General features: G+C 35.5%; 1 protein-coding gene across 2 annotated transcripts; it reads right to left on the bottom strand.

Annotated features, from left to right (window-relative positions):
* Nucleotides 1-37,642: 37,642 nt before the first annotated feature.
* LOC145680545 (ubiquitin-conjugating enzyme E2 S) lies at nucleotides 37,643-71,489 on the bottom strand. 2 transcript variants are annotated; one of them, XM_081751170.1, is made up of 5 exons: nucleotides 71,134-71,489; nucleotides 61,701-61,848; nucleotides 57,876-58,066; nucleotides 51,022-51,150; nucleotides 37,643-43,193 (listed from the first exon to the last, which is right to left on the bottom strand). In XM_081751170.1, exons 1-5 carry the CDS (start codon nucleotides 71,149-71,151, stop codon nucleotides 43,050-43,052), a joined length of 630 nt encoding a protein of 209 aa, XP_081607296.1. In that variant the 5' UTR covers nucleotides 71,152-71,489; the 3' UTR covers nucleotides 37,643-43,049. The 2 variants fall into 2 exon arrangements, with proteins under 2 accessions (XP_081607296.1, XP_081607297.1); XM_081751171.1 differs by lacking the exon at nucleotides 71,134-71,489 and adding an exon at nucleotides 70,747-70,986.
* Nucleotides 71,490-72,089: the final 600 nt, after the last annotated feature.

Genomic DNA, 72,089 nt, shown 5'->3' with positions numbered 1-72,089 from the left:
AAATTTCAACCATTTATAATTTCGGTAGAATATTTTGTGTACCCATGATGTTGACTCTAGATGGTAACTCGTTTTCAAAAATCAGTTCTCGCTATGTTACCGTTTTATGCTATGACGATGAAAGTTGAAACTGTTGTTGAAACCGGAAGTAATAATAAATTTAAACCATTTTCAATTTTAGTAGAGATTGTGAATGACCATTGATATGTTGCCTATACACGCGCAATCGTTTACAAAAAAAAAAAAAAGTTTTCATGTATGTTACCGTTTTCATCTATGGGTTAAATGTTAGAACCGGAAATTGCTAATTTGAACCACTTCTGGGTTCAATATAAAGTTAACGGATGAGATGGAACCTATTCTATTCATTGGATGAAGAATCAATAGCAGAAAACCATTTCTCTATACAGGGGCGGATCCAGGACCGACTTCTGGGGGGGCGGTGGGTTGTCATAATGCTACTTTTAAGGGTTCCAAACTCTGGGATGGATTTTATTTATATATAAAAAATAACAAAGTTTCCTCTTCTGGGGGGGCATCGCCCCGATCGCCCCCCCTTGGATCCGCTCCTGGCTCTATATCACTTTCTGTCTTTGCTTTGGTATCTGTCAACAGACACCGATGAAACCACTCTATAAGATTTCCGACTTTATGCACAGCACAGTTTGGTAGTTTAAAACCTGTCTTTGGTTCCATAAATATTATTAACACTAACATATCAATGATACTCTTGTGTATGATTCAAAAAGTTAGCCGTGAAATTTAATCTAGATTGGAAGTAGTTGTGGAAAGGCCTCTTGCTATAACAGATTTGTGGGTGTTCAGATAACACCAACATAATATTTCTATTTCACAACGGTCATTTCTACTGTATATCAACTTCACGGACCAAAGCGACTTGTGACTTGATGTGAAACCATTTGTTAGTTCTTCAAGGTCAATAACAACAAAATAGCTAATACTAGCACTACACGCGACCCATTACTTCGATAGAAGAGGCAGATTCAATAGACGTGTTTACATATAAAAGAAGCCCTCCGGCACTTAGGCTGGGTGGAAGCAACAACATTCTATGCGAAAGAACGCTGTTTGTTCTATCTGTTCGAGTTTGCTTGTGTGTCTGTCTGTGTGCGGCCTGGGGATCAGACGAGTTGACAAAACGTTACTAAATTTTAATAACGGATACTTTTGTCCAGGCCCCAGACCAGAACCAAGTGGTTTTTACTTTTAAAAAAATCGAACCAGGGGTCTCAGGGGAGGGGGACGTTTACCGAGACATGTAATAATATTAGAAAATTGCCGATATTTGTGTCGAATTCATAGTTTTCACGGTCATTGAGATCAATGGTGACACTTCAATTAGCGATGACTTTCAAAATCAGCTACCATTGCGTGCGGGCCGGGGTCACCGGGAGGGGGGAGATGTACAGAAACACGTAAAAATAATCCAAAATGACCTATATTAGTATCAAATCCTTAGTTTTCACGGTCGCTGAGATGAATGGTGATTCTTCCAGAGGCGTTGAATTCTAAATACAGCTCCCATCGCTTGGGAGCCAGAGGCGTTATTTTTAAATTTTGAACCAGGGGGTCTCAAGGGGCGTTTCCCGCGATATGTAAAAGTAGTAGAAAATTACCGATATATTTTCGTTTCGTTGTTCAGTTTGTTTACATAGATATTTTATCTGACCCATGCAAAAAGTAGTTATTTTCAGCTAGTTATTATTAAATGCAAGAAATAAATTATTAATAATATACAGGGTGGCCCAAAAGTACGTATACAGTACCGTACTGATCAGCTCATTGCATTTTATATAATTTCTTATTTTTATCCATCAGGTAGACTTAGTTTCTTTATTATTTGTTCTTAATATGTTTTTACTTACATCTTAAGCTCAGAAGAGCCGAAGCAAATAAACTCATACACTAGAATGTTATAGTTGATCAATACAGAGGCGTATGCCTACGTTTGGACTACGTGAACAGATAGGAGTGCATTTTGAAAGAAAGAAACGAAAATGTAAAGATACATAACCGTATTTGACTTTACATAATCTATCCTAAACCGCGGTCACTAATCTAAGATAATGTAGGAAAAAATACAAGAAAGTAATTAATAATAATAATAATAAATATGAACATATAAAAATATATTTTGAAAGAAAAAAGTTCCCTGGCAGAACTTGTTTACTCCAGACGTCGAAACGTTAACCAGAGTTGGAGTGGGTGAGTGGGTCAGTGGGTCGGTGGGTCGAGTTTTCTGAGTGGGACGTGGGTCAACAGCATGTGACCAACCACCCACCGTGACCCACTGCGACCCATCACCCATCATGACCCACTCTGCTCACTGCATTGTAAACAGCATTTTTTGAATAGCATATTTTTTTTACCCTCGACTCTAGCCATAGAAAGTAAAAACTAAAAAGAAGAAGAACATTGAAGAAGCAGTTGAAGTTAAATTTATATCATGGCAGTCGCGGTGGTTCATACCAAGGACGGGGGGCGCGGTGGCTCAGTGGTAGAGCGTTCACCTCTGGTGCTTGGGGTCCCGGGTTCGATCCCAGCCTCCGCCAAGTGAACTTTGTGGTGGACAAACACCGTGCTCGTGTGTTTTCTCGGGGTTCTCCCGTTTCCTCCCACTTTCTTCATTCCACCATTTCACTCATCTCTCATAATCACCGTCTCCTTTAGCCTAACGGGCATATCCGTGGGACGTAAAACTCAAAGATTTCATTTCATTTCATTTCATATCAAGGACTGCCTAATATCAATATTAGGCAGTCAACTAATATCGATCGTTTTCGGTTATTTTTAGAAATCAATCCTATATATAGAAAATGCCCCCCCCCAACAAAAGGGAGTTTTAAAAAATGATATTGAGATTAGGGCCTAACTATGTATATGCCAAATGTAATTTCAGTTGACTTTGATGTTGATGATCACACATACATAGTTATATTAATTTTTAATATAATAATTCATACATTGTAGGTGATTCATTTTTTTCGCAGCAGTTAGCTCCTCTAAATACTCACAGGCTGTGTCTGAAAAGTCAAGAAGTATGTCGTATTGCTATTATTACAATTGCAAATATGATCAATTTCCTAAAGTTCTGCAAGAGTGCCTGAAGTTCTTTCTTCAATAGAAACAAATGAAAAAGAAGAAAAAAGAAGGCCTTGAAAGTAAAACGTAGACAAATTCACCAGTGCTCAGAAGAAGCTGTCTACAATGCACTGAGCAGAATGGGTTGGTGAGTCACAGTAGTTCGGTGGGTCAGCGTGGGTCAGAATGGATTGTTTGGTCAAAGTGGGTCACGGTGGGTTGTGTGTCGCAGTGAGTCATATCCTGTTGACCCACAACCCACATAAAAATCTTAATCCAATTGACCCACTGACACTCCATTATTTCAGTCATTTTTACCGAAATCCAGAACATCAACATTTGCGATTACTTTCCAAAATTGGTCCTGTAGTGGCGAAACGATCAGTGAGTAGTGGTTGTGCCTATTAAATCCTTTTCTCAGAATCTTAATATCTACAACATATCACAGTTTCAGTCATTTTTACCGAAATCCAGAATATCACCATCTTTGGTTACTTTCAAGTGGCCTGGTTGTGGCCAAACGGTCAGTAATTATTGGTTGTACCCATTAGGACATTTTCTCAGAATCACAATATCTACAACATATCACAGTTTCAGTCATTTTTGCCTAAATGCAGAACATCACCATTTTAGCTTACTTTCAAAAAAGTAATCTCGGAGTGTCTAAACGGCCAGTGATTACTGGCTGTGCACATTAAGACTTTCTCTCAGAATCACAATATCTACAACATATCACAGTTTCAGTCATTTTTACTGAAATCCAGGTCATCAACATTTTCGGTTACTTTCAGGAAAGTGGCTTGTAATGGCCAAACGGAAATTGATTAGTGTGTGTGCCCATTAAGACCTTTTCTCGTAATCACAAGATTTACAACATATCACAGTTTCAGTCACTTCTGTCGAAATCCAGAACATCGCCATGTTCCGTTACTTTCAAGAAAGTGGCCCGGTAGTGGCCAAACGGTCAGTAATTATTAGTTGTGCCCATTAGGACATTTTCTCAGAATCACAATATCTACAACATATCACAGTTTCAGTCATTTTTAGCGAAATCCAGAAAATCAACATATTTGATTACTTTCCAAAAAGTGGCCCTGTAGTGGCCAAAGGTTGAGTGATTAGTGGTTGTGCCCTTTTCTCAGAATCACAATATCTACAACATATCACAGTTTTATTTTTTCGAAATCCAGAACATCATCTTCGATTACTTTCAAGAAAGTGGCCTGGTTGTGGCCAAAGGTCAGTGATTAGTTTGTGTGCCCATGTAGAGCTTACAAGATCTAAAACATATCACTTTTCAGTCATTTGTACCTAAATCCAGAACATCACCATGTTCCGTTACTTTAAAAAAGTGGCCCCATAATGGCCAAACTGTCAGTGATTAGTGGGTATGCCCATTGAGACCTTTTCTCGGAATCACAAGATCTACAACATATCACAGTTCCAGTCATTTTACCGAAATCCAGAACATCAACATTTTCGATTACAATCCAAAAAGTGGCCCTGTAGTGGCCAAACGGTTACTGATTAGGTGTTGTACCATTTTCTCAGAATTACAAGATCTACAACATATCACAGTTTCAGTCATTTTTACCGCAATCCAGAACATCACCATCCTCGCTTACTTTCAAGAAAGTGGCCTGGTTGTGGCCAAACGGTCAGTGATTAGTGGGTGTGCCCATTGAGACCTTTTCTCGGAATCTCAAGATCTACAACATATCACAGTTTCAGTTATTTTTTTAAGAAATCCAGCACATCACCATGTTCCGTTACTTTCAAAAAAAGTGGCCCTGTAGTATATAAACAATCAGTGATTAATGGTTGTGCCTATTAAATCCTTTTCTCGGGATCACAATATCTACAACATATCACAGTTTCAGTCATTTTTACCGAAATCCAGAAAATCAACATTTTCGATTACTTTCCAAAATTGGCCCTGTAGTGGCGAAACGGTCAGTGAGTAGTGGTTGTGCCTATTAAATCCTTTTCTCAGAATCACAATATCTACAACATATCACAGTTTCAGTCATTTTTACCGAAATCTAGAATGTCACCATCTTTCGTTACTTTCAATTGGCCTGGTTGTGGCTAAACGGTCAGTAATTTTTTGGTTGTTCCCATTAGGACATTTTCTCATAATCACAATATCTACAACATCTCACAGTTTTAGTCATTTTACCTAATTCCAGAACATCACCATTTTAGCTTACTTTCAAAAATGTGGTCTCGTAGTGTCCAAACGGCCAGTGATTATTGGATGTACCCATTAAGACTTTTTTCTCAGAATCACAATATCTACAACGTATCACAGTTTCAGTCATTTTTACCGAAATCCAGGCCATCTATATTTTCGGTTCTTTCAAGAAAGCGGCCTGCTTCTGGCCAATGGTCAGCGATTAGTGGTTGTGCCTATTAGGACCTTCTCTCAGAATCAGCAATCTACAACATATCACAGTTTCAGTCATTTCCATTGAAATCCAGAACACCACTATGTTCCGTTATTTCAAGAAAGTGGCCCGGTAGTGGCCAAATGGTCAGTAATTATTGGTTGTGCCCATTAGGACATTTTCTCAGAATCACAATATCTACAACATATCACAGTTTCAGTCATTTTTAATGAAATCCAGGAAGTCAATATTTTGGATTACTTTTCAAAAAGTGGCCCTGTATTGGCCAAGCGGTCAGTGATTAGTGGTTGTGTCCTTTTCTCAGAATCACAAGATCTACAACATATCACAGTTTCAGTCATTTTTACCGAAATCCAGAACATCACCATCTTCGGTTACTTTCAAGAAAGTGACCTGGTTGTGGCCAAAGGTCAGTGATTAGTTTGTGTGCCCATGGAGACCTTCTCGTGGAATCACAAGATCTATAACATATCAAAGTTTCAGTCATTTTTACCTAAATCCAAAACATCACCATGTTCCGTTACTTTAAAAAAAGTGGCCCTGTAATGGCCAAACGGTCAGTATTTATTGGTTGTGCCCATTAGTACATTTTCTCAGAATCACAATATCTACAATATATCACAGTTTCAGTCATTTCTATCGAAATCAAGAACATCACCATCTTCGGTTACTTTCAAGAAAGTGGCCTGGTTGTTGCCAAAGGGTCAGTGATTAGTGGGTGTGCCCATTGAGACCTTTTTTTCGGAATCAGAAGATCTACAACATATCACAGTTTCAGTCATTTTTACCGAAATCCAGAACATCACCGTGGCCCTGTAGTGGCCAAACGCTCAGTAATTATTGGTTGTGCCCATTAGGACATTTTCTCAGAATCACCACATCTACAACATATCACAGTTTCAGTCATTTTTACCGAAATCCAGAAGATCAACATGTTCCGTTACTTTCAAAAAAGTGCCCTCGTAGTGTCCAAACGGCCAGTGATTATTGGCTGTGCCCATTAAGACTTTTTCTCACAATCATAATGGTTACAACATATCGCAATTTCAGTCAATTTTACCGAAATACAAGCCATCAATATTTTCGGTTACTTTCAAGAAAGTGGCCTGGTTGTGGCCAAAGGTCAGTGACTAATGGTTGTGCCTATTAAGACCTTTTCTTAGAATCACCACATCTACAACATATCACAGTTTCAGTCATTTTTCCCGAAATCCAGAACATCACCATGTTCCGTTACATTCAAAAAAGTCGCCCTGTAGTTGCCAAAGGTCAATGATTAATGGTTGTGCCTATTAAGACTTTTTCTTAGAATCACCACATCTACAACATATCACAGTTTCATTCATTTTCACCGAAATCCAGAACATCACCATGTTCCGTTACTTTCAAAAAAGTGCCCTAACGGTCAGTAGTTATTGGTTGTGCCCATTAGGACATTTTCTCAGAATCACAATATCTACAACATATCACAGTCTTAGTCATTTTTACCGAAATCAAGAACATCGCCATCTTCGATTACTTTCAAAATAGTGGCCTCGTGGTGGCCAAACGATCAGTGATTAGTGGTTGTGCTCATTAAGACCTTTTCTCAGAATCACAATATCTACAAAATATCACAATTTCAGTGATTTTACCGAAATCCAGAACATGGCCATCTTCGGTTACTTTGAAGAAAGTGGTCTCGTTGTGGCCAAACGGTCATTGATTAGTGTTTGTGCCCATTAAGACCTTTTCTCAGAATTACCACATCTACAACATATCACAGTTTCAGTCATTTTACCGAAATCCAGAAAGTGGCTATCTTCGGTTACTTTCAAAATAGTGGCCTGGTGGTGGCCAAACGATCAGTGATTAGTGGTTGCGCTCATTAAGACCTTTTCTCAGAATCACAATATCTACAAAATATCACAGTTTCAGTGATTTTACCGAAATCCAGAACATGGCCATCTTCAGTTACTTTCAAGAATGTGGTCTCGTTGTGGCCAAACGGTCATTGATTAGTGTTTGTGCCCATTAAGACCTTTTCTCAGAATCTCAATATCTACAACATATCACAGTTTCAGTCATTTTTACCGAAATCAAGAACATCGCCATCTTCGGTTACTTTCAAAACAGTGGCCTCGTAGTGGCCAAACGATCAGTGATTAGTGGTTGTGCTCATTAAGACCTTTTCCCAGAATCACAATATCTACAACATATTACCGTTTCAAGCAATTGCTATGAAATCCAAAATAACGTTAAGTTCTGGTGTTGGCAAAAATGTGGCTCTGTAGTTACCAAACGGTCAGTGATTGGTGGATGTGCTTATTGAGACTTTTTCTCAAGATCACAACATCTACAACCCATCACAGTTTTACTGATTTTCATTGAAATCCAGAATATCACTGTTTGGCTGTTTTGAAAAAAGTAGCCCTGTAGTGGCCAAATATCAGTGTTTGGTGGTTATGGCCATTAGGACCTTTTCGGAATCACAATATCTACAACATCACGGTTTTAGTATTTTTGTCCAAAATCTTGAATGTTGTTTTCTTCGGCTTTTTTTTTAAGAAAGTGGCCTCATGGTGGCCAAACGGCCAACGATTTTTGGTTGTGTCCATTGAGACTTTTTCTCAGGAACATAATATCTACAACATAACACGGTTCCAAGCAATTCCACCTAAATCCAATTTCCATAAAGATTTTTCTAGATCCTTTCTCATTTCCAAGGAGCATTGCCTCTGCAAAACTTCTCTGTGAAAAACTTCAAAACCGGTATTTTGTACTTTGAAGTCATCTTTGCATCGGCAGAGTATCGTTCCTTTAATTTGGTCCTTTTAAATCAAAGGTACCTTTTTTTAAAAGGGACACTTTGCCTCCTTTAACCTGTTCTCCGAAAGAAACAACAACAACAACAACAACAAAAAACATGTGTGCATTTATTTTCGGTCTAGTATATATGTGCCAAGTTTGAAGAAAATCAGATGAACAGAAATCCTTGTGAAGCTATCTCCTTTATAGTTTCACTTTTTGGACTTGACAAGTCGTTTGTCCCGAAGTCCTCAATTTCTTTATTACCTCAAATTGCATTGTAAATAAATACACTTGCAAATTTGCAATATTATATACTGTAATTTCTTAGCCGATACAATTTTCTGTCCGCGAAAAACAAGAAAGTACCCGTCAAAAGCAATTCCTCGAACTTTCCCCTAGAATTTATCATAAGAAAGTTTTTTGTTCCTCTCTCTCAGAGATTTGCATCCCTTTTACCTTTAGGGCCACTCATTGACAAAATGTACTCACATGACCGCTATATACAGACATGCTCTTAGGTAAGTGAGAGATTGGGAAAGTAGACGATTTTTAATAATAATAATAATAATAATAATAATAATAATTATTATTATTATTATTATTATTATTATTATTATTATTACAATTAGGTTTACAACTAGGGTCCCATCTCTTTATCTTGTATGAGAGGCCCGCTAGTCAGCTAAGCCATTGGTGTTCCTCATTCTGTGTTTCTCTCTCTTTCTGTGTCGTGTGGTTGTTTGTTTTGGGGTATTAGGCTTTTTTATTAAACCTTTACATTATATAATCTTTTTCTTTTTTACGAGATTTTCTTTTGGAAAAGGAAAGAAACTGCTTTCCTCTTATGTATGTTTTTTACCATTCACCTTGTTTGAACTGCTTAGGTAAGATGATTTTGTAACTTTTATGTCATCCATTGCCATCACGATAATAAAATGGTAAGTCTTAACAATTTATTTTATTCTCTTATTTGCAGTTTGCCACACTGATATATTTGTAACAAAATGAGGTTTGGTCCAACGCCTTTCGAATGTGCAACCAACCCAAGCGCTGAGCTTTTTGGGTTGCCTGCTATTGCAGGAAAGGGAGAATTGCAGGTGGTAATGCACTTTTGGAGTCGTGTATACATCCAAAAAGTCTATTTAAATTACACAGTTTTTTGTCTCTTTAAAGCTGCTAAAAATGGAAAAATATTCACTTTTGGAAATTTTCTATATAGTCCCAGGAGGCTAAAAACTTTGCCAAATTTAATCGTTGTAGTTCTACTGGAAGTGCCTATACTGTAAAAAATCGTTGTATTATTTCAACGACATGCCTATGTGTTAGCACGATTGTGTTAAAATATAACACAAACAAGTGGTTAGAACAACTCACTCTCCGTTTGGAGTTGTGTGTCAAATGCCGCTAGTTGAAATGACACACAGCCTGTGTGTTAAATTAACATAAGTGTAGAATCTTCGGTGTTGTTTTCTGCGTGATTGCCAAATATGTTGGGTATCTAATTATAAAGGCTTATGAACTGAAGCTACAGTCAAACACAGTAGAAAGAAATACTTAAACAAATCCAAGTATACGCAAAATTTCAAAATACAAACCGCGCGATGTGTTTTCAATTGTTTTACAAAATGTTTCTGAAGAAACCATAACAGCACAAGATGTGCTAGGCATGTACCATTTAGGTGTTCTAAATTCATCTCCCACATTTGATGCATTTATTGCTTCTTTTTCAAAGCGGTTGTGTACTAGAAGCAACAAACGCATCAACTTTATTAGATGGCAACTGGCGCCGATCATTTGAAAGTGAATATGGAAGAACTATAAAATGAAGTAAATAGACAGTCGTCATTTTGTTATAAAATTAGGTCTACAAGGCGAGCAGATTTTATCCCGAACGGTTATCGTCGAATATACGCGGGTTAAAGGAGCACTCTGATTAGCCAAATTCAAAAGACCGTAAGAATTTATCCCTTTACAAGCGACGGTTTCTTCATCGCATCCGTGGCCAAGTCGGAAGAGCACGCGGCTAGTAATTGAAAGGTTGGTGGTTCCTGCCCCTCCCTTCTACAATTTTTCGGTGGCTTGATGAATTCAGAAGAGGCCGGACATAGCTTAAAGATGAAGAGAGAGCTGGACGTCCGGCAACAGCTGTGTCAGATGAAAACATTGCCGATGTGAAACAAATGATTCGAGAAAATCCTCGAACAACTTTCAAGGATATTGAATCTACAGTGAACGTTGGATCGCCAGCCAGAACAAAAATTCTTCATGATCATCTTCGGCTCAGGAAGGTTTCATCTCGTTGGGTGCCTCACACTTTGACTGAACAGCAGAAACGCATGCGTGTGGAATGGTGTGAAGAAATGCTTGCAAGATTTGATGGAGGCAATTCTCGACACGTCTCTGACATTGTTACTGGTGATGAGACTTGGATCTATCAATTTTACCCTGAAAATAAACGCCAGTCTACAGTTGGGATATTTCCAGACGAAAATCCACCCACGAAAGTGAAGCGACCGCGATGTGGGGGAAGAAGATGGTCGCAACTTTCTTCTCCAAATCTGGCCATGTTGCAACTGTTCCACTTGAAGAACAAAGGACTGTTACTGCTCAGTGGCAGACCACTGTTTGCCTAACAAAAGTGTCTAAGAACTTCCATCCAGAAACTTCCAGAAGCTTCGGGAACGGCTTCCAAGAACTGGATTGCGTGGGATCCTGCTTCATCATGACAACGCGTCCGCACACACGTCCAACATCACAATTCAGTTTTTAGAATCTACGGAGGTCAAACTTATGACTCATCCGCCGTATAGCTTTGACCTCGCCCCGTGTGATTTTTTTATGTTCCCCAGGATCAAAGATCGCATGCGTGGGAAGAGATTTTGCAGCCCTGAAGAAGCTGTAGTGGCTTACGAGAATGAACTTTCAAAACTTGAAAAAAAATACTGTCAACAGTGCTTCCAAGAGTGGTTTTCAAGGATGCAAAAGTCTATACAGTGTAATGGTGAATACTTTGAGAAAATGTAAGTGTTAAATTGATTTTAAGTATGTAAGTTATTTCACATCTCAAAACTTTCGTAGTGACCCTCATATATTAGGGTGGGCCGAAAAAATATTTTTTTTCTTTGTTTGAAACGCTATACTGCGGAAAACTTGCCCCTATGGTAGATAAATAAAATGCAAAAGAAATATGTCTCTTTTTTTACGTCTGGCGGTTGCGTAACGACCCTAAACCTTGAAAAAAATATACAATTTTCGTAACTTTTCCAATACATGGAGAAAATTCAGATAACTTCTATAATAAGTTCCTATAGTCATATTTCAATAGAGAAAATTATAGAAAAGATAAATAAATGTATAAGGAATACATTTTACAATTTATTAGCAGCGTATTACACTTATAAAAACACTTAAAAAAGACAAATTTCCATTGAAATAAACATTTTTCCTGATCGTATAAAACTTAAGTTTGTAATGAAATACAGTCTTTTACTTGTCTTTAGTTTCTTTTGTTAGTTTGAAAAATGATTTGCTTGAAAACTTGGCATTAAATATCTTATAAAACCATCCCTGGAATTGAAACCGACAACTTTTTGTGACGCCTCAGTTACCAGCTACACGCATCGTTCTAATGCTTTGGTGTGACACGGGAATTTATCAAAGTTCCACTCAGCCTCTGTTTCACCTGATTGGACCTTAGACCAAATCTCGTGATCGGTAAATTTCCGCAGCAAAGGCTGAGGTGAAAGTGTAACAGTGTTCCAGTGAATCATTTCGGTGTAGTCTCTAGCTAGGAAATTGATCTTAGGTAGTTGGAAACTCCTTATTGACTTCCTCTTAGAAGTTAAGTTTCTAGCCTTTGTAATTCTTCTGAACCCTAAGTCTGTTATCCCTTACGTGATCCGGGTTTTTCGGGGTATTTTTCAGACTTTCAGTCAAGCAGCTACTCCATCGCCTCTACTTATCCTAGGATCATGGCTCATACCTAATTCTCTTCAGAATGAAGCTGGCTTTCAAATGTTATCACTTGCATGCCCATATAATATACCAGAAGAGGGAAAATTGATGCGAAAGGGAAAATTTCGGAGGAAGAACTTTTTTAACACTTTGGGCCCCTCTCGAGCGGCCCTGTGTGAACGTAGAGATCTCAAAAAAATCTGATAAATAGTACTTGGTAGACTGAATGTGTGTGCCAAATTTCAAGTTTCTATCTTGAATACTAAGGGTGGGAGAAATGTTATCAAGAATCCCCACAATGCCCCAAATTACCGCAAAAGACCATGATCTCAGGTAAAAAACAGAGGCGTCATTTAGGGGGGGCAGGGAGGGGCATTTGCCCTCCCCTGAGTTTGGGATGTATATAGATTTTATCTATAGAATAGTAGTAAATCAATGGAAAACGCGAAATTTTACTTATATCAAGGGGTCTTGCTCCCCCCCAAGCAAAATCTGAAATGACGCTTCTGGTAAAAAATTTCCTGAGACATCCCTAATTACCCTAGGGTCATGTTTCGCCCATCATTCTCTTCAGAATAGAACTGCCTTTCAGACGGTATGACTCACATGTCTCCATCATGTATCTAAGGCGGGAAAATCCCGAAGAAAGGGATTTTTTGGTCTAATTATCCCTTTTTTCAACATTTAGCCCCTCTTAACCCCCGTGTTTTAACGCAGAAATCTGAAAAAAATCTGGTAAATACTACTCGGTGGGCTGAATGTTTGTGAACAATTTCAATCTTCTACGTGCAAAAATAACCACGCAAAAAAAAAAATACCGAAAATGTCCAATATTCCTTTATACAGAAGTATATTTTTACAAAAATTCCCTGAGACATCCCTAATTACCCTAGAGACATATTTCGCCCATCATTCTCTTAGAATAGAACTGCCTTTCAGACGGTATGAGCCACGTGTCTCCATCATGTATCCAAGGCGGGAAAATCCCGAAGAAAGGGATTTTCTGGTAAAAATATCCCTTTTTTAAACTCTTTGCCCCTCTGGATCCCCCCTGTTTTAACGCAGAAATCTGAAAAAATATCTGGTAAATACTACTCGGTAGACTGAATGTTTGTGCAAAATTTCAATCTTCTACGTGCAAAAATAAGCCCGCCAAAAAATAATGAACATAGGCTTAATAAGAGAAAATATATATTTTAAAATTATGACGTCATCTCCTCCTATGTCTGGACGCAGGAAGGTGTGAAACCATACGTAAGGTCTTCTACAATGCCCCAGGACTTGAAAAACAAAACAAAAATTGGCAACGTCTTGAGCGGTCATTCACCTACCTCCTCCTCAATAAGAAAAAATGTGACAATAAGCCTATACCAGATTCAGTTGGTAAGTGCTACTCTGCAACAGGCTCGCAAACAGAGGGGAGTAAAAAGGGACTGGCCCCCCTAAATTTTTCATGTCCCCTCCAGACCTCAATACAAAATGCACAATTTAGATATTTGTAAGAGAATTTTTAATGACTTAGCCCCTCCTAACATATTCATGGACCCCAAAGCTCTGTGGCTGGTCTCGAGCCTGCTCTGCAAGTGGTGTATCAACGGGCGGACGTTAGAAGGGTGTAGTCAAAACGTTTTTAGAAATGAAGAGATCGATCGAAGTAAGAATTATATATTTTTTAGACTGAGTCTAGTGTTATGCAGGAACGCATTTGGCGCTAGCTTAATTTTTGTAAAGTATATTTTTATTTACGTAAATTCATTGAGCGGAACAGGGCTCATAGCGAGTCACTTTTTAACCCTTTCACAGAGGAAGTCGACTTTTGTCGACAGAACCAATTTCCTTAACATGCGAATGTCGACTATAGTCGACGTGTTAAAATTTGTTTGTCCGTATCTTGGCTTTGTCAAGAGTAGTCGCCAAAGTTGTACCGTTCATTTTTGTTTGTGTTCTATTGTTTTCGATAAACAATAGAAATCACACAGAAAACCTTTGGCGACTACAATCGACAAACCCAAGATACAGACAAATTTTAACACGTCGACTATAATCGACATTCGCAGGTTAGGGAAATTTTTTTCCGTCGCCTTCCACAGTGAAAGGGTTAAACTAAAATTTACTTTTTTTAAGTTCCTCACTAAAAGTTACTTTTTTTTTTCAAATTTGTCACTAAAAGTTACTTTTTTTGAGAGGTAAAGTGACTTTTTCGTGTGATTTATGTTTCGCATTGGCAGTTTTCTAAGAAAAAAAAATATAAAATCAAATGGAAAAAAGCAGAAACTTGTTACTCATTACTCTTCTGAAAGCTTCAGTACTTGCTGCCACATGTGAAATAGTCAGTTTTATTCTCACTTCAGCTTCTATTCTTTCTAAAGCACAGTGGACGGTTGGTGAATGCTTAAGCTCTCAAAGTGAGGTTGAGAGCTCTTCTGTGTCTATTCTTCCTTCTATCATAATAATCTTTTAGTTTTCTCTCGTAATAGTTAATGCCCCATTCAACGTTCTGCGTGTGTGTTTGTGTAGTTCATCATGTTCGTCTTGTGCTATGCTTCTTGTATGTTCTTCTTAAGAGTAGGTGATGAATTCGAATATTTCACGTTTTTGAGAACTCTTAATGCGAAGTTAAATATAATGTCTGGGATGAACGAATTCGGAAATAGGCCAGAACTGGTTTCACTTACTCAGAAGCTTTTTACATCTGCTAAGTCTGCTTACCGTAACTACAAAGCATACTTTGAAAACCTAAGAAAGGAGGAAGCTCAAAAAGAAGAAGTAAAGAAGAAACAAAAGAACAAACAAAGAGAGAGGTGTTGGAGAAATTGACAAAGGAAAAAGAGGCATGATGAGATTTTAGTCACTTTTTCGTGTGCTTTTGGCCATTTTTGGTCACTTTTCAACTATTTACAAGAGATCAGACCACTATGAGCCCTGGGATTATTAAAATTAGGGTATATTAAAGAAGACAAAACAGACAGATACAACATATTTGTAAATTGAAAAACTGAATTTCTGGAAAATAACTAAATCAATGAATAATTGCTTATGAAAGATATTCAGAGAAAATAACGTAGCTAGGAAGGGGCAGGAACAGAGATTAAGAGATCAAATAATATTACAACAATTAACGTTAATAACAGCGTTAGAATATTAAAATAATGAAATTGGAACTATGTACAGTATTAATTACTAAACGAATGTGATTTCAGCATGGGACGAGGGAATTTTTTCCCAATTAATATTAAAAAAAAATAACCCACTAAAACTTGCTGGGGTGAATAAATTGAAATAATAGCAGAATTTTGCAAAATAATTAGACTACAATAATTCGTATGTAATGAATTCACATGTAACTACTGGGTAAAATAGTGGAGGTTAATTCCTAATACAGTGAAACCTCTCTTAACGGGCATCTCTCAATAGTGGACATCTTCGTAAGAGGACAAACTTTCTTATTCTTCCATGCCATAAATATGTGTGGTGTTGTGTTATAAAAAAAAGAGAACCCTTCCTTTTAGGGACACCTCTCATTTACGGACAAATAATCCGTTCCATCGGTGTCCGTTTTGAGAGGTTTCACTGTATTACTTATTTTAATAATAATAATAATAATAAATACTCAAATGTGTGAACTTACTTTATTGAACCTACCACTGCGAAGAGCTGATATTATTATTATTATTATTATTATTATTATTACTATTATTATTATTATTATTATTATTATTATTATTATTATTATTATTATTATTATTAGTCGTAGTAGTAGTAGTAGTAGTAGTATTGCAGTAGTTGCGTAACAAAATATACTGTTTTCTTGTTTGAGTTTGTTTAAAAGTTATATCACTATTCTGAGAGCACACCCCCTTTTATTTTGAACCCCCCCCCCAAGTAAACATTTCTGGCGTACTTACTGTCTTCAGGCAAATCACTGCCTACTCTTTTGACAGGAGAGTTTCTGCATTTGTATATTTTGAACAAGATGGCTGTGAAAATAAATTAACATTGAACTGAGTTCTTTTATGTTCAAACAAATTCCTTCCATGTCTTTGGGTAATCTCTTTTGTACCGTTACACTTCCAATATTACCTGTGCCAATATTTCTTTCGGGGTATACAAGAATTTAATTCAATGATGGATATATATTTTTTTTTTCAGTTTTTCACAGTTATAGATAATGGACACAGGGAATTCACAGACCTCAGTATTAGTGACCTTTTGGCTATTGCAGTCAAATGTTATTATGCACTTACATGCAAAGACATCAAACAGTAAAAAACATTTTCTTTTGAAATGTTCAACTCTCCTTTTGAACCTTTCCTTATCCCGCTTAAACTACTTCATAAGATTATGATAACTTACCTGGTATGCATTTTTTAACTGAACAGTTCTGTAAGACGTTGCTGTTGGTATTGAAGCTTTATCAAACACAGATTCAACTTGTCTGCCACAATATTCGAAACTTAAGAAAAACTAACTGACCTGCTGTTTGTTTTCACTACTAAGTTGTAATGTTAATGAAAGAAAACGCTTAAGAAGATCTTCATAAGTTGGAAGTTTATTCAATGATAACTCTTTTGGGTTGCCAAATAACGGGCAGTAAAACTGGCTGCGAGTAATTTTCTTGTAAACAGCCACGCCACAGTGGTTAATATAATGAAATCACTAAACAGTTTGTAGGTTTCAATCAGTCATATATTTCAAAATGTCATTTTTTGTATATAAAAAAGTATTTTTATAAGTGTAATACGCTACTAATAAATTGTGAAATGTGAGCAATTAAGCTTTTCCATTTATTTATTTTTTCTATAATTTTCTCTATTGATATATTACTATAGGTACTTGTTATAGAAGTTATTTGAATTTTCTCAATGTATTCAAAAAGTTATGAAAATCGTATATTTTTTCAAAGTCTAGGGTCGTTGCGTACCGTCATACGTAAACAAGAAAATATATTTCTTTTGCATTTTATTTATCTACCATAGAGGCAAGTTTTCCGCAGTGTAGCGTTTAAAAGAAAAAATATTTTTTTTGGTGCACCCATATATAGAAAAATATATACAGTATGGCACTACATTCATTGTACAAAAGCAGAGGAATTATTCCTGAGAGTAAAACAAACAAAAACGTTCCAATAAACATAGGGCGAAAACCCCATCATTTACGTGTTATAGGCTGCCAAAAACATGAAAAAATGAGTTTTAAAGGTCCATAGCTCCAAAACTATGGGACCTACCGCAGTCGGGTCAAGACTTAACTTAGGAACTAGTATGTGCCCTATCCAAAAATGCGTGTGTCAGAATCCTGAGGTGCTTCCACAACAATTTTTATAGAGGGAGTTTAACTACGGGCCTATGATATAAAGTATTCTCCAACTACCTCCATAAAAATTGTTGCGTGAGTACCTTAGGAATATAAAACATGTATTTTTCGATAGAGCACATACTAGTTCCTTAGTGAAGTCTTGACTCGACAACAGTAGATCCCATAGTTTTGGAGCTATGGACCTTTAGAATTCATTTTTTCATGTTTTTGGCAGCCTTTAACACGTAAAGAAGGAACGGCCATTTCGCCCCGCTGCTACAACCGTCAGCGTCTTGTATCGTGTTTACTGTAGTTTTTCTTTCAGTGGTCGACGGGATTGCAATGATTGTTAGTGACTGCATAGGTAATTATTACTCCTTGTTGCACATTTCATGAGGACTTACGTAACACAAATGAACATACTAATACATACATAAAATAAACTATAAAATTGTATTAGTTTAGCGATGCCACGTTTTTCATACACGATACATGTGGGGTGAAACCCGATTAGCATGTACACCTGGTCTTACCCCACCATTAGGGTACTTCCGGGTGATTTGCTTTTTTGTGAAAAACATATATGCAAAACAATAGACAGAACCTATCACATTTTTGTAGTATTCACGAATTATAAGTCAAGAGTAATTGTTCTGATCATCATTACATTTTGTTGCCAATCTTGACTTTGGCAACACATCAAACCTTAGTTACCCATTTCTACCCCACTTTCCCCTATATAAAAATTACTTTAATATCCTTTTTCATTCATACATTACAATATACGTCGCAATTTCCTTCATATACTACTTCATAATATATATAATATATAAAGCCTGCCATATTTTTTCCATGATAATACGGGACATCTTCGATCTCTTCCCCCACTTAAAGAACTTTACAACGCAATACATTTTTTGGAAACATCTGTGAAGGATTTTTGGAAATTCGATGGGGAAGAGGGGGAGGAAGTGGGGTTCTAAGAATTTCAAAAAATTGAGCGTATCTCCAAATCACTTATCATGATAACAGACGTATAGTCAGGCATAACCAGATTGTTCAAATTATTGAAAGACATTGCGCGTTAAGAGGCTATCAGACGGGTAAAGAGCTAGAGTTTGATATTGAGAATGTACAATTGAAACATGACCTAATTGTTGAGAATAACTGTGTTAGTATGTAATTGACATTATCATTACGTTTGAAGGAAATGACATGGATGTAAGGGCAAAAGAAGAGAAAATAACTAAGTATGAAAGACTTAAACATTAGGTCCATGATAACAAGCGATTTGAGGTTCTCCCCTTGGTCATAAGATCCAGGGGAGCTAAAACACATGTTTGCACGAAACGTGTTTACAAAACTTGGGGTGCCTAAATTCATCCAAAAGAAAATTGCTTTTGCTGCTTTGAAGTCTAACAATTGAAATATTAAATTGCCATTTTCATTATGTTAGTGAATGTATATTTTATGTGGATTTTTAAAAAAATTAAGGGACATTTCAATTTATTTTACTTTAATACGTATTTGAATTATGAGTAGGGATGCGCACGAGACAAGATTTGTGGCTGTCTCGTCTCGAAAATGTGCTGTAAAAATGATGTCACGACTCGAAAAATGTATATTTCTCTATTAGAAGAACCGTGTCTCGACTCGAATATTGTAAGGAAAATCCTGTCTCGACTCGTCTCGTGCGCATCCCTAATTATGAGCAATGATGCCGAATGTAATTGGCTATGGTAAATATTGTAAATATGTTTTTTTACACTGCAAATATGGTTAATTATATTGTAAATTTTATTATTTTTTTAATTGACTGGTTTCGTGAACAATATTTTATTAATGTGGTGAATGTAATGCTTTTTTAAATGAGAAAAGGAAATATGAATTGCACAACTTTTATGTGGAATTTGTGTGTGAGAGGAATACTTTGTACATTTTGAAAATTATTGCCAGGCTTTTCAACATTACATTTTGATCGGGAAGAAAAATGTCATTTTCAAAATTTCTCGCAACTAGGACTACGTTATTTTAGGAAATATTGGTAACTTTAACAATAATTATTATACGTCCAGAACGGTTTGAATTATCAAATTGCTGTAAACAGTATTATGATCCTCACAACCTTTAAAAAGAATCTACGTAATTAGACATGGTACGTATCTAAGCACTATTTTTTTTTTCGAAATAGTCTTTGGAAATGCAATTTTCAATCCCTTGCAACTGTTCTGTCCGTCTTACTTCAGTTATTAGTATTGTAGAGGCCTCCAAAATTTTCACGCTCCTGAATATTGGTGATGCTGTAGCGTCCTCGGTTTGCAATAATAAACAACAAGTTTGGTTTGGTTTGTTTTTGCTTTGAATGTAGATTTGAAATTTATAATAACCTGACGTAGTGCCATTAAAAAAATAACTTTGTGATGGGTTGGCAACACTGTTAATTTGGTGGTATTGAAGAGTATGCCAGAAAATGTCACCCTGCTGATATTTGTATGTGCAAAATCCCAGCGTTATATATCTATTCGCATAAAAGTTATAAAGGCGTATCAAGATGAATAGTTCACCCCATATCCGAACACAAAGATGCCGCCTGTCGACAAACACAGACTTTTACGTGGGAATGGCTGACCCCACGATTTTTGTGTCCAATAATTTATATAACCTACATGGTTTCATTTAGATTCTTCCGTCCGAGTCCAGATACATCCCTTGTTAGTAAAATTAATTTTCAAGCTTATAAGAGTAAATGGTACTTAAGATGCATTAAAGTGCTTTTTTCGTGATTTTCGGTGATGCAGCGATGTGGATAAATATTTTTTGTTCGATGCCGCTGGTGTGCCATCTTTATATTTGTCATGTCGGTGCTACTATATTGGATTTAAAAAATGTTTTTTTTTAATAAATTGAAGAGGGGGTATTTTGAGATATTCAAGGTCAAAGGTTAAGACGTTGATGAAACTTGATATATAAGCTCCTTTCTACTAACTTTATTAAAGATATCGTAGTCTGGAAGAAAACGTAGACTATATAGACTTTTTGGTGCGCATCTTGCGGGGAGGGGAGAAAGAGGGGAAGGAAAAGGTTAAAAACGGAAAAGGGGGTAAGAAGTAATGAAAAATTATAATATCTTACGAGGTGGGGTGATGTATAGAATACTGTCTCTTTCAGCAGCGACTCTATGTAAGACGTGGATCTACCCCACCGCAGATCGAACTCGGGAGAATATCTGTCGAGACACTTATGTTAGGAAGATTAAACTTAATGTATGAGTTCCTTCTAGGTAAATTCATCAAGGACATAATAGTCTGGAAAAGACTGTAGTAGGCCTATATTTAATTTTATTGGGTGCGGATCCTAGGGCGGGGTTCAATGGGGAGTGGTTTAAACTTTGTCAAAAATAAAATATTTCAGGAAGGAGAAATTAAGTTCAAGTATACCTTGAGACCTTCCTATAACTATATTTCCCTGTGCACACCGGGCATTTCAGCTAGTATTTCATAAATGAATGTCAATGCTCACATGTGTTTAGTTTAAATATTACCATTCGATATTGGTGCTGGCTTTCTGTTTTCTGGTTCAATGCCGTGTACAGGCCTGCCGAATAAAGTTCCGTTCAATTTTGTTATGTCTCATGATGGAGACATATTTCTGAGCCTACATTTACTTACCTAATAATGACCTAACCACAATTTGTAAATAGAAAATGCACTAGAGAGAGTTTGCGAAAAGATCGTTTCTATTACTCAACACATCCCGTTTAAATATGTCATATACCTAGGCAGTGGCGTACCGAAGAGGGGGGTTTGTAACCCCTCCCATTGAGTCCTTTATATACTACAGGTCAGTTCATCCAAGATGGTTTACAGAGCTGATAACGAGCACAGCGTAGGAGAAGGAACCAGAAGTCAGTAGCCCGTAAATCCAGTAGTGAGTCACGTACACCGCCAAAATTTAACGTGAGCCCCCCCCCCCCCCAAGTTTCTGGGCTGGTCCAGAGAATGAATGGCCTACATAGTACTGTCTACGGGAGGGATAGGCTACCAAATTTCAGCTTTCGTTCTCCCATAGTTAATGTGATATAGGCGCCGAAAATTTGGGGGTTAACTTCACCAGAGCCTCCCAACTTTCTGGGCTAGTCGAGATAAAGATCGATGAGCTAACAAATTTCATCTTTTGGGCCAATATAGTTAATAAGGTGTGAAAACCAAAGTTTTGGGGCGTTAACTTAACGTGAGCCCTTAACTTTTTGGGCAAGTTGAGATAATGGGTGTACCAGGTACTAAACTTCATGGGCCTTCCAACCCATTATTATTTAGCATTTGGGGCACTCAAGGAACACAGATACAGGGTCTCCAAATGTGAAAATGAAAATGCAATCTTTAAGTTTTATGTCCGACTGTCATCCTGGGTAGACTAAAGGAGACGCAGATGATGAGAATAAGTGGAATGGTGAAATGAAAGAGTTGTGGGAAAGGGAAACTCCGAGAAAACCCTCACACACGGTGTTTGTTCACCACAAACCCCACTTTGCGCAAGTTGGTATAGAACCATGGGGCCCCGCATCATGTGTGAACCCTCTGCCACTAAGCCACTGCGGCCCAGAAGTCCTCGAGACGAGACACATAGGCGTATTCCTAACGTGTAATTTGTTCGTAGCGGGAATTTGTGTTATGGTATAGTTAATTACATACAATGAAAAACCGAAAATCTGATGTGGACAATCGCGACCGAAAATGTAATGTGGACAATCTCGAACAAGCAATAAACAATCTGCGTGATTTGTTTTAGATTTCGGAAAATAGGTTCTGCCAGATTTACGCTTATCGACTGTAATCGTTTATTTATTTATTTATTTATTTGGGAGGGAAGCAAAGTATAATACATTTCAGTCATTACACATGCAAAGAGATGTTTTATGGTAATTGTTTTTTGCTGAAATATAACTTCGGTATCTTTTATACGTGTTTAGGAGCTGAGATTATTATCTAATAATTATAAGGAAGATACAAGTTTTTTTTTTCTTAGGAAGTTACAAGTTTTTCATCTTCGTACAACAATTCATGTTTAATAGGCGCAGGGGTGTAGCCAAAGGGGGGCCCATCGGGGCCAGGCCTCCCAAATAGTTTCCTGGCCCCCCCAAATGACCAGCTTTTAAAACATCATAGTAAAATTATCTCGCTTCATTCATTTAAAAGTAACAAAGTTTATTGACAATTAATAATTTATGATAAAATAGTATGGAGAAATATTGCTTTTCCATACCGATCGAAAAATAGTATAGTATCTCTTCCTTATACCGATCGAAAAATAGGATACTTTTTGTGACACCTGATTACACAATTTACTGCGATTTATATTTGACAGTTTGAAGACAAACGTCTTACCAAGGTACTACAAATACAGCCATAAAACAAAGGTACTAAACTGATTTGTAAGTACAGTATATTTTTATATGCCTTAACGAGTGTTTTTAAAAGACATAGAGGATGGAAAATTAGGTGAGAAACAATGCTTCTATTCAATTTGGATTTCATTCGCTCTCTTTTATTTCTACTCAGTGTAATAAAATAATTATGTGTTTTTTTAAGTCACGAATAATAAATAAATATTTTTGTCAGGAAACCATAAAGAAATTAAGTGAAATTTCGAAGAAAATCAATCTTGTGTAGATAGGTTCTGTATACAAGGTCTTAAATTTAAATATAAAGGTATCCAAGAAAAGTTTTGTTGCTTTTTCACCCACCACCTTCGAACATCGATATGTCACCTAACCTGGAAGATCAAAAATAGTCCCCATCAGCATCGACGACCTTCTGAAAACGTTCTGGAAGGCCATGCAATCCATCGCGGTAGAACTTGGTGGACCGTGAAACGAAGAAAGTATCAGGTGCATTTTGGACTTTTACTAGGGATTTGAACTGGCGTCCTCTAAGGTGATTGTCCAAAGAATGGAACAGGTGATAATCGGACGGTGCAATACCCGGGGAATATAGTGGTTGCAATATTGTTTCCCATCCAAGGCGGAAAATGGTGACCTGAGTCATCCTAGCCACGTGGGACTTAGCGTTGTCCCGTAAACGAGGACCCATTTGCAATTCAGAAGTGATGGCTTCAGAGTTTTGAGTTTTTGTTGATCACAGCTCAACTGCTGACAGTACACAGTTGCATTGGTACACTGACCAGCTGGTAGCAGTTCGCGATGCATGATGCACCAAACACACAGAAGGACCTTGTCCTGGTACAGTGCTGGTTTCTGCTGTTTTGAAATCGGTGCATGGGATGCTAACCAATGATGACGGCGCCGTGGAGCTTCGTATAGGACCCACTTTTTATCACATGTCAACACCCTGCCCAGAAATGGCTCCGAAACAGTAAATAAACACAGGCGATTGCCGCGTTGCCTTCTGGCCCGGAGTCAAAATATGAGACCCATCGACCCAACTTGTAGTGCTTTACAAGTTGATGGATGTGCTGCCGAATAGTTTCACCACATACTGAATTGTAGTCCCAGTTCCTCTTTGTACATGTGTTGGTCTTCTGGCACGTGGTGTTTTCGGGTGTTTCGTCATCGTTCTTTAACTTATTAAACCATCCCTGCAATGTCCGCGTCGTCACGACACCCTCACCAAAGACCTGGCGTATCTTCTGTCCCGCTACAGGGGCGTTTGACTTCCATTTGAAGTCGTTCAGCATACATGCTCTTATGACGCTCTGTGGATGTCCCATGTTCCCTCTGTCTTTACGCAAGTTCACGGTGTTTCTGAATTGCCATAACCAGGTAGTATGTTGGATACACCCACACCAACAACTGACGTTCGCCTTATCTCCACTCGCATTCAACTCACAATGTGAGGTCCAATTGAACACAGACCTCCACGAAAAGGGACAGAACTTTCTTGGTTACCTTTATAGTTATGCACAAAAGTATAGCGTTTGGTCCCGGGCAGTAGTTCTTGATTAAGCATAATAAAAACTATCTTGAATATAATTTATGGATAATAATAATAATAATAATAATAATAATAATAATAATAATAATAATAATAATAATAATAATAATAATAATAATAATAATAATAATAATAAGCTAAAATAGTGTTTTTAGTCTTCCAAAAGGAAACCAAAATTTTCCTTTCTTTCAGGCCTCAAAAACATTAACAGCAACAGTTTTTTTGGCTTTGTACATTGTAGCTGGCCCCCCTCACAAACGGCAGGCCCCCCCTACACAAACCTGCTGGCTACACCCCTGAATAGGCGTATAGAAGGGGCTCATGCCCAAAACATTGGGACTCCATTTCTGGGACCCCATGGTGGGGACCCGGTTCCTGACCACCACTGTGCTGAGGGGAATCGGATCTTTCCAACGTCACCATCTGTATGCAACAACTCCATGCTTAAACGAGAAATAGAGTGGACTCGAGCCCAACATTTCGGAACCACATTTTCTGGAGCTTCGAGGCCAGGGCCCAATTTCTGACATTACCGCTTTCGTTAATCGACCCTGACCTTTCAAACGCTAACACTATAGTACAACACCATGTTAAATAGGCAAATAAAAGAGACCTCAACCCAAACTTTTGGGATCTCATTTCTGGAGTCTCAGGTCCCGCAGCTTTCCAACACCACAATATATATCCAATAACTCCATGCTTAAAAGAAAAATAGAATGAAGCCAAGCTCAAAATTTCAGGACATCATTTTTGGACGTTTGAGACAAGGGCCCAATTTCTGACGTTAACACTGTGCTCAGACGACCCGAACATTTCCAACTTCACCACAAACATACAATTCCATGTTTAATAGGCGTATAGAAAGAACCCGCGCCCAAAACTTCGGGACCCCATTTTTCTGGAGCCTCATGGCTGGGGCCCGGTTTCTGATATCACCACTGTGCTCGGGAGACCCGGACTTTTCCAATGCCACCATCTGCATCCACTAACTCCATGTCTAACACGGCTTCCCCATTGTAGGAGGATTTTGATGAATTTTCTGCAGGTTCTTTACAACTATTTACAACGTTTCAAACTATTCATAAGAAATGAAATTTCAATACATTAGAAACTATGTTCTTTTAAAATGTTCAAAATGGATGAGAGCATTGATTTCCAGTAATAATTGTAAACTTTCGTAATTTTATTCTCTATTTGAATAGTAGTTTAATTTCGAATCTTTTACGGTTAAAAATATTTTTGTGAAATGTAACGGAATACATTGAAATGCTCCTACTCCCACGGGTACGTGTTCCAATTATAAATCGATTTAAAGGTTCAGTGTACAAATGAGAAACTCCCAAAGCGAAGTACAATATTGTAAAGTTGTTGACATACATATGAATAACTGGTGATTAGGTCGTTAAGCTGTACATAAAATCATATAAATTTTCATTCATATTACGCAGACAAGTGCACACAGAAGAGCATATGAATTTTTATCTGACTTTTGTTTCTCTAACTTTCTGACAGCCTTTAGAAATAATATCTTTACAATCGAAATATTCGTTAAACATTATTATTATTCTTATCCTTCAATATTCATCATACATCATATTCTTCATTACTTTAAATTCTTCATATTACATAACTATTTTACATTATATTCCGTCGAAGCTGTTTCAAAGTTAGTATTACACTTCTGACATAGTCATCATTACAAATCATAATTGATTCTCAATCTATACGCCTGTAACTTGTCCATCCTACCTGCAGTGTGGATCCTACGCAGTTTCGATCCTACGCAGTTTCGACGCTACGCAGTTTCGACCGTACGCAGTTTCGATCGTACGCAGTTTCGACGCTACGCAGTTTCGACCGTACGCAGTTTCGATCCTACGCAGTTTCGACGCTACGCAGTTTCGATCCTACGCAGTTTCGACGCTACGCAGTTTCGATCCTACGCAGTTTAGGTCGTGTGGAGTCAATGAATATAACCCTAATTTATAGCTGCACAGGTTAAACAAATTAAAGAGAGAGAAAAAATATATATTTTTTGAGCGCATGATTAAAACTTAAATTATTTCAGGGCAACTGCGTAGGATCGAAACTGCGTACGGTCGAAACTGCGTAGGATCGAAACTGCGTACGATCGAAACTGCGTAGGATCGAAACAGGTTTTGAGCTGAATTTTTCGATCGTACGCAGTTTCGATGCTACGCAGTGTCGATCCTACGCCGCATTCCCTCATCCCCTTGTAATTCGTACACTGTCCACACAATTTAACTTTGCTCCGAACCCTGCAAACAGAATGGACTTGTGAATAGGCATGACCAAGAAACAGGAGAAGAAAACCGACCTGTTATTGGGTACCTCTGCTAGAAGGACATCACCTCAAAAATCCATCTCAATATGTATCAATCGTTGAGCAACCGTGCAACTTCTAATCCTACTGTGAGAATTTGGGTTGCAGATTTCTAAACAATGAGACGTTCATTGTTAATCTAAAATGCTTCTGATACACCAAGACAACATACAGTCCATAGGTGTAACAATAAACTGTGAGGAAATCTCTCACCGAATTTAGTACCCTCAAACTTTTTTCTATTCCATACTTAAAGGAGCAGTTCGAGTTAAAAACAAGTTTGGTGCAATAGAAAGAGTAACAAAAAATAAGAGACCGGTATTTTTTTATATCTTGATAGGCCGTCTCGTTCAGCTTCTACAGACATTTGTTTTTGATGAATCGTAAATGGTGACGTCACTGGTGGGATACGCGAGAAACTCAATGTGAGTCAGCAACCACTCCCTTGTACGCAGCTGATAAACCTTTAATAGTGCATTGGATTTAACAGATTGTGTTTTGGATTTGTTAGGAGTCTTGCTCTGTGTTGAATTCTTGAGGGAAGTTTTTGTTAGTTGTTTTCCCTATAGCATTAGTATAAATAAGAGTAAAGAAAGAGCAGTAATTACGTTTGTTGTGCGAAACAGTGTTTCTTCCAGACATGCGTTTAGGGTGGCACTGTCTCCCGGAGCTCTGAGAGATTCCCCCGGAGGAGACCAAAATATTACGTCTATAATGTAATAAATATAATAGTACTGTGTAAAAATAATGTGCCTCTCCGAATACTAAGTGTCCCTTTGCCCCCCCCCCGGATTTTTTTCTGAAAGAAACACTAGTGTGAAGTACAAAACACGTGTTAGTACAGCGCGTACTGTGTCTGTGAAGTAAAGTAGAAATGCCTAACACCTGCTGTGTTTTCGGTTGTAATTCTTGTGCAATTGAAGCTGAGGACGTAAAGTATCTTTTCTTACGTTTCTAAGTCGTGAGAAATCACCAGATCGATATAAATTATGGCTCAAGAAAATCAATGAGAAAAAAAAGTACCAAATAAAATCACTCGTGTTCCAAACATCTTGAAGAGCCTGCCTTCGAGAAGTCAAGTTTACTGAAAGAAAAGTTAATGCCAGTGGCGGATCTAGGCTGGGGCCGGGGGCCTAGGCCAGTGTTGGGTAAGTTACTTGTAAAAATGTAACGCGTTACAGGTTACTTTACTTTCTCTTAAAATGTAACGCGTTACTTGCCTCACAAAAGTAACTGTTATTTTACTTCGAAAGTAACGCGTTACTTTTAGGTCTGAAACTTTGAATATGTGGAAAAAATCTTATTACTTCAGTTTTCCGTACTGCTATTACTACCGCTATTATTATTATTATTATTATTATTATTATTATTATTATTATTATTATTATTATTATTATTATTATTATTGCACGTTCTGAATCGATTTATGTAAATGCAAGGACAAATTTTTACTTGACAACTATATGAACATTTTAATGTAATGTAACATTGACTAAAATGCCATACTGCGTTACTCGTAGGGATGGGCACGAGTGAATTTGAGCAAGTTTTCTTTGAAACTTGATTCGACTAGAAACAGACATCTTTGAGCTCGACCCGAGAATTCGGCTTGAAAAATTTCCTCCAACTCGACTCGAATTCGGGTCGAGTTTCGAGTCGAGTCGAGTCAAATCTGGTGTATAGTTTCGAGTACTCTCTTCAAGTATCTTACATAGACAATATAATTATTATCAATGGTACTACTACAACTTCTTTCTTCTTCTTCTTCTATTATTATTATTATTATTATTATTATTATTATTATTATTATTATTATTATTATTATTATTACAACACTGTGTATAAACATGAAAGATAAGCGGTTTATATATGAATACAAAAAAAGTAGTTGACTGCCAACCTCGGTAGTCGTGAAGTCTAGGAGTAAAGGACATTGTTCACGAGCTTCTAAATTTGGGTTGAGGGTCTAGGTTGAGTATTCGGGCTCAAGCCAAACATTGTTAAAAGTTATAGGGCACTGGCCAAATATCTTCAAAACTGCTCGGCCCGGGTTTAGAATTGTAAACTACTCGAGCAGATCGGCTCACAGCTCATTCACTATCGATTCAAACCGAGAAGTGAGCTGAGCCAACAACTCACCCAACCGAGTTGGCTAGAGCCTTTTGCTCAGTTGAGTCGAACCGAGCAGATGGCTTATCCCAACCAAGCCAGCTTGAGCCGATGTTTCACCCCAAGCGTGCCAGCTCGAGCCATCGGCTTAGTTAAGCCGACCCGAGCTAAGCTTGTTATAAAAAAAATCTCTTGTAGTCTCGCTATCGAGACAAGACGAGATGCGAGCAGTGTCCCCTCTCGTGAGCAACACTAAAAGTATTCCATATTACTGCTTAGCTTACATTTATCATGGCTTTCGCTTTCCAGTGTAATCAGCCCATGATTTCAAAACGAGTTAAAACGAGCGAGCCACTTATCAAACTCGACTCGACTCGAAACTCGACGCCAAAAACAGTGAATCGGTTCGGAACTCGACTCGAGAATATTACTTTTGACTCGACTCGAAACTCGACTTGGATTCGAGTCGAGTTTTAGCTTGACTCGTGCCCATCCCTATGCGTTAGAAAAAATGGTTGCTTATTGTTATTCTGCTAAACTAATTATATAATAATAACAATGTTGCTATGTAAAATTAAAAATACAGAATATAGAGAAACATTACACTACAACTGACGAAATGAGAACACATGAAGTGGGAGTGAATCAAAATTGCCAATAACTCTAAAATCGATACATGCTTTTTAAAGCTAGTTGTTCCAAACTCTATCAATGGGACTTTAGGATATGCAAACTGATCTAAAAGAACCCTAATATTACATACCATCAACATTACATCAATAAAGTAGGCCTGCTCATCATAACACCGTTTATTCATATTAAACCCTTACTGAATGTCGTTCATTATGGCACCCTAATTGTTGATAATTTCCCGCCGGAGCACCACTTTACTATTAAATTCTGTTCAGCAGTGACGTATTTACGATTTTGTTTCGGTGGGGCTTTGCCTGAAAATGTGAAAATTCTGCAAGATATTTTATATACTTTACTATAGTAGGTAATATTTCGGGGGGGGAGGATTAAGCCCCACCCCTAAATACGCCACTGCTGTTCACCATCATCTTCAGCTTTTAAGAAAAACTATTCTTTCAAATGTTCGAACGATACAATATTTTCGTTCTCCATCTTTATAAAAGCAACACCATTCAAAGTAAAATAGACTACCAGTAGCATTGCACTCGTAGTTCACTCACTGAATGTATTGATTTGGAGCTGTCAAAATCTAAGACAAAATCTTCCAGGTGCTTGCAATCAAGTGCATGTGATTTCCCTGAGGCTGTACTCATCTTCCAAAAGCAGCAAGTGGCATTATATTTTGTTATGTAAATAAACAAATCAAATTGTATCTATGAATGTATTTGTAAGCCTACCAACGTAAAGTTCGTAAAGCGAAACGGGAGAATGCACATCAAGATTTCCCGTTACGCCTTTCATTAAGATGAAAAGTGATAACAGGTTTTGCATACTAATTTCATTGCTAGAGGTCATAAGGCGAAACGGGAAAAGGCGAACAGTGCAGGAATTGTCGGTGACTGACATCGTTCATGCTCCATTGTTCCATTCTGAGAAATTCACTTACAGGAAAGGAACATTTGTTTCCGAAAAAAAAAATATACATATATTATAGTTACTCATCCGAAATGTAACGCGAAAAAGTAACGCAAACTAGGTACGTTACTTAAAAATTTGTAATGCGTTAGCGTTACAGTTACTTTGGAAAAAATGTAACGCGTTACTAGGAAACGTTACTTAAAAAGTAACGCGTTACTTGCGTTACGTTACTTCCCAAGACTGGCCTAGGCCCCCCAGTTTTTGAGTGATAAAATTGATTTAAGCTATTATTTAGATATTTTTGAGTTTTTAGTAAACATGATATACATATCATAGTCTGGGTTCTGACTCCCCCCCGCCCCTGAGTTTTTACCGTCTAGATCCACTTCTGGCTAATGCCAGGAGAATTATTTACACGCAAACTGAGAAAGAATGCTGTTCCAAGTATATTATTGAAAGGTTTAAAATCCGAGCCATTGAACAAACACCGATCTATGTCCAGTTACCAACGTACAAATATCGTACAAGACGCAATTGACGGTTGTAGTCAAGACGAGGCATTAAAAGGTAATAGAGACGATGTCACTCATGATTCCGAAGATACTGCTTTAGAAATAAGCTATACAATGTGAATTAGGGAGTGAAATATACCGGCTTGTAGAAGGAATCAGTGACGATGACTGTTCCTCAAGATATTGATCCATCGTTTAATTTCTCTGTATCATGTGACAATGATGATGAAACGGGTGATGAGAGTTGTTCCGCGGACAGCTATGAGAATAAAATAAATTTAACCGGTGAAGTGTTTTTCGTATTCTTGTAAACTTTACAGATGTTATTTCATTCTTGCCTCATATGTTGCGCTCCTGTACATACCTTAAAGCACAAAATTATAGGGTCAGCGTTAAAAATTGCAACAAAACGAGAAAATGAACATACTTATGTTTGGGAATCGGAAGAATGCTTAAAGAAAAGGTACTTAGGTGTTGCAGCAATCTCGTCCGCCATCTATTTACATATTGGTTTCGATTTTTTTTTTTTTTTTTTTTTTTTTTTTTTTTTTTTTTTTGAAACGCTGAACTCATGCTTTATAGGATACGTTTTATAATATTATAAAAACGTTTGTACAGCCCACCATCAGATATCATTTTCTACATGCAGATGATATTTGTAAGTCTTTGCAATCAGTTCTGGAAAAGGAAACCGCACTTAGAACGTGCCACCGCACCTCTCACAAACAAAATGCTTGGCACTGTGTAGTATGTAAGCCTGCTCTCGCTCCTTGCCCACCTATGACGTCATCACAAAATCTTTCTTCCTCTGTTACTCGCTTACGACTGAACGTATCGCGATCAAACACCATTCCTTTTAGAATTTTCAACTCTACAAATTGAAATAAATTGTAAAAAATGCATTTCTAAGTCGAACTGCTCCTTTAATAATACTGTATATCGCAACAACTAAAGAACGTTCCTTCATTTGTATTGATAGAGAACAAACTGTTAACCACCCTTCTTTTTATCACGATCTCTTTCTCTCTTTTTTTCCGTGTGGAAGCTTTTTTTTTCTTTCTTTCTTTCTTTAACGTTTTCTGCGTTAATGCTAAGATATTGTACTGAAAGTATCATTGTATGAAGTAACAAATAAGGAACTGAGGATTTCAAACAGCAAACTGTGAGCTGTATTCGTAAGTCTTGTTTCTTTTTCCATTCCTTCCCCTCCTATCTCTCAGAATGCGTTGTTGCCAAAGTTAAAATATTAAAAGACTTAGAAAAAATCGGGCGTGCAAATAAATCTTGGAGAAGTGTACATGTTACTCACCATCAATCTGCAATATTTCGTTATTTCTAGCCAGTGGGAAACATACCAATAGAGTGAGTGAGTTAGCCACGAAAAACGCAGTTGTTGGAGTTCACATCTCAAGTCCCCAAGGTCTCCCACACTTAACATTTTGTACTTTTCTACATGTCGTTACTAGTAACAATTGTAATTTGGCGTTTCTGATATTATTTATTCAGCAATCATGATTTGAAAATGATCTTTTCGGTCTATCTGGGGGGTGGGAGTTCTGGCGCTGTTTAGCCTCCCTAGCATTGGTATAAGAAATTTTGTAATTTTCTGGAAATGTGTGTGTTACCCCCAATCAATATGCGACATTTCTTATTTCTAGCTAGTCGGGAACATACCAAAGTTTATGTAAATGAGTGAGATAGCACAAAACAACGGAAAACGAAGTTTGGGGTGTTTTATATCTCAAAACCCCATGATCCTCAACACGGAAATTTTGTACTTTTGTACACGTCAATACTAGTAACTGTGCAATTTGGCGTTACTGACATTATTAGTTACTCATCAGTGATCTCTTGAAAATGGGTATTTTTTCAGTATTTGTAATCGTTTGTGTAATGCTAGCTTGCATCGCGACCAGTACTTGGCTGGGTGCGCTGGAGCGCAGCTGATACGGCTTAATCCCCTAAAGATAGCTGAATTAACGCATCAGATACAAATTCCAGAAAATTTCAAGTATGAAGGAGTAATTTTAGAAGTTGAAAAGATCAATTTGCATTAAATAAAATGTTTGCGAATTACAGTAGTTCATTTTTCTCTGAACAAAAAAGAGAAAAAAAAGTAACTGATTATAATTTAATTACACATATAATGTTAATCATGACAAGTATAATTCAACAGCACAAAACATTAGTAAGAGGTAACTTAAGTACTGCATTCACATAGCAACTTTGCTTTATAAAATAAAATATAAAAAAAAAATTAAAAAAAAAAACTAATCGTCTTGTGAATCACAGATTTCATACGTTTACATTCAGTCTGTTGAATTCATTGTTCTATGGTCACTTTCCTAGTACCTTTGCAAGTACCCACTCAAAAGAAGTAGGAGAGAGTGTCGTACCTTGTGCTACTTCAAACATCTCGCAAATGCTCAAAGCATAAAAACTGCCAAAATTTATTTCATTCTTTATGAAGAGAAGGAACTTGGTGTGAACTTCATGTCCACTGTGTGAGTATTGTGACTGTAATAGCAATAAGGTGAATTTGTAAGCAAAAAGTAAAATTACTCAACAGTTGAGTTGGTCTCTTGATTTAACAAAGACTTTCACGATTTCCTGTTCAAAGCCATTAAGTTACTTAGTAAAGTGCCAGTAGAATATGTACTATTCTACTATGATAGGTAACTGTTTTGATATTTGTGAATGAATCGAGGGTCGTGTACCTTGTGCTACCAGAACAGTCAAACAAGACGCTTAGAACCCGGTTTCTTACTTTCAGGAAAATAATCCCACGAAGTAAAACATGACAGAGTCTTGTATTTATAGAATCCTAGTGTTAAAGAATGATGATCCCCGTAAGAAACTCTAATTAGAGAAGATCAACAAGTGTTTGGTGTTAATCGTTATCTACTCGGTTGCTGGGGTTCTGGGAAAGGCTTGTCCACATGTATGTATCTTTCATAACGTTTTTCCTTTTTTCGCAAGTCTGGTACCTATCCTTTCGATACATACGTATTCAGTGAGAATGATTTCTTGAGAGCATATGTGATAGACAGACCTATACATAATCAACTTTCCGAGTGGAAAGGGAGGACAAATGTCTTTATTACGGTAACGTGAAGCAGACGACAGAAGTGAAGAATGGTGTAAGTATACGAGGTACGGACATTGGACACATTATCTCATGCAGGAGTAGATGGCAATAATTGGAAAACTTATGTATGTAACTTTTGTAGGACAGTATGAAAATCTCACTTTTATAGTTTTGTGCTGAATGCCACTCTTCATCTGTAGTTGAAAAATGATTAATTAAATACTATACGGGAGCAACGCAGTGTTTTATTGGCCTAAATAATAGCACAACTAGCTTGCACAAGGTACACGATGACTGTCAATAGGTACATGAGCATCGTGTACCATGTGCCACAGTATGGTTTATTACTCTATTTTTCTAATAAGTGCCGTGAGTCAAAAATTGCCGTTAAGTTGATGTGGTAAGCAAGTATATAACTTTTACCTGCTCATCTTTAAACCGTAGGCCTACGTTGGGCTGCCCACAGGCGGCTTTTAAGGTGCAGGTTGCGATCATGAGATTTTTTGGAGGAGCATAAGGTTACTGATTACAACCGAAGGTCGAATCTAGGTGGAACAGCACAAAGCATTACAACATATCGTCAAACTCGTTACTAATAGAACTCTTGTAGTACATAGTCCAAGACGTGCTGCATGTGCCAGTAAATACGACCCCAAGCACGGGAAATCTGTAAAAATAGTCAGTAAACAGCGAGCATGGGCGACATGCTTCTGGAGAGTCATCACAACAACATACAATGTATGATGTGCATAGCTAACAACAGGACTAGTGTTGTAATCTTCGCAAGGGTAGTATAGATCAAAAGGTCTTCAGTTAAAAATATGACTGGTGTTTATTTACAAAATTACAATGTAACAAAGAAAAATCGAACAAAAAACGGCATTCACGTACTTAATTTCTGCACTAAGTCTATTAACACAAAGAATATGTTAAAGATATTGCATCTGCAAGTTGAATCGAAAGAAACAATGAACTGTACTAATTATGCTTTACATTATGTCACATGGTAATTAGCTAACTCGCTACCTCCAGAATTAAATATTCACCACACCAACTCATAAGCATACTAGTTTTCATTAATTTGTCATTTTACAAGAAAAAAATGAATAACCCGATTTTCTCTCGGGACAGAAATAGGATAGTCTTTAAGTTTCAATCATTGGTACTGCATACTATTCGTCATATCTACGTGTTACTTGTTTGATTGCACATACCGATATCAGTCAGAAGTAGCGCATCCAACTCAATGACATACAGGGATAGTTAACACGGGAAATATTAAGACTACATATCACATTTTAATATCTTACTACTTAGTTTAACAAATTACATGTACCTGAAACAGTTATTAATAATAATAGTTCTACTTTTCAGAAGTAAAACTGAGTACTACTCTGCATCATCAAGTGATAACTTCTCACATACGAGAAAAATATTAATTATTTTATGAAATTTACATTTTCTTTTTTCGGTCCTCACAATAACTCTCGAAATCGAAAAACAATACGATTAAAGATTCACTTCTATTTCTTTTCAGACATTATCATGCACCACCCAGGTATATGAAACACAGAAATCCCCAACGCAGGCATGGGAATCTAGCTGACCAGAAAACGGTGCACACATCAAACAACACAAAATAAGGAAGTTGATCTTCTGGGTTATTTAATTCAATAGGATGCATATTAAATACTTCTTAAAACTGTACTTACCCAAAAACACAGTTTTATTTATTCAATTGTATATGTTTCGGAAAACGGTTATTAGCATCCTTAGCACAAGTTCATTTAGAATCCTATTGTTTAACGAACATCATCGATGGTTATCTTTTCCTGTATCCGTAAATAAAAAGCTGTTTCTGGGTAATTACTTCTTCTGGATTGTTTGATAAACGTTTTACATTTTTCTGTGTGTATATACAAAATACAAATACTATGAGTTGTTTGTTGTAACTGATAATTATTCTTGTTAGCTTATATTTACACATCAGAGAACAAACGAACTGAACCGCATTTTGTCGCTTTCCACGTTTTAAAGAAAAAATATTTCTCCACTCGGTTCTAGCAGAATCAAAGATTAAACTATGATCTATTTTATCAACATGCTGAAATTTTCTCGCAATTAATTCTTTACTCGAATTACTTCCCAGCAGACACACAAAAAATGAATTCAACTTAGTATGAATTCAAGTAAGGCTTAATCTACCAAAATGGATCATACATGTAACTTACACTAACATAATACCAGCAGTAGACATTGTTAATATACGACATATCCTACCAAAAAATACAATATATCATATTCTCATTTAATAGTAATACACATTAAATTTCTCCTTCAAACATAAATAAAATGGTTAGCCTTTCCATTGTATACACGTCCTTTTTGTGATAAAATTATTTTTTTAAGTTTGCAGACATAAAATAATATATACTGGTATGTCTATAGGGGTAGAGGAATTTTATTTTCGTCGAAATTAACGGACAATTTTAAACTTCTCGTAAAAATACAATCTTGGAGGTATTTCATACGTATAATTGATTTAAATGATATCAGAATTAACATACAACATATATGCAGTTTTACACGGGTGAAGGAGAAGAGAAATCGGCAAAATCTGAGGTTTCCCACTATTTTGATTTATATATATATCTACCACATAACAAATAAATCAATGGGCTCCAAAAAAATGAATCGGAAGTCTACTGAGACACCTGCCATATGAATAAAGTAATTAACTTGGTTTTAATAACATGAATTATAAAAAGTTAAGCACAAAATGCTTTCATTAACTTTTGTCTACAAAAAGAAATATATATATATATAGGACATTTTTTAAGCCATTTCACGTATAGCAAAGGAATTAACAATTGAGAAATAAGGGAAAATACGATCAAAATACATTAAGTATCACATCATACCAATGAGGAAATTGTTCCCAGTATATACTAAAGCCTTTCTTGCTCTGCGTACTTTCCATCTGTTTGCAGGAAAGGCATGTGAAGATATTTTGGACATTTCTTCGTTACAATGACATGGTAGCGCATTTTGTATCCATTTTTCCTTATTTCTCAATTTTTAAAAACTTTCTTATATTCTCGACTAAGGCCCGCAATATGGATTGAAGTATCAGGTAGTCTATTTTATATATACATAAAACAAAAATCTAAGGAACGTGACAAATCCAAAATCCAGAAATTTGAAAAAACGCTGACGAAAAATATATCAATATGGATGATTGACTGCGATTTCTAAACCAGCGGCGTAACTTTAGGCCCTGCAATGAGGGAAGATCAGTCGTTGAATGAGGTCCGCAGACACCCCTTTCTCTGAATAAAAAGGTCAGGTTATGTATTACAGTGGTATTATAGGATAGTCCTAAGTAATATGTAGAAAAGAACTCAAAATATCAAATACAGTAATTCCAACTTTAGTTTTGTACTGGAGTCGGTGTAGTTATTACCAACGTTTACCGTCTTTAAAAAAACACTAGCTGGCTTTTTGGGAAGTAGTTCTTTCCCCATACAGAACCATACATATTTACTTAATTTTTTTTAACTTTCTTATTTAAGCACCTTTGTTTTCCTGTAGTGGATTCTACAATTACAGCAGTGCCTTCACAACATTCACTACTTATGTACAGTCAGGGGCAGCTATCTTGATTGGTTATCAAATTTGAAATTTCCTCGGTTGTCAGCAAGCGCAAATTATGCAATTCAACACACTACTGTCAATTTGGTTACTCGCTGAAGTCAAAGTAAAGTCAAACTGGCTGACACGAAAAGAGTCATAAACCAAAAAATAGATATAAAACCAGTAGCACCATTTCAGATCTTGATTCTTGGAGGGGGGGGGGGAACAGAATTTTAAGTTTTTCATGACTAATTTATTATAAAATTGATTAAAATGTAAATATATACTCCGAACTCATGGAGAGTGGCGGAGAGATTTCGGTTGCACCTAGGAAAATGTATATACACCTTAAATGACGCCCGTGTACAAAACCAATTTAGTTTTGCTAGAAAATTTCGCTTACATGTCGTTCTCTGTCAGGAAGACTATTTATTGTAAGTTTCAGATATTGTATTAATGCTTAATATAAGTTTGTTTCATAAAATTAAAGTTATTAATGGTAGTTTAGGATATGATGTTAGTTTACGGTACTTAAACATTACTATTCACAGAATTACTATTTTTCTTACTGTTATATGTGTAAATATGTTTGAAATCAGAAACTTGACTACTTTTTAACCGACTCTCCCTCGAATTTTAACGATCTCAATGGTATGGATATAAATAGATATACTTATTCTGTGTAATCTCCTTTAGAAAAAAAAAATGTGTATTTAGATCCTAAGACGTTACTAACTGAAGTTTTAGTCTATGCATAAATTGTAAACAATAATGTTGTTCCACGAAATTACTAAATCTTCAGAAGTTATTGCTAACATTATTAAACTTATTACCAAAACATTGTTGTTATTAAACATTCCTCTAATAGTTCTACAAACAATTCGTTGGAACCTGAAAGTCCACTGATTTGCCGTTTTCCTTTCCTTTATAAATTAAAAAAAAATAAAATAAAAAAATCAATTAAACTATTTTTCGTCTTATAATGGGAAAAGGAGAGTACAGTCAGCGACAGAAGTTTTTTTCGTTTGGTAAAATTTATTTTGGGAATAACAGTGGTATAGCTGGAACGTACAGAAAATTACATTCCTTTTAATTTACTGAAAACTGTACTCAAATTGTGTTCCCATTTTGAAGTTATTTACGTTAACTAATTCATCAAACGGAAAGAACTTTTGTCGCAGACTGTACATCATATTTCTTCATTAAAATCTAAATGTTCACAAAAGCACAAAATTTCCCACGTAAGTAGAGCTAAATATCACCGAACAGTACACTAGAAAACTGCTTTCCTTTCTTTCACTGTTGCTATATGTACCATACTTGAAACATGGAAGAGCAGACAGTGTGTCATGAAAAACTAAAGTAAAACTGAAGATGCACAAAACTAAGATTTAATTTTAAAATATAAATAATTTATCTGCTAAATAATTGAGTTAAGTTCTACAGATAATATAACCTAGTAAATGATACACAGTACATTAACTTGTGTTTTTCACTGCTGTAATATGACACAATAAATTGTAACTCATTTAGTTCTTCTAACTTTTTTCTTTTTTAATATTTGTAGGGAAACCGAAATTTATGTTTGCAGTCAAGCCCGCACATTACGCCACTATTGCTAACGTAATAACTGTAAATTAACATACACTTTAGAAAACTTGATTTAAATTACAATAATGACAAATTTGGTGAAAAGAAAAAGAAAAAATGCTGCATAAGATTCTTATGAAAAAGACAAGATGAACAAACATAAAAAAGTACTACTAACAATACTATTTATACAAGTTAAATAAAATATCATAATAATATCAAAGAGAAGACAGATGGAGTGAAGAAACAATAACAGATGTACAAGGAAAAGTCAACACAAGAATGAAGATATCTGATTAATATTAAAGTTTGTCAGAAAGCTGAACTTACTTTAGTACCGGTAATTATAACATTATTTACAAATAAACAGCTATTAAACATTATTATTTCTTATGAATAAAAAGCACGCGCTATACAAACATAAAAAACATCCTAAACGTAATAAAATATACGGTCTTTGAAGTCTGTTGCATTTGCCACACCAGTATGTATAAACAAGAAAAACTTCTTGATATTACATTATCCTTACGGATTACTATAAATGTTAGAGAACTAGAGTGTCCTTTAAAGATAACAATCTGAAATCCGGTAGTGCGATTGCGAATGTAATATTATGAATTATTATTACTACTGTCCCACTAGTGGTATCACAGGATCGAGTATATGATAAAATGCATTTGACTGGGATAATAATTGGAATCAATAACTACTTTCCTCTCACCTATCGTTACATAATTACGCTGTTCGTTTTTGAGACATATATACTGCAAACTGCAATTACAAAAATTTAAAACCTTATTCTCTCATAACCACTGGGTTACAATCACATATACTTGTATTCAAAAACCATTCATAAAATATACCATAGAATGGGAGGGGAAGGAGTGCCAAAAAGAAATATATATATATATATATATATATATATATATATATATATATATATATATATATATATATATATATATATATATATATATACACTACCGCTCAAAAGTTTTCGTACACCCCGGATTTTTGTAAGCATTTATTGTGATCCTATTATTTTGACACGAGAACTTTACCGCCTTGAATCAAATGTACTTCTGTCTAAAGTATAGAATTTGAGGACAGTTGAACTGAGGTCTGAGAGGTACTGCAGATGATATGTCAATTTTTAATTCTTAAAATTGAAACAAAAAAAAAGACAATCTGATGTATGTATTGCATAGTATACACAAAAGTGTGGAATGTGAGGCAAGATATTAGTTTTGTTTGGAAAGTGTAGACATAGAGGGTCAATGCAGACAAAAATTTGAAAGACAAAAAAACAGTTTTCCAAATTTTGCAGTTATCTATACCTCATAGATATGCTGGCTTTAAAAAAGCTAAGAACGCTATTCTTTGAAAACTGTTTACGATGGCCAACATACATTCTTCTCTGCTCAACTATCGCTCAGTGGAAGCGTATATGTAATGCTCGTCGTTACTATTGCAACGAACAACAATGGAGCATACGAAACTATCGTTAAGCACGTTTCAAAGTATGGTACTTTTGGCGTTTTAAACGTTAGCGTATCAACAAACTATAAAGAACTGCAAAATTTGGAAAGTTACATTCCCTTTGAAATTTCTGTCAGTATATTGACCCTCTTTGTCTAGATCTTGTCTCACCTTTTATACTTTTGTTTATACTATGCAATATATATATATATATCAGTGGCGTATTTACGATTTTGTTTCGGGGAGGCTTTGCTAACTTTTTGGGGGGATCTTTGCCTGAAAATGTGAAAATTCTGCAAGATATTTAATATACTTTACTATAGTAAATAAGATTTCGGGGGGTGGGGGTGGCTTAAGCCCGGAACCTACCCTAAATACGCCACTGTTTATATATATATATATATATATATATATATATATATATATATATATATATATATATATATAAAAGAGAACGTACAAAATCCTTTGTCCGCTCATCACGCTAATACGGCTGAACCAATTCCTTTCATTTTTGGGGGGTTATTAGGATTTGGACCCTAGATGGTTTTTATCATATCACTTTAATTTTTAATTACCAGTGTCTTGAGATAATTGACCATTCAAGTGTCCATAACGTACAAATCCTTTGTTATTAGTTCATCATAGGTAAAAATAAACGTATTTATATGCAACCCGCATGACCGTGTCACTCGGCGGGTTAACATAAATGACAGGCGATATACAGCGGAAAATAGCTTGAATCTTCTGTTTAAAATTTTTTAATTGATTTGCTTATTTTTACAGACACTTTTACAATATGCCAGCACCGGGATGACCGCAGCGAAGCGGGGCGGGTTAACATAAATGACAGGCGATATAATGTTAAGATTTACTGCAATCTTCTATGGTTTTTATCATATCACTTGAAAGCGAAAAAGTAAAAATTATCTAAGTAACAAAGTTTATTGCGTTCCGGGGTGACCGCAGCGAAGCGGGGTGAACGCTGCTAGTATATATATATATATATATATATATATATATATATATATATATATATAGTTTTAATTTTAAGAATTATGATTTGATATATTAACTGTAGTGCCTCTCAGAACTCGATTCAACTGTCGTCAAATTTGATGCTATAGGCAGGAGTACCTGTCGTGCAGGGCGGTAAAGTTCTCGTTCCAAAATAATAGGATCACAGTAGATGCTTACAAAAATCCGGGGTGTTCAAAAACTTTTAAGCGGTACTGTGTGTGTATTATATATATATATATATATATATATATATATATATATATATATATATATATATATATATATATATATATTGCATTGGACTTAAGTAAAAATATTTCTACCCTAGCAGATTATCAAAGTCTGATACCACATTACAAATCAAACATCACTTTATCAGGGAATATTCCACACAAATTACAAGAACTGGAAGTTTACATTCCCTTGTTAACTATCCCCGTGTATATATATAGATTTTTTTTTTTTTTTTAAATTAGCTGTTCTTTTATTTTCTCCTCTGTTTTTCTTAATTTTACTTTCCATTTTTTATTTTCAACCAACAGATATAACACACAAATCAACAGCAGAGCATACGTATGGTAAATTACGTGACAATGCAAAAATATGTTTACGACGAAGTAATCTGTTGACTCTCTACGTTACATAAAAGTATTCTTCAGACCAGACATTAATATTAAAAAAAAAAAAGTCTCACTATAAAGAAATATAATTATTTCTTTTTTATTTGTACAGAGATCAGGAAAAAAACCTGAGATGTATTTTCCCTACGATATTAAACACATTAATTAGCCGAAATAAGCTGAATATATTGTTCCTAATTTTTTACTTCTATTCGAAACTAGGAAAAAATTCTGGAGAAACTGAGATGAGTAAAATTTAATTTTAATTTTGTTAGCTTTTTTAAATAGCATTAACTCTTGCATATTTATTATACTTCTTTCAAAAAGAAAAAAAAAAAATCACACGGTATCTACAATGACATAACCATCGCAGACTAAATTCCACACTTTACTGCTGTCTTTAAACTCTCTCTTTCTCTCTCTCATATTCATCTCTTCTAAACAACACCAACATTCACTACAAGTGCACGAAATGTACGCAAAGTAGCCATGCAAAGTTTTTTTCTTCTTATTCTTACTTTATGTACAAGTCAAAAAAAAAAGTAATAAGATTCCTAAAATCTTCTCACTCGTAGAAGAGTCTCATTTGTCTTGCGTTTATTCTTCATAACCTCTTCAACGTTCGTTTTTTATCCTTCAACATCTTTTTCTTCTCCGCTGCGATTTTCTTATCTCCGGCGTGTTTCTTGGCCATTGGGCCCTCGGCTGATGTCGCCATCTCCACATCACCTTTGGGAACTTTAGCTGGCTGAAGTTAAAATACAGAGACAGCAATTAAAATATCTTAACTTTCAGTTACTTAATTAATATTAACTTACGTGAATTCTCAATATGAAAAGTACACGAGTTCTTAAGAAAGAAAAAAAAAAGGAGTGGTTATAGCTAGCATGGATTAGGAACTTCGATTTAACACGGATTATAAACTTTGTTAATGAACTATACAGAGGAACTGTAAGAGCTGATCCCTTACATCAAGATAAGAGAAAAAGTTCAAATGGACCTATGGCGAAAAGTACATAGTTTCAGAGCTAAAACTGTCCAAAATCGCGAAAAAGCTAAAATTTAAGAGGCCCTATTTCGAATTCCATTAACTGCGGATGGTGGTCCTTATCAGCGAAAAGGAAACCACGAATACACAATTCAAAAGTGCATATTTCGTCAATTTTCAATAGGTATACAGGGTATTCCCTACAGGTGTAATTCTCAGATAGTTCTCAATAGAGTTTTCAGATACACTCTGATTTCAAGAAGGGTCTAGAAGTAGGCAGGAGGTAAATCTTGACAACAATGGGCATCCAATGCTTCAGAGGGAAGTCGGAAGGGTACGGAACCGGCAGCTCCATGTTCTTTTGTGTTCGGAATAACATGTAATGCGATGTATTTCGTCACAGTATATTTCATGTTTTCTTCATTTATAAGCTTGAAAGAGAACCGTATTCACTGCTATCAAAGCTTATCGTTTGCCTACTTTGGACCAATCACAAAGTCAGAGTATATCTCAAAATTCGGTTGATGGCATGTCTGGGAATTTCGCCCTGCATGGAGTACTCTGTAAACCCATTGAACACTAAGGAAATATGCATTTTTGGATTGCGTATGCCGTAAAGGATGTAACTTCCTTTATGCTGATAAGGACCACCATCCACAGTTTCTCAAATTCGATATAGGGTCTCTTGAAATTTGGCTTTTCCACGATTTTGGACAGCCCTAGCTCTGAAACCATGCACTTTTGCCCACAGGACCATATTAACTTTTTCTCTTATTTTGATAAAGGAATCACCTCTTACAGTTTGTCAATATAGTTCATTAACACTATATATACCAGGGATGCAAATAAGTAACAAAATTTTACTAGTCCAAGAAAAAAAGCTACTAGACCACATCCTACAATAGAAATTATTTACTCACCTTCGGTATGATATTAAATACTCGCCCGCATCGATGAACAACTCGAGCAGGGCGAGTGGTTATTTGCATTTCTGACATATATATATATATATATATATATATATATATATATATATATATATATATATATATATATATATATATATATATAGGGTGTTACAAAAATGTGCCACTATTTTGAGAACAGACTCCTCACATCGAAGTAAGAAAAAACAAGTTCATATGGAACTGTGCTCAAAAGTGAATAGTTTCGGAGTTATTTATTGTGCCGAAAACAAGAAACAAGCGAAGTAGTGGAAGTTAAAGTTCATACTTCCACTACTATGAGACCTATCGTAGTCGGGTCAAGACACCACTGAGGAACTGGTATTGAACTATCCAAATATCCATGTTTAAGAATGCCCCAGTACTTCCAAACAGCCTCTCCAAAAATGATTGTGCAAGTACCGGAGGTTTTGAAAGATGAATATTTGGATAGTTCACACATTAGTTCCTCAGTGATGTCTTGACCAACTACGATCGGTCCTATAGTAGTGGAACTATGGACCTTAAAGTTCATTTTTTCGGCACTCTATAACTATCAAACTATGCACTTCCTACCACAGATCCATATGAATTTTTTTCTTTGATGCGAGGAATTGTTCCCAAAATATTGTGACCAATTTTTGTAACTATATATATATATATATATATATATATATATGAAAAATGTTTATTATCCATGTTAAATCAAAGCTCTTAATCCATAAAATTAAAAACGGATAGTTTTACAAGTTTCTCGAAATATAAAAATGACCGATATCAGAGAGCGCTTTAGTAATAGTGAAAAATGAAACATATTACTATTTATTCTTAACTTAAGCCAGCGAAACGGGTAATTGACGCTAGTAATAAATAAAATCAGATTAAGTATCACAATGGTTCACAAAATTGAACTGCTTGACTATAGCACATTCTCTTAAATCTTCACTATAATTAATGATTCCACTCGATGGTCTGTAATTTCAAAATAATCCTAAATTAATATGTTAATTAAACAAGATCTCACATCTCCGTACTCCGTTTACCTATGCACTTCCATAATTCCGGCATAAAATTGATAGTTCATCTCAGCAACCGAAGGATAAAACAATCAATACATGTTATTTTAGCTGCTTCCTACTACGTAAAAGCAATTACAACTTTAAGCCCTAATAACCATATATATCATACAAGCAGCCTTAGCAAGAGGCAAATGAAATTTAATTTCGTACACGTAACTATTATTACTTGCTATAGAAGATTTAAAGTTAAGTTACTCTTACTCAGTTCGTATAGTAAAAGCCTAATTAGTTCAATCGTTCAGCAATATTTATTAACGGTATCACAAATATTTGTTAAGTGTTAATTTTTTTACATGTTCTGCTCGTCTTGAGTTTTTTGTAGTTCATTCATCTACAAGGATGCGGTCTGGATCATTCCCTGGCAACACTAACGCCAGCCATGTCCTTTTTTGATAGCGCGGAAGATAATCTTGTTAAAGAGTATCTTTCATCAGTCTAGTAGCTACTTCCATTTCCTTCTGTACTGTTTCGTCGATTTCATTTAATTTCTTCAGATATGATTCATTCTGAAACTTCCTTTAATGTAGCTTCTTGCTTCGCATTTCTTAACGCACTCTCTTCTCTGGAAATCTTTGCCACTGCGGCCTCTTTGGATCTGTACTCTTCTCAGTAATCTTTATACTTTCTCCAGGTGTTCTGCATAGCATCTATTAACTGCTTTGTAACAGGTATGTTTTCAACTTTTCCTCCATACATTCTAATGCTGTCCTTTACAGTCCTCAGAGTCTTTATACAAGATGGTATCGATCATTTCCTAAAATGTGTTTGTTCTCTGAGAAACCACGATCCACATCAGCACTATCATGAAATACTGACAGGTAAGCTTTGACCACTTTAGACATCACTGGATATTTAATTATTCCACATGGATTTCTTACTCTTGCCCAGTATTGATCCACGGACAAGTATCTGACATTACCACACTCAGGATTTTCCATAAACCAAGAATCTTCGCTAAGTGGCTCCACAGAATAGTTTCCACTCGTCCATGAAGACACTGATGTTCTTATAATTTGCAAACACATGCTTCATTTCTTTTGCCAAATTCCGTGCAAGTAATCTCCTTTCTGAATAGTGGATGTAGACACTGCAGGTACTTCAACAATGGTTTCGATATTGGTAATTTCTTAAGCAGTTTTGAAATCACACAAATGTAGAATCGCCTTACACCCTAACTGAATTCCCTCTTTTGTAGCTCTTAGCAGTTAGCTATTTCAGTTTGCGCTTTCACTCCAACGTCAGGTTCCCGCAGATAGTTCTTGAAATCAATTGCAAATAAATCAGTACCCTCCTTCTCCCCCAAACACACCTGGCTTCACAAACGTCAATAGCAGCATTCTGACTAGCTCTGAGCCGTAAATGAATTAGTGGGTCTTTGCGTTGAAAGAAACACAAAAATTTACCAAAAAATAAATGATGTACAAATGATGAAATGCAGTTTTTGGCTTCCAACAATTTGTCTTTCAGAAACTGTTTAATCCTTCTGTAACGATTATTTTCATGGCATGCATTATTTTGTGCTGCCAGACTTTCCAGAAAGTACTTACACAGTCCTGGAAGTTGTTCCGTGATGCGTTTGCACACAGAAGACAAAGTTAACCATCGGCTTCGAACATGACACAAAAAGAAGTGGCTTTCTAAATCCAATACTGACTGGACAAGGCTCGCTAACTGTATATTATTTGGTGTAATCATCTTTAGCCAACAAGCACGAAAGAACGAAATACAGAAGTCTCCGTTTAGCCACTCTACTGTGGAGACAAAAGGTCCTCCAACCCACACCTTATGTCCTTATTTTCACAAGCAGAAGTGGCAATGCCACAAAAATATAGGAGTTTATAGGAAGAGATGCAAATATATAGGAAAAGTAGGAAATATAGGGGCATTGGAAAGCCTAACATTTTTGTATTATAGGCTAGTTAGGAAAGGAATTTACGATAGTATTACAAATCATCATACTGGATGTGGAGCAGGGGCGGATCCAGGGGGGGGCTATCACTTTCCCCAGAAGAAGAAACTTTCTTATTTTATATATATAAATAAAACCCATCCCAAAGTTTGGAGCCCTTAAAAGTAGCAGTATGACAACCCCCCCCCCCCAGAAGTTGGTCCTGGATCCACCCCTGATGTGGAGACATGGGAACTCCCACTATTAGTCCTGGTATGATGCCGTGTTTTCTCTTTAGATTTCAACACAAACTTTTGAGTATCTGGAAGGATGAATGAAAAATATGGGGATTCTAACTCTAGAAAACTAAACTATAACTCACTGGTCAGCTTTGACCAGCCAAACCAATGGTCATTCATGTATGGTTAGCACATGAGCTCTCATCACTATTAATTAATGCCTACTAGAGTGGAGTTTGTTGACTATTGATTCGTATCTCGAATATACAAGAGATCGGTGTGAAAAATATCAGACCCTGATTTGTTATGTGGGCTACGGCCGACACAGAAGTAGGTTAATTATTTAATGATGCAATATAATGCTTAGTAGTGTATGACCGATCTCAAGCTACCTGCAACCATTCGTTTGCTTTGCTCAGTGTGCAATAAAAGACAGGCGTTGTGGCAGGACAAATCGTAGCTGCTGATCACGACAACGCATCAAGTCACAACACTCTCAGCATTTTGCAGTTCTTGGCAAAGAACATCGCTGTTCTAGACAAATTTCCCTATTCAACAGATCTTACTTCCTATGTATTTTATTATTATTATTATTTCCCAAGCTGAAGAGATTATCAAAAGGACCCATTTTAAAGGTGTGGAGACCATCGAGATGTCTGTTAAGGACGGAGCTTCGAATTATCTCAACAGATTCCTTCCGGAAGTGCATACAAGCGAGCGCAAATGGTTGGAGATCATGTTAGAGAGAACAGGATTACACTGAAGAGGAGACCATGAAGTCTGTAGTTTGGTTAGAATAAAACTAAATTGTCACTAGTCTGGTTATTTTTCAGCAGGGTTGAAAACAATCTTTATTCATTTATTTATTTATTATTTATTTAAATCGCTTGATTTTTTTTAAAGGGAATAGAATTTAAATTATATTTTTTTTTCTTAATTGTCAGACTACGGGGTTTTGGGTTTCTTTACTATGTGATCTTAGAATAAACGTGAAATCAGGCATTCCCTGTATTTATTTTGTGCTTTTTGCAAGATGTTCCTCACACGTGAAAGTTACTCACATAGCAGCTCAATATTATTCACCCAACATCTAAAAGCGAACGCAATCACCGTCATCTTGCGAATTAATGATTGAACGAAGGATAGATAACATATAGGAATCTTAATGTTTTCTTTTTAAGTATCTTAATCAGTAAACATCCAAAGTAAAATATCCACTGTGAAAAATGTTACCATTTTGCAAACTACAAAAGATTTGTATTCCGCTACACAGCGGGTATAAGCCGTTTTAAAGTGTTTTGTTTATAAATTGAATAGACTTCTTTAAAACTCTTTCCATCATAACTTCCTAATCACGAATATCAGTATCTTTTGCTTTAAAATTGTAACATTATTCAAGATAAATTTACATACCAGCATGAACTATACATGAATAGAAATATTTGATTTCAAGTTACTGTATCTGTACTCAGTATGACGAAGATACCAGCAAAATTAAGATGTTTAGTAGTAAGGTGATTCTGATCAAAAATGGTTTCTTTTTTAATATATACTCTTAATTTTTCTTTTAGTTCATTAACAACTAGCTGAAATGTCCGGATAGCACAGTAAGAATAGGTTTATACCAAATATTTGAAAGGTATGTTGCATCCTTTTCCCCACCCCCTTAGGATGCATATTTGAATCGAAATTAAACAGTAAAAACCCAGCATCTACGAACATTCATTTTAAATTGTGTAGCCGTAATTGTTTGCGAAAAATTTACCACAGCCCTTCTATCCTTAGGAAACATTTCAATCAAAGTATAGGACTAATGATAAATATCCAGATCAACCCAAGTGCTAACTATATTTAAAAATTCATTTTAAACGGCTCAACTGTTTTTAACGCACATATGAACTTATTTTGAATGTTGAGTTTATATACCGAATTCCATCTCCATTGAAGAGGACTGCGTGATACTCGAATTTGGCGTACCTTCTTAGCTCCTCTTCCTCCCTTAAGATATGCATTTTAATGAAAATGACATCATAAAATCCAGCTATGTCGAGTCAGGTGCTATATTCAAACATTAATTTCAAACACTTCAGTTGTTTTCTCGTGATGATAAGAGAGAATAACGGCGGTGTTATTTTAACATATTAAGGAATACCTAAGAGAAATCCGCCCCCCCCCCCCCTTAACCACCTACCAAAAACGAAATTTGCTGCAAATTTCCTCCATTTACTTCTCATAAGGAGTTTATATGCGAATGTTCATCTTCCAAACGTGAGGGACTAGTGAAATACCCTATTTAATATACTTTAAACATCCCTCTCCTTCAAGTACGCATTTATGAAAGTGACATGATAAAATTCCGGCTCAAACCAAGTGTTATGTTCAAAAACTCATTTCCAACTATTCAGCCGTTTTCTCGTGATGAGACAGACAACGCACATTTGAATGTATAAAGAAAAAAAAAATATAGCAATTTCCGCCTTCTTCCCTTAGAACTGGAACTTTCGAAAGCCATACGATACGTATCATATTATTTTTAATGTTGACATTATTTACCGAGTTTCATCATCTTAACTTGAAAGGCTCTTAAGACTTTCTCTTTTTGGAATACATTTATATTATGTAGAAGTTTCAATTACGATAAAGAGTCTATGATATGTATACCACAATATGTAAAATTCTGAATTAAAAAATGTAAGTATTAAATGTTAAATGGATTCAAGCCTTTTCAAATATCCTAAACAACATGAAATGATTAAATTAAATACAATGTCAAAAATTCATGGACCATTAACTTTAATCTAAAAAACTGAATTATTTTGTTCAAACTTAAATTATTAAGATTCTAATATCACATAGCACGAATTAAGATGCTGGTTTCAGACTGACATTTGATTAATGTCCAAGAATGGTCAAAAATCCTGTATATTTATATTTTAAGCAAAATACTTTTCTTATTCTTCTTCTTCTTCTTTTTTTTCTGAATTATTCGATTCAAATCAATCAACCCTGATTTTCAGGCATGCCTCGTACTTTTCTGATTAAAAACTCTTCACGATTAACAGTTCAGGAAGCAAATCATGCAAGTTAACTTAACGATCTGTTATTAAAAAGAAAATTTATCTACAAAATTACATTGCGTATTCGAATCCTTTACCTTTCTTCTCACAAAACAAGCAAATCAGGAGATAGCTAGCGGAACGCATTTTGTCACAGCACAATTTACTTGCAAAACACAAGATAGAAATTGAAAACAGAACTACATCAAATATATTGCTCTTCGAAAATTCTTGGAAGAGAAATTTATTGATTCTCACCAAAGCTAAATTTAAATTCATATTTCCACTTTCTATTCATGCCATACACTTTTGCGAAATTAACTTAATTCTAAAATATTTTACACTAGACTATAACTGGAACTTCAACCAAATATTTTATTACCTGTGCATGAATTTCAGTCATCATCTTTGCTCTCTGCGAGTACCCTTCATAATGGTCCAACAATAATTTACCAGCTTCTTCATTCAAAGCAGATTCAGGATTTGGAACAATTAGCAAGCACTTTACAGTCTACAACAGAAAAATAAGTAACATATTTACAAGTACGCACAGACTCTAGTAAGGGAAAATTAAAACTAGGAAGTAGATGACGCTGTCGTTCCAATTGAGTTTGTTATTGCAGCGATGATTATTTCAGAGATGCACTACAATCAGATATAGCAGTCCTATAAATACTCCTACACATAAATCATTACCCAAATTAAAATGCAAGTGAAATCTGTACGAGTTGATAAAACCACACTACAAGGATATATCATTTTATTATGTCAAAAATATAATTAAAATTGTCTTTTCTTGCGTCGAGAAACACCGATGTAGACGGTGGGCATTTGTTTCAGATGTACAGAAAAGTGTATGTATTGATAAAAGAAAATAGGACCTCAAGCTGGTTTGAGAAAGCAATAAAATAAACACCAACCATGATAATAATAAGCATTATCTTGAGTTAAAATTTACACTGGTTTCTGCAATTTCTTCGTAACTAATCTCCAAATGTGAAATTATATTTAACTTCGTAGAAACTGAGTTAAAATATCTGCTAATGTGGAGCCAAAAGTACGAAACCCTTTTCATGACTAAACTCAAATTATCTAAATACTAATTATAACTTCTTATAAATTAATTCCAAGAATCAGTTTTTCTTCTCTTTAAATACTATTACTTTCTTCTTGAAAGCCGGAGCTATGGCTAATACCCGTGAGAGTTCATTTCTATAGCGATTCGAGCTAACGCACTAAATCTGTCGATTTATTGCATTCTTCTGGAAGGTTTTAACTCGCTTCAGGGCCCAAGCTTGTCTCATGATGCCGTAGTAACCAGAATAATCAATGTTTGCATGACCCTTTGCAGCACAGTGTGACATCAGAAATGTATTTCCTTTGCAAAATAAGAAACATATTTTCAGTAGACATTAATATTTTATTACAGAAAGCACATCAAAACGACAAAATCACCTGAATTTAAAGGTAATTGTACACCACCGGCAGCACTTATTAAATCCGCGTTTCAATTTTCATAATCAAATTCACGTGTGTAACTCATAGCTGTTTTAATTCGTCGTAGTGCAATTCAATATACGTTTTATATTTTTGCACGGTGTGTGTACACCATGAAGTTCAATCATATTCTCCGATCACACAGGCTCTCGTTCACTTTTGCAATTAATTAAAAAAAAAAAAAAAATCTCAAAAACACACTTTTCCACTCAATTGTAAAATGAACGCCATGTATCGGTTTGCGTCAACGAAACGCAAAAAGGAGAGTTTAGTTTTTGGTAATAGATGTAGCACTTACAATTGCTAGTTCCAACAGCTTGAAGTGTTACGCTACGATCGGCAAAATTAAACGAAATTGGTTCTTGCTCTTTGTTTGTTTGACATATCGAATCGAAGTCGAAGACTCGAGATGAACATTGTCTTTTATGTGGAAAGTCGGTAAGCGCTGAGGCCGGTCTCTCTCGCAGGTTATTAACAACACCTTCCGTCACGTAATTTCTTTGGGTAGCATGGTGCTCGTCCCATTGCCAGTTGAGACACTGCTCGGAGGGTCTCCCAGTGGTGCTAACCATGGTTTCTTTATCGGACAATAGATCATTTTTCAATTTAGTAAATTATCTTACATTCTGTTGAAGGAAAATGAGTAAATTATAAACTATAATTTCTGAAAGCAAATGGTAGGCCGGGCCTCTGGGTCTCTTACCACCCTTCGCCACTGCGATTAATACACGTTCAGAGTTCCTTTTCGATAAGTGAGCATGTCTGTACTCCGATTTTTCACCTAGTACAGCACCTGAATGTTTGACTTTTCAGCATGTCATATGCTGAAATATCGTTAAGGCTATGCATAGAATAAAACATTTTCAAAAATTAAAAGTATTATAAACAACGATTTAGAAAGAAAAAAAAAAGTTGCTGTGTACTGCACCTATCAACATGGAAATTAGAGTATGCGAGCAACTTTTTGCCTTTAAAGATTATATATCAGTAGTGGTTCGTGGTCTGTAGAAGCACCACCGGTTGCAATGTTGCAATATCCAAGATGTGTAGGTACGCGCAAGTGTTCCCTTCCCCTTGCATTCTTGAGTCTTATCCAAAACATATTCAGGAAATATGAAGAGGAAAGTCATTTAAGCTCTATTTGTATATTTATTGATTGAAGTGTATTCTCTAATATTGGTTTAATATAAGCTATCCCCCTCCCCCCTTTTTTTTTTCAAACAACTACTATCAATGTAGGTTTATACACTATTTATATACAAAACTTCTTCACTCATGCCATTGAACAAGAGATAAATCGAATATATAGCACGTGCTGTAAGCCATGAATGATATTGTTAACCCGAAAAGAAGAAAAAAGGCAAGAAAATTGCATATATTCATGCACGCAGTTATACAAAATTATTTAATTAAGTAAACTATGCATTATTTTAAAATGGAAGACCTTTCTTCGTTCTTTTCGAGCTTCAAATTTTTCTATGACTTCATTGAAATCTGAAATGCTGCTCGCCAAGTTTTTCTGAATAGAAAGCATCGCCACAGCAAATATTTTCTGCTTATTTTCTTTTGAGTACAGAAACACCTCTCTCCTCCGACAATATGCATTTTGTTAGCATTTCTTTGTATGAATATAAGGAATAAATAATCCATTTTCAGTAACCACGTATTTTTGTCTGCTGTTCTACTATAAAGAAGCATGAAATCTATTTCTTTCCTTCGAAAATGAAATATATATATATATTAGTTTAACATTCCAGCAATTTAGGCTAATATTGAAAGTGAATGATTTGAGACTAATTTTTTATGCTCTCCGCCGGAAATCGAACACGGGATCATATGCACGAAAGACACAGAGCTAGGAATTAGACCAGTGGTAAAACATTTTCTGCTTCGAGATTCGACCCTTCCCCCCCCCCCCCCAGAATAAGATATTTTTTTATTTTAAAAATAAAACCTATAACAAGAATTTTCACCTTTGTATTATAAATGTAAAATAAAACCTATTGACTTCGAACGACCGCCCTCCCCCAAACTTTCAGCCTGGATCCGCTCCTGCTACCACCAGACGCGTATTTGTTCTTTGCGAGTTTCTGTTTTGTGAATAACTTCTTTCTTCCAAGCTTCTATATCTCACCCACTCTATCAGTTGAGTCAAGCGCTGCCAAGCGGAGGAAATCGTAACTATTACAGAAGCTGACTATATACCAGTGGCAGAAAAAGGTGCAACTGAAAGGAAGCAATACGGGAGGATAGCAGCGATGCAGGAATAAATTCACTTCCTGTTAATGTTAAATGTTAAAAGATAGGAGCTCGCTGCCATATGCTCAATGTTACTGCTTCCAGTGGCAACGCTCAGTGCAACTGGAAATGTAAATCACTCTCTTCCAGTTTTTTTATTGAATTGTTTTAGAAATGCATCAATACTGTTTTGTACTCAAAAGCAAAGGTTTATTTTTTACTGATACACTACTTTAATACCTATATATCTTTAGTATTAAAAAAAATATCCGGTTGCACAACCATGCAACATAAAGTACCAGCCGCCGCTGATATATATATATCTATATATAGCATAGCATATGAAATAAGAAGAAAGGTCTAAATTTTGTTTTAAAACAAACTCCGGTCGCTACTAATCTTGATTGTCGAGTTATAGGTTCTTAATTACGTGTTATGATCGGCAAATCTGTTGAGTAGTTGCCGCTGAGAAGTATGTAATCTGCATAAAAGGAAGAAGTCAATGGACTTTGCAATAACAAGTCTTAGAAGTTAGCAAAATAAACTAGTTATATGAAGAGTAAAAAATATATTTTATACTGCAGGCTCAAAGATCAGCCGCTGAGAATTAAGCTTCCAATTTTTTTCATTTAAATGAGAGAAAACATCAAACTCGACATTGTGAAAGTCATGCTGTTTATTATTATTATTATTATTAAGCGTTGGTGAACACGTAGAAGTATAAAAACAACATCTTTTGCGAGTCTTCCTGTCTGTTGCGGGGCGGTTTTTCGTGCGCCAGACGGTATATATATATATATATATATATATATATATATATATATATATATATATATATATATATATCGGTGGAAACACTTTGATGACGTCGATCAGGTCAGGGAAGAAATCACAACATAGTTCTTGTCTGACGGATGCAGGCGTTGGATTTTTATGATACAAAAACTTGTTACTCGTTTGAACAAATGTTTACACAATGGTGGCACTTATGTGATGAAATAACCTTTGTACCAGAATATCCAGAGTAGTTTTCTTTGCATATTTCTTGTATATTTTATTTTCATTTGTAATTTTACTTTCCTGACAAGCTTCGTAGATTGTGTTGTTGTTAGACATGAAGAGAAGGATGAAGTGTAAAAAGTAATATAAGTTCATTGTTATCACAAGTTACCTGTGCACGGGAGGAGATGCAAGAGTGATCAACAGTGTATTAATCTATGATTAGCTGACAGCACGTCGCTGGCATTTGCATTCATAGCAGGAACTCTTATCCCCTATATAGATGCAAGCGTTCACGAATATGGAGTGTTTATCCGTTGTTACAATGAATAATGTTTCTTAGACATCACAGAAACAGAACTCTCATCACACTCTGAGATAGAATCGACAACTGATGCTGCTTTTGTAAACATGAAAATACAACCAAAAGAAGAAAGGACACTGAAAAGATCTACACAATTTACTGAGTAGTCTAGTGAAGTCAACCAACCATTAATGGTTGCGAAACAGGGTCGATTACTTTCAGGGAGCAACGCAAACTTAAAGTATCTGAATGAGACAAATATTCGGATCTAAGAGATGAAATGGTGAAAACTTCATAATGAGGAACTACATTATTTTTAAGTCTAGGAGACTCACAGAAGAGGTCTTGTAGCCAGAATAGAAGGAATAGGAATATTTCCAAAATTTTAACTGGATATCCACTCGGAAAAAGATCATTAGAGAGATTTACGCGCAGATGGAAGAAAACATTAAAGTAGATCTCGCAGAAATAAGAACACAAAGCAGAAACTGGATCCAGTTGGATAAGGACAGAAATCAACAGACAGCATAAGGCTATTATGAATGACATTGAACCTCCGGGTTTCATAGACCATAGTGCTAGATAACACTTGTCTATCAGTATCGTGTATCGGTAATAAATATGAGAATTTGCAGACTGAACACCCTGTATTAAAAAAAAAAAAAAAAAAAAAAAATGTACGCAAACTTGCTTCACTGCTCGGTAATATTTTCTTCTTTAAACAATTGACCGTTGGACAATACAGCAACATAATCCCATCATACATGCAACCCATCATATACAAGTATTATTGACATTCAACATAGGGATGCAACAAATAATTTTAAGCATTATCATTTTCACAAACATCTTCAAGAACAATTATACCGTATTTGCGATTCAGAAGAATGTCACAAAAATATGTATATTATATATTGTAGAACTTACAAAAAAAAAAAAAAAAAATCTACATTTATTTCTCATTAGTGATCTTTCTGTTCAGTCATCAATTTCCATGTTATTTACCAGCCCCCTTAGTTCTAGCTTAAACTAATTTCTATCCACTGACGTTGTTTATGGAACAAATGAAACTTCTGTTTCTAGTAATTAGACATAGAATGCACGGAGTATATTTTTAAAATGCTAGGCACTTACTTACTTGTTATATTTCAAAGTGGAAAAATTATATCCCATCCCTGCCTACCTAAAATCTTGTGGACTCAACTGTCTGGACAACTGAATATACGGTATTTAAAACGTGTTTTTATGGTGTTTATTGCCTCACCTTAAAATTAATTGATGAAGATTTAATTGGTCAGCACCGAAACTAATTTCTCTCCTGGTTTTATATTTCATACAAGTGCCTTCTTTAAAGATACTCTGATCATATCTTACAGTGTATCCACTGCATTTGAATTTGTAATGAGTGCTTTGGAATATATAGGATTAAGCAATGGTAGCAAGATACTTTTATTTAAAAAACAATTAATGGGATGGAAATGGAATTGTTACGTTTGGACACTGTGCATGGAGTCACTTCTGAGGTTAGCCATTGTTATGGTTTCTATCAAGAAATTGGCATTATGATAATCTACATCAACATTATTACATGGAAAGGGAACTGACTGGAAGTCAATACATCTTTTAGCACCGAGATTATACGAAACAAGATATATGGATCAAAGTGGGATCAGAATTACTACTCGGATACCTGGAATAAACACACGCCTCGCTTAAAAACTGGACTATGTGCATTTAGCATTAAAAGGAGCTGAAAAAAGCACGTGATAAACAAGATTTCAATTTTACCGAAAGTCCAATTGACTCCTTTTTGATAATTTTTATTCGTTTTAAGATATTTATGAGTTTTTAAAAAGCACAAGTAGTATTCATAATGCTATTAAAAAAAAATCACAAAATTATATGAACTATTACTGGAAAGTATGCCCTACTATCAAAGTCGCAGTCGCACAACTGGTAACTTTAAACTGATTTGATTTTATTTAAACAGTCATGTGACACACCTATATAAAAGAGAAAATTTTCATAATTGCAAGGCAAAACTATTTTAAGATAATCAATAAAATTTATAATAAAATATGTAACATTCATAATACATTCCTATCTAAAACTAAGTTATGAATATGTCCAGAACAAATATAGAATGCTGAAAATATACTGAATACAACATGAATGCTAAGAAAAAATGCACTACTTACGAGAAGAATGTGTTTAATTCCGAGGTCTGGTTTCCAATCTTTCTTCAAGGTATTTACACAGATTTCACCATTCTTTGCCACATTTGGGTGAAATATTTTGGTTAGAAAAAATGCCTTCGGGGGAGCCTGCGGGAAATCCTTTCCAAGAGCCAACTTAACTCGAAATACACCACCTGCGTACGGTGTCCCAGCTAAGTAAAAAAATAACTTATTATTATGATGATATGGATTTAAATTGTTTAGCCTGCTCAAAGATTAACATTATACTTATAAAACGATATATACAGAACATTACTATTTCAAAATGGATTCATTCTCAAATTCTTCCAGAAAAACATTGTGCAGTTTAACATCTTAACGGTATAGCCTGTATACTAATGACATTGATAACTCAAAAGCGCACGCGCCTTTGGTGTGGGAGACCTGGGTTTGAATCTCGGCGGGAGCTCACGTGGTTCGGATCCAACATTAAGCTGTAGGTCTACGTCTCATCTGTGCTTAAGGGGCGGTAACTCAAATCAAATTTTAAAAGATGATAAATCGAACGAATGATTTACAATAAGTCGTAGCCCGCATCTAAAATGTCAATGTATCACGTTTCTATTATGTAATAGTAGATTTTAATCAATTCGCTACTATAATTTACGATTGGTATATTGAGAAGGGAGATAACATTCGGAGAAAATGAAAGAAAACCTAGTTACTACGAAATAGAAAACTCCAAAGATATCACAATATTGCGAGTGGTGATTGTATTCAATGAGAAAAAGCGGAATGGCTATTACTCACTGCAAAAATATGTAGCAGAATGTTTTTCTACATGCAACAGGTAGCGCTTTCGGAAGATGCTACTTCCTTCATCAGCCTGTGGTAGACTTCAAAAAGAATAAAAAAACAAGGATGGTTAAAAAGTGGTTAAAAGGTTAGGAAATGTAAAAACAAATCTTCTGTCAAACATTGAAACACACGGAAATAGAAACTCACTGGCATTGTACATTGCTGTTCACTGTTTTCTGTTTTTGCTTTCCAAATGGAGAAAGTTGTAGTGAAAAGATTACTCCAAATAATATTTATTTCTCCTCTATCCAGGTTAAGTGAGGGCCTTTCTTTGTGAATATAATATGATTTTTTAATTTTTCATTCCGTTAGTGTTTTTGCTTTTTCAATTAAACATGATTCCACGATATGACGGTTATAATTTCTAAGATGCGTTGCTAGACCGGATAACTGTTGCGGATTCCGAAATTTCGAGGTACGAACGTGCTCAGTTATTCTAGTACAAATGTTGTTTTTTGTTTGACCTATATACACTTTATCACACTGACATTTCACCTGATAGACGCCACTGCTTTGTAAAGGGTCAGTAAAAAATACTTTAAAATTGGTTATGTATTTATCACCAGAAGAAAGCGCTCTACTATTGAGCCATCGCAACCCCAGAAAACAGCATGCTCCAATGCATACCTTAACGTATATCACTAAAATTATAGATGCACATTATCAACCGAAACACTAAGCACAATTTAAACTTCAGAGTCTGTAACATTTTTCAGCGAACGAATGGAGCCCCTTTTTTGGGTTTGATGTAGTCAACGGATTGGTCAGGCATGAAGTACTTCTACCAGTACTTTCAGTATCATTTGTTTCCGGTGATTCCAAATAAACGTGAATACATATGCAATTTACAGTGGTTATTTTTTTTAAACCTATAAACATTACAATGGAAAAAAGGTTTATATTTTTTGTCAACATTTCCGAAGCAAGAAGTTTTAAAGAGCAAATACATCAAAGGTAAGCAAATGTATTGCAAGAATATATCGGCCTATGCATTCTTTCTTAACCTAGCAACTATACTCTTTAGAGCCAAGAAAACCTTCCCTTTCGTTGTCATTGAAATCGACGCTACTTGATTCGTCCCTTGTTAGCTCATCCACTATTGATCATAAAGTTATTTAAAAAATAAAATAAAAAATAAGTCTTGCTGCCACTAACACTTTTCAATGCAAGTGCCTACGGTATCATCTAAATCCTTCGTTGCCGTCCATCATACAGTTACCAGGCCATTATATTATTAATTATATGCACACATTTTACTAAATCTCTATTGTCATTGTCATTTCTGATGGAATATTCTTATAATAAATATTGGTGATTTTGCTGATAAGGTACCGTACTTATCTTTTTATCATTATATTACTGAAAGGAGGAAACAACCGATTTAAACTTATTATTAACTTAATATGTATTACTTACCTTTTTGTTTAAATTATATGCTTATTGAAAATATGTCTTGATTATAAATGGCTATTATTTTGTTCTATTGTCCATATCCGCATTTAAGGAATGCATTGTTGTACGTATATTATGGTAGTTATTATGATGCATAAATGTTGATTTCAATGCTGGATTTACACTTTCACGAAATTAGAACTTGAAAAATTTTATGGTGTTTGTTTTGATTATCTTAAAGTTGAAGCATCAATGTATGTAGAACCTCGTATATGAACTATTATTCTGGTTTATATATTTCTTTCAGTCATTCCAATACATCCATTCCTACTCGCAAATGGTCTGACATATACCACATAATATAGATCTATTAGTTAAATAATTTCTATAGAATGTTCATGACCCTGCAACATTAATGGTTTGTTTTAAGGCAATTGTATCTTAAAACGTTTTAAAAGAAAGCATCTGCAGATTGTAAAAAATTTGCTGCTACAAAATAGAATGATACATAAGAGGTTCGCTTTACAGACGAATGATTATGGTGCGATAACTAAATGTAAGGAAACAAAAAATAAAGTTAGAATAATGATAAAATCGGATGAAACTAAAGTACTTGTACTGCAAGAAAATAATACATATGGTGCTAAATCACGTCAATGTTCATATAGAGCAATCTATGATCACCACTTCAGATTACTTTTCACAACTGAGCTTTATCAGTCACGATTTCCACTGAATCCAATCCTAATACAATACAGGGCACATTTTCTTTTATAATAATAATAATAATAATAATCTAAGATTTTAAGAAGAAATTAACGCTATAATAGGAAATATAATAAAATTTAAGAAATAAAATAAATTTAAAAAAATAAAAATTACGCTATATTTTGTGTGGAAACGTAGACCTTGAACCTTAACATCCCTTTCAGTATCTTCGCTATACTGTAAGAGATGAATCTACAGTTAAACGTAGAATCTGATCTACATAATCTCCTATTGAAGATGGGACCAGAGTCTCTCGTGCCGAAGGTGTGCACGCTAACCACAGCCACAAGCTGAATGGGAATAAATCACATATATAATTTTCAGCACGAAGATCACATGAGACGTGATTCCACAGTTTAACACGGGACCTGATCTATATGAATTTGCCCCAAACGCATGAGCGCCACCGAACACGCATTCTGCAGCTATCGTTTATGACATTACTTTTCTAAATCCAATCCCCCCCCCCCCAAAAAAAAAAGTATTTAACTTTATTAATGTACACGAAAACATGTTTTATTTTAACGGGATAAACAAAGGGGAATGAAGAATTACATCAGAAGCACGCGATATCATAACTACAGGTAACTTCATTCGAAATTCCTTCACATGAAAAAGCATATCCATTCTAAATACCATTCGATTTCCCTTACTTCATTTGAATAAAGATTTAAGTACAAAAAAAAAAAAAAAAATCGCCTGATCATATATTACTATTTAATAAATAAATAATAAAAAAAAAAACAACAGAAGATATGATCTTTTAAAAGACAGATGTAACTGATGTTATGAAAACAAATACTTAAAAGCTGCAAGTAGACTGCATACCTGGTCCTTCAATGTACGCTTGAATATCCGATATATCTTCATCATTGATATTTACTTTGATACCTTCCGGAGGATCATTTACCAAATCATTCATCTCCTTCACAACCCGTCTGATAATCTGAGGGGACAGATTTTCCACATTGGACATCTGAAAATATAAAATTTACACTTTGTTATAGGCATTATCTTCATGCAATTACCTCTTAAACTAATACAGGGTGTCTACTAATATTCCAGAATGAAATTTCGTGACCTTTTCTTTTCCAAACCATAAAATTTAGTTAATATACTCCAAAGCGAATTTGGGTCCGAATTGAGCAGAATATTCATGCATACGTTAGAAGTGTGCTTTGCTTGCGATTTGGTAGCGTCTAAAGCCGAACACAGACATTTTTCGTGGTGAATTTTGACGTTTTATAGAACAAAATTTTCCAGTCTATACTATATTTGTACAGATCAAATCGCGACCCAAAAGCTAAATTTCTTGACTTTCATTAACGTTTTCTGATTCCGACTGACTTTTTCATGACTTTCGTGACCGACAGACACCCTGTAATATCTGGTCAAGATTATGACAAATAAAGGCTTTTATTCATGTAGACCGCTTCATTACGTTTCAACTTTCTGGCAGTATCTATCCAACCTAGTGTAGTAAAGGATGGGGATTTTTTTTTTTTTTTTTTTTTAAGAAATTTGAGAGAAAAAACAAAAGTGTTAGTTTAGCCATTCTTTGTTGCATATTACATCTGAGTAGTAAATGTTATACAATATTCTGTTCTTGTTACATGCAATTGCATATATACACTTATTGCTGTTAGTGGCCACTCTGAGCCACCCATCTCCCTTCGAACATACACATAAACAAACACACGCAAAGAAAATATCTTTATTGGAAGCAAAGGTATACAGTATATCCTTTAATGAGAGCTTAAAAATTTGAGTTATAGCCTTAACTAACTCTATGGTTTACACCGCATTCACGAAAGCTCCCCATTGACTTCTGTCCTTAGCCAACTAGATCCTGTTTGTACGCATTCCTAGCTGTATGAAATCCATCCCATTTGAGCCTAGATTTTTCTAATGGCCTTTTTCCGATTGAGTTTCCAGTCAAAATCCTGAAAACGATCCTTCTTTCTTCCGTTCTGGATACATAACCTGCCCTCTTGCGCGTAATAGACCGCAATAATGTTAGGTAAAGGATATACATTGTGCAGCTCCTCATACTTCGTATAACTTTGAGTTCATTACCTTTCGTAATACACTGTTCCACATTGTATCTACACTCTAGAATATATCAACAGAATTGAATGAGTTTTTATACATCTTACATGTAGATCGAGTATACATGATCTACAATGGGATGAGAAAACCATTCAATTTCTTTCAAACACTTGGAAGTTAATATCAGTAGGTCATTTTGGAAAAAAATAATTATATATATATATATATATATATATATATATATATATATATATATATATATATATATATTACTAGGCCTATATTCGTTGAATGTACAGCAAGTACAGGGTGCGGCACGTAAAACCGGCCCGTCGTAATATTCTGGTATATTGTGTTTTTGACAACACTTAAATAATCTAATTTCCTACCAAGAGATGGCGTGTCGAGGTCGGGTCGACTTACGTGACCTGCAGCAGTCACGTGCAGCCGCAGCCAGTGAAACTTGTCGAAACCAGTTGAGAAAAAGGCCTCGTGTTAAGCCGGGTGAGTGTCAGTGTGTGATAATGCCGTATTCGATACCCGAGCGTATTGCCATTGTTGAAGGGTTCATTCTCACTGGATCTTTTGTGAAAACAAAGAATTTGTTTCGGGAGAAATTTCCAGGACGTTCTGTGCCAGCAAAAGGCACCATTCAGGAATTTATTGAAAAATGGCGGCGTACAGGATCGGTTCAAAATGCTCCCAGGAACAGACGACCATCTGTCTGCACACCTGAATTAAAGATGCAGGTGGAGGAGATAATGACAAGAAGTCCTCGAAAGTCAACCAGGAGATTGAGTCAACAGGTTCATGCGAGTGAGAGAAGTTGCAGACGTGTTTTAAGGGGACTGAAGTTCATTTTATGTGTTCACTTTACGGGCCGGTTTTACGTGCCGCACCCTGTAGAATTTCGTAAGTGCAGCCTTGTTCACAAAATCACAGCCACCCTCATCTCTTCAAAACGCCTTGTACTTTAATCCATATTTCACAGAAAAATGCTATGCTGTAATGGGAAAGTCTCGGATTCATAAGATTTACCTCATACCTTCCCTCTGCTCGGTAGGACTAGGTTCAAGCCGAAATCTCTGTTTCCGCTTGGTACGCCTCTGGTTGTATTAAGTAATAAGTTGATTTGGTTGGCTTAGGCTATACGAGCACCTAGTCTATAGGAGATTTGCATCTACAAGTTAACACGCGATCCGAACCACATGATTCTGACCGAAATGTAATTCGATTCCCCCCCCCCCACACACACACACCAAGTAATGACATGAAGTTTGTATTTCAAGTACACGAAATAATTTGTCTGACGAAGCTTCAAATCCGAATAGTAACCAATTGATTATTTTCTGGTTAGCACAGGCTAAAGTATCTAACTACGTATAAAACTCTCTGGCTGAAAGCTGTACGTAACTTATTCCATATTGCTTTTCTTTCAGCAACGCATGCCTAAGCAATAGTTTGTGTATAGTAACAACTTGATTCTTTCAGCCATCAATTTGTCGTTCTTATTTTATTAACTAGTACAATAATTAGTTTTCCGATTACGGGGAAATTTTGCCCTCATTGATTTTAAAATCTTTGTTATGACCAATAACGTGGAAACAAAAGGTTTGAAAAAAAATAATAATAATAAAAAAAATACAATAAAATAAACAAATGCTTCCTAAGCAAGTCAATATCTACCTCCACGCCAAGTTTTATCCAACTCGAATGAGTCGTGTAGATCGCGTTCGACTGTGCTCGTGGAATTTTCCTCTGAGCAAGCCTAGACGTCATTTCTGAAAACGAGGCGCAACAATAATAAAAATCCAATTCAATATATAGAGCTACCAAACTTCAAGCAGCTTAAGCAAATTCTAATATTTGGCACTTTCTGAGTAAAGAAAGGAAAATTGGAGTATTGTAGAAATTTTTCGCAAACCCCGAAATACACACTCCCTTATTTTTAATTTAAGATTCACTTGTAGTGGAGGAAAAGTGTTGGCATATTATGTTGGGAACTGATTTAACAATTAATAAGAAAAATGTATTAGCTTGTTCGTGAGTGTATTATTGATTATTATTTCAGTGAATAAATAAGAAATTATTAACGTTATATGTTTATTATTATTTTTTTTCAGTTTATTTCAACTAACTATACTAAAGGGTTACGTCCAAGACATTTTCTGTTTTAACAAAAGAGACACTGACCAAAGCTTAATACACACTTTATTTTAAATTATAATTTGCAACTGTTTCGGATATCTAGCATATCCTTCTTCAGACTGAAAATACAGACATATATATATAAATATTGTTATGACAAAGTTTAAATTCTTTAACCGTCATATATACAGTCATTATAGTCATTGTTGTACTTTTTTTTATTTTATTTTTTTATATTTATATATATGTCTGTATTTTCAGTCTGAAGAAGGATATGCTAGATATCCGAAACAGTTACAAATTATAATTTAAAATAAAGTGTGTTTTAAGCTTTGGTCAGTGTCTCTTTTGTTAAAACAATCAATCCAAAGCCATGAATAGTCTTACATTTTCTGTACATTCCTGGTTCCATGGCTTTGTATAATTGGTCGTTGTGATTATGCAGTCGGTGTACGTGTGGTATTGCTTGCCTGGATCTACAGTGACCCGATAGTAAAGTACATTACTGTCTTATGAAATTACATGAAAACGTCTAAGTTATCAACATCGACATTTATGACTTCAATTCAAGCGAATCCTCACATTAGGTACTTTCTGAATAAGAAGGAAAAATTGAGTATTATACAAATGTCACCCCCTTCCTACCTTGAAAGCGCAATTTACGGAACCACTGAAATAAGTGTTCCCTTATTATTAATGAGGAGTTCATATGCCCAAGCTTCATCTCTCTCTAACTTCAGGGAACTGTGATATACTCAATCATTGGTAGAAAATCTAGAAAATCTGTACGCTGTTTTAGTCTCTTAGGATGAAAAATTCTTCAGTTCTTGTTTCCGTGACAAATTTCATGTTTCTACTGCTAATAGTATGCCGTGGGCGCTGCTCTTGTATATGTATGAAAATAATAATCGTATACATACAGACGCAGATAATGGTGTAAATCTGTGCCTGATATGTTTAGAAACGTTACTGATACGTGAAATACATGCAAGGAGATACATGTGTATAAAATTTATCATCTTTTGGAAAGTATATTATTAAAACTTTATATTTTCCTTCTTCATACTTTGACTCCCTTTTGTTACAACTAAAGCTAGTATTTCTATAACATGTCATATGTTTATCCTGATATCTTTCTACATGTCTAAATATAAACAAACTTTTGATTCGAGTGAATAAGAAAATAGATTTTTATTGGAAATATAAATATAAATACATAAATAACTGAACCCTATTTCAGGTGTAGGTCATATTTGGATTCGAAGTTATATAAAAACATGTTTCATGTTTTTGGCATATTTTAGTCATTGTTCAGAAATATATTTGCCAGCATTAACAACGAGCTTTTGGAAATATTTGATCTTGTATAACAGGATATGAAGGAATACTCTATAGGAGTAACGGCTCTTCACCTGGTGTAGCATCAACCATTCTGGGACCTCAATCTCTCTCTTTCTCCCCTCCCCTCCTTGCAGTGATACTGAAATCCAGTTTCTTATTGCAAATTGTGCCATACAAACAAAATAAGCCTTTGTGAATTAATAAATCGTTTTAGTTTTTTTGTGAGGCATTCAATCATATTTTTGATGGCATAAATGCATGTATATTTAGTTCTTTAGATCATAAAAGTCCAAGAATCCACCCCAGTTGTACCACGAAAGAATCTGGAGAAAACTCACGGACACGAAACTGTCGATCACAAATTTAGATAGTCACGAATCAAATTTGGGATTCCTCGAATAAGCGGTAACCGAACTATCGCTGAACTACCTGCCTTGAAGTGTGTTTCATTTAAGTCATAAGCAAACTTGTGCAAAACTAATGCGGATGTCATCATGAACTGTAGTTTAACAAGGCAATGAAAATTACTTCTTCATCTCTCTACGAGAAAACGTATTAGTCAATCTTGGATCTATACATACATATAACATCTCATTAATAATAGTAAACAAAATATATTAAATCCCTCATCTAAACTTATCCTTCGGTACACAATTTATTAGGATAAAAGTACTCTTCCTTTGATAAACTGTTTACGATTTGTTTCCCTCTAATAAGCTGCGTACTTAATATTCACAATTTTCAGGTTACTTTAACCTAGGTTCAGTACCTGTCTAGTCAGTTTAAATGTATTTACATGTCGTTCACTGTGTAACTTATTTCAGAACCTAAGCTGTAACTCTGAGGTTAAATGTCTTACGTCTTACAGTGGTTCACAATTACACAGCAATAAAATTGTGATTATTTATTTCCCACGAACTAAATATTCCTGTGTAATCGATAATTTTCAACGATAAGTGTACATCTTTGCAAAGTAAAAGAATAACAATTATTGCATAAAACAGTGAGAAGAAATATCTCTTAAACCAAATATAGTAGTAAAAAGAAGTAACAGCAGTATGCACATTTCGATTGAGAGAAATGACTCACAATTAAGCATGATGTGAGAAAAAAAAAAAACTTAAGTTAAGCAGATTAGAAAAAAAATGAAATGAAATCTTTAAGTTTAACGTCCCACGATTTTGCCGGTTAGGCTAAAGGAGACGGTGATAATTAGAAATGAGTGAAATGGTGGAATGAAGAAAGTGGGAGAACCCCAAGAAAAAACATGAGCACGGTGTTTGTCCACCACAAACTCCACACGGCGCGAGCTGGGATCGAACCAGGAACCCCAAGCACCGGAGGTGAACGCTCTACCACTGAGCCCCCGCGCCCCCATTAAGCAGATTAGTCATATAGTACGTTAGAAATACGTTATTTTAGATTAATAGGGGAATAGTAAGTTAGAAATTCCCCAGAGGATAGGGTAGGCTATGCATATATTATGTGATTAGGTGACTCAACCAAGAAGGGACGGGACCATTTTTGGTTCTTCTTACGGGTTAAGTGCCGCATCGCCAGACCAATTTTAGGAAATTTACCGGGTCAATTGGAGAATTTTTTGAAGTTTGTGAGGGGAATGAGTGAAAGTGCGGTAGGTGAAATAGTAAAAGTGAAGAAAGTTGATGTTTTTGTTGATGTAAGCGGCACTGTATGTGGAGGCGGAAGGACTATTTCGCGGAGAGGTATATTTCTTATGATATAGTAGCGCGAAAGGCATGGCGTTGGAGAAGAAGGAAGAGCATTTCGAGGGCTATTTAGCGGAGTATTTATTTAAGGAAAGGAAATACCAGGAAACTGTTGTACACGATTTTCTTCTTGAAATTGGAACACTTTACAAGTCTCAATCTTGAAGGGAAGTGACTAATAACTGAAAGGGAATGTATTTCTGCACAGTGTACAGAAGCTGTATTGCATGTTTAAAAGTGAAGCGTTGCAAGAATGAAACCATGGAAAGTGCTATTGAAATTTTTATGATCGCCAAAACCCACATGTTGTCATTACCCTAGATTACGTGTATACCCACCGTCGCTGACGCGCCTGTTCCCTTCGGATGCACCCCCTTGCTGCGCTCCTGCACTGACTCGGTTAGATAGCATTCGTACTTTTTAGTGGCCAACTAGCACAGGTTGGTTTGTATTTTTGCACTAGTTTTTAAGCCCCTGACGTAAAGTAAAGTCATCTAACGTAACTTAATGTTATCCAACAAAATATAACCGAATGCAGTACATTTTGGTGCTTTTCTTCAGTTGTCAAAGTGGTCCGGCGATACGGCACTAATGCCCTCCTTACACTTAGCTTTGGTAATAACTACATAGATTTCTTTCCGTAAACTTTACCTTTTTAATCCTTATCTGTGGAACAAACCCGTTAAAAAAAAAATTTAAAAAGATGTCGTGCATCGTTACGTAAATACTACAATAACAAGGAAAATATTCCATATCGTTTGTATTTATTTGTAACGGCTGATTTTAAAATATATAATATTGAAACATGAATATTATACCGTACTTCAGTAAATGATAAAATATTTGTACAAGAATGAAGTGCGTCAATGTAGTGCTTTTCGTGTAATGAAGTTTAGGCACACCACTGGAAATAATTGGTGAACGGTATAATTCTTTCACTAATTCCTTTCTTATTGTCTTCCAAAAGATTTGCACTGACCGACACGACATTATCTCTTGGCATAGATGAAGTTCAAGGAGAGGTATCAGAAATAATTGAGGAGTATGATGCAATAAGGGGCGTAAGTCTGAAACATGCAGTTGGAGAAAAACGATGTTGACAATTTAAGTATTTTTTTTTCCTTACATAAAACAATGAATACGCAGCATTTTATTCCGATATTGAATTGAAATGTTACCAGGGAGCTAAACAAGCATGGCAAAAGCCACAAATGCGTTTGACGTAAAAAGGACGTAAACTCGCTTACGCCCCTATTACATCAAACTTCACAGTTCTTGAAAAATTATAATTCTGTCACTATTTGTGTATAAATACACTGTCCAGACATATACCATGAAAGTACAGTGCAGAATAATACAGACCAACCAACCTTTGTATAAACCAACTTTTGCTAGAAAGCCACTAAAAAAGAAAGAACGCTATATAAACAAGTCAGGATAGGGCAAAGAATAGGCTCGTGCAGAAATACAAGGGTACGTCCGAAGGGAGCACGACCACCACCAATGGTGCACATGCACGTAACCGAAGATAATGGACTTTCGTGTGTGTTCGCAGTGATACGGGTTCCTTAGTACTTGTAATGGTTTCGCACTAGTAACGCTCCACTTCTAAAATACGTTAAAAGTGCACTTTGAGCAGAACATCTATAGGAACCAATATCTAACTTAACGTAAAATCCCTAACCTAACATATTACGTACAAGTAACAGTGGTTCTACTCCTCCAATGCCACATCCTGTGACAAAAATAATTTATTCTGCTTAAAGTGCACTCTTATCATAAAATACAGATTTTATATACTGTGAAAAAGTACTACGCTGACAGAAATCGCCAGTACTACGCTGCTATCTAATACAGTCGTTTTCATAGCACTTACTTATCATATAACACTTGTAATGACTTAAAACTGGTAGGCCCTAATCCTACACTTATAATTGGTATTCTTTTTCATTCTGTCACCTGCAAGAATTTATTTCGAAGTATGTTTAGTACAAGGGGTCCAGAAGCACGTAGAAAACACAAAATTTACAGGAGAAATGAATGATGCAAGTACTTAGAGGTAACATAACGTAACCAAATCTAACCTAACCTAAACTAACCTTATATTAGTAGAAACAAGCGAAATTTTATCATTTTTTGGAAAATTATGCTGGACCCTTACACTAATATAAACTAAATTAAACTAACCGAATGTGAACAGAAATTACCAAAATTGCAACATTTTTAGAGAAAAGAGCTGGACACCTTCTGCTAAACATAGGCCTTTATTTCTTACAAACATGTCTTTCCATGTAAGTATTTAATTTTGCCTGTAAATTTTACAAAATGTGGTGTACCTAAATTTCACTTGCACCTAGCTTTAGGCGATCGTACTTTATTTATGAGTTTTTATATTAAAATATTCTCCCGTGTTTATACTTCAAGCATTATAACAGATATTTACATGCGTACTTATAGTAATCACGACTCTTAAAAAATAAATATCACAGAAACAACGAAAGGTAAATTTCGATATTAGGCCATCACGAAATCATCAATGACGAACGAAGAATGTAAACACTATTTCACGCTTTATATAATTACTTCAGTTTAATTAATTCTCAACTTACACTTCACAGTAAGTATAAAACTTCGATCACATCATTCAAAATAATGTTTTTATTTACTTTGGTCGTTTGGTTCTCGTAGTATACATTTCTAAACAAATATCCACTTATTTTGAAATCAACTGTCGGTTGTATGCCTGCATCAAATATAATAAATCTAAAATATCGTTAAAGGTGTATATACTTTGCCTAACTTAAATATTTTACATCGGTTTATAGCACGTAATAAATACAAATCCTACAAGCATCTTAAGATTTCTTTGCTTCTACCCGTCAACATCACAGCCTTCATATAGTATGTACGTGTATTTGTAAATCCTGTGATGTAGTAGTACCTTATTCATTAAATTATCCATATACAGATTAATAATAGCAAACACTGAGACTTACCGATGTCATCCCAGACATTATTAAGAATATATAAATATATTACTATTCACAGAAAAAAATTATTATGCCACTGAAATTAATTTTTCCCCTTGCTACCTTCGACGTCACTAACCCAAGCAGACTCAAGCAACCTTTTAAAATTCAACCAATCACAAGACAGCATTCGTAATCTCCACCCCAATACACAATGAACAACCCCTCTCCCCTAAGCACTAATAGCACAAGTATAATTCATTATCGAAGCTACGGATCTTGTAAATTCCAAGATGACAATAATTATATAAGAAAATTAACCACATTATAATTGCGCATAATCGCAAAAAAGGAAAAGAAACAAAAGAATACCATAGATTCAACACAAAAAAGAAAAAATACAAAATCGATTAAAACTGAGAATTATAAATTGCGTTTAGTTAAAATGTACGTATTTACAGCACTTACAGTACAGTAATTTGTAGGGTCAAATAACCTAGGTGATGATGAAATAAATAAACCCACACAAAATATTACTTTGGACTAACAAAGTATTTTTATAGAAAGATTTTTTTTTCTTTTAACATTTCATTCCTCTTTTCACATCAGTGAAATAGCAAAGGGGGGTTTCCCAAACATCAGGATCCTAAATCTTGAATTGTAAATATCCATATTAGCATAAAAATTTTAAAAACGTTCATCTACAGACCTATAGTTTTACGAAATATATCTTACGTATGATCGAAATTTCAGAGTTTCTGCGAAAGTTTCGATAAGTGTAGTATCCTTTCTCAACGGCTACATTAGAAAAAATGAAATGAAATCTTCGAGTTTTACGTCCCACGGGTATGCCGGTTAGGCTAAAGGAGACGGTGATGATGAGCAATGAATGAAATGGTAGAATGAAGAAAGTGGGAGAACCCCGAGAAAACCCACGCACACGGTGTTTGTCCACCACAAAGTTCACTTGGCGGGGGTTAAGA

The sequence above is a fragment of the Thermobia domestica genome, chromosome 3 (genome assembly GCF_964235325.1).
Source record: "Thermobia domestica chromosome 3, izTheDome1.hap1.1, whole genome shotgun sequence".
NCBI lineage: Eukaryota > Metazoa > Arthropoda > Insecta > Zygentoma > Lepismatidae > Thermobia > Thermobia domestica.
Note: the sequence above shows the minus strand (reverse complement) of the source record. Positions and strands in the feature narration are given on the sequence as shown.

What these genes read in the sequence shown, in the direction of transcription:
- LOC145680545 (XM_081751170.1), bottom strand. An exon ending in AGCGTACATTGAAGGACCAG is followed by an intron (nt 58,067 to 61,700) that starts GTATGCAGTCTA and finishes TTTTTTACTTAG; the next exon opens with CTGGGACACCGTACGCAGGT. An exon ending in GAATTAAACACATTCTTCTC is followed by an intron (nt 51,151 to 57,875) that starts GTAAGTAGTGCA and finishes TTTCTGTTGTAG; the next exon opens with ACTGTAAAGTGCTTGCTAAT.